General features: G+C 37.3%; 1 protein-coding gene across 3 annotated transcripts; it reads left to right on the forward strand.

The window, feature by feature from the left end:
- Nucleotides 1–1,868: 1,868 nt before the first annotated feature.
- Nucleotides 1,869–52,162, forward strand: insyn2ab (inhibitory synaptic factor 2Ab). 3 transcript variants are annotated; one of them, XR_014625793.1, is made up of 5 exons: nt 1,869–2,063; nt 16,385–17,583; nt 31,864–31,935; nt 51,065–51,538; nt 51,664–52,162. XR_014625793.1 is itself a non-coding variant. In XM_084394327.1 (4 exons), exons 2-4 carry the CDS (start codon nt 16,390–16,392, stop codon nt 51,246–51,248), a joined length of 1,344 nt encoding a protein of 447 aa, XP_084250453.1. In that variant the 5' UTR covers nt 1,940–2,063; nt 16,385–16,389; the 3' UTR covers nt 51,249–51,538. The 3 variants fall into 3 exon arrangements, 2 of the variants coding, with proteins under 2 accessions (XP_084250453.1, XP_084250454.1); XM_084394327.1 differs by lacking the exon at nt 51,664–52,162 and having other exon boundaries at nt 1,940–2,063; nt 16,385–17,477; XM_084394328.1 differs by lacking the exons at nt 1,869–2,063; nt 51,664–52,162 and having other exon boundaries at nt 16,269–17,477.
- Nucleotides 52,163–72,089: the final 19,927 nt, after the last annotated feature.

The raw sequence follows: 72,089 nt of genomic DNA on the forward strand, positions 1-72,089 counted from the left end.
CTCCACCACCCCATCACCTCACACTCGGCTGGGTCTACCCCAGTATAAGGGGGGAGTACTCTGGGTTCGGGCCAAATTCTGAGCTCGGAGCCCTCCCCTGGACAGCAAGCCAAATACGCATAAATACTACACTGTAAAAAGTGAACAGTTGGATCAACTTAAAAAAATTACTTCAATTGGTAACACCTAAAGAAATTAAGTTTTCTCAACTTAAATTATCACATTTTATCGTGAAAAACGTGATCATTTAAGTTGAGAAAACTTAATTTCTTTAGGTGTTGCCAATTGAAGTAATTTTTTTAAGTTGATCCAACTGTTCACTTTTTACAGTGTACATCAGATTCCATGTACGTGTGAACTTGTGAAAAGAAGTTTAATAGGCGTCCGAACACAGCCCTGTCTAACAAGGCAAAATTTGGGCTGTCAGTGAAAATTTAATAGACGTATAAACCATAGATCAAGAATAGACCAGTCATTAATCAGATAACATGTCAAAGAAATGAAACCAAACACCTTGTAGTGAAACTAATCACTGTTGACTTTACTTATACATGATGGGATATCATACATCTCGCAAGTTATTTCGGCAAAAACGTCATGTAACCAAATTCAAGGTTATTTTGGCTAGAAGTGGGTTACTCATAGCCAGACTATATGGTATCTATGGTGAAATGACTGCTATTGCTTGCTGGTCATATTGCACAACATATTGCACAACTTATTGATCATATAATTTTTTTTTTTTTTTTACAGTACTGACATGCGTTGAACACATAGACACAACAAACTGATTATACTGAGTAGAAGAGCAAACACATCTGACACCATAATTTACTAAACATGACAACAAAATCACAAACAGCATTGTAAGTCCTTGGTCAAACATACAACCATATGAATTATTCATGCCCCAGTGCATGCTGTAAAGAGTGATGGGACTAATCATTTCTTCAGTGTAGAACTGACAAAAATGCATTCATCCAAATCATATGCTATGCTTTTTGATTGGACTTAAAAAGCTGAGTATATCCTAATAGAAAAGCTTTTTGTTGTAGGCTATTCCTGAAAGTTTTTACTTTGCTAGAGCTCCATAGTACGTAAACAAAACACAATCAAGTAAATACGGTGTTGTTTTTTTACGTGATCTAGACTAGGAATGATTTTTACAGCGTGACATACTGAGCATGTATGATGAACGATACAGTCGTGTTAGAAGTAGCAACAACAAGGTTGATTGATCCCCAGAGGAATTCTGGTAATTATAAAACACAGAGATGACTCGCGTTAATTAACAATCCAATTACGCTTCCTTACATCTGATTTTTTTTCACCCACATTGTAGACTAATCTTCCAATCTCAATCTCTTTCTCATTTAAATCATGACATCTTGTAACGAGGTTTAATCAGTGTGATAATACACGGGCCAGCCAATTAAAATGCGTCAGTATTATTACTTCTCAGCTTTCGAAACCCCTTTAACACACACCTACCATCTGATACATAAGCTCTGTTAGATGACCAACTAAACTTAACTGAAACAGGACTTCCCTCACCTCACATCTCTTCCGCTCTCCCTCCCATCCTTTCTCCTTTATCTTTCTCTCTCTTTTCTTACCAAACACACGAAGTCTGCAGCAGCGGACGAGGAACATCGTCTGCGTGCGCGCGCGCGCGCCAGCTGTCTGTGTTCTTAAGTCTCTGTGTTATGTGTGTGTGTGTGCAGTGCGCGCACACATGTGCCTCTCTCAGTGATGTGAGAAATCAAGAGGGACGCATCTCTTAAGCCTCCTTGAGGTGGGATTTCAATTTGACGCAAAACGTAGCGCGCATCTTCGCTCTCACATACTCTCCTTGCATGTGTGTGAGTGCGCGCGTGTGTGCGCGTGAGCGTGTCCGCTCGCTGCAGCTCCGGCGTTGGGCAAACCCTCTCACTGCTGCACTTCAGCCAATGTGGAACAGCTCGTCCGCCTCGGATGGCTCCTAAAGAAGCGGATATGCCCCAGTGCCACGGGAGACTGACGCCTTCACTGTCTTCCTCTCCTCCGCAAATGGTCCTCTTGGGGTGAGTGTCCAGCTCCGTTTTCACATCAGGAAGAGCAGGAAGGTTTGTTTGTGCATTGCAATGTGCTTCGTTGAAATACGGCTGGCTGACGGTTACTTACTGTACTGGTGCTAAGTGACTGATTGAGCTTGGTTTCAATTACACTTCATCTGTGTCTGTGCCACAAACTGGAGGATGATAATTAATTTCACTTTTTTTTCCTGTACCCTGGAGACGATTGAGCTTGTGAGGTTTGAGATTTATGTGGTTTGTTTGAGCTATTTTATATAGTTGGTTCTGTCATGCAAAAGTCGGATGTTTAGTTCCAGTCTTTCTACAGCCTAAAATGTTGTATGTTAAAAGCCACGTCACAATACTTCCCGAATGCTGTAATAACAGTATTTGTAGGTGTAAAAGCAATTTGATGAATGTTTGATTGTCCTTCGTGGATGAGGTTTTTTCTCTTCCACGCCTCAGCAGGTTCAGTATATGATTGCGATTGGTTGCTGTAATTCTTTTTCTCTTATGAATATAAGGTGTATCTTCAGTTAAAGTTATTTATTTTAATGGTGCATACTTGTTTAAAACCTGTTTGTCACTATTATGGGTAGTTAAATAATAGGGCTGGGAGAAAAAAATCTATTCACCTAGCTATCGCGATTTTTTTTTTTTTTTTTTATATTTTTTTTACGATTCTAAAATCGATTTTTTTATTAATCTTTTATTAATTAATTATTAATTATTTATTTTTTATTAATTAATTATTCATTTTGTCCTTGCTTGTAGATGAGGTTGACAGAAGTTAGCCACTTTCGTTGCAACAGAGGATGAAATGTGTCATTATCTATGAGTGTTGAGTGACATAATGGGCTATCCCAAGTGGACGTGGAAGAGACGTGAGACTAATAGCACTGAAAAGCCCTTGCGCTACTCATATGCTGAGAGAGAGATAAGATAATAGAGCTGCACGATTCATCTTTAAAGGGGTGGTATAATGCCCTTTTCACAAGATGTAAAATAAGTCTTTGATGTCCCCTGAGTGTGTATGTAAAGTTTTAGCTCAAAATACCCAACAGATATTTTTATATAGACCTAGCATGTTAAAATTTTCACTTTTTGAGTCTGTCCCTTTAAATACAAATGAGCTGCTGCTCCCGACACAGTGGGCGGAGCTTCAAGAGCTCTTGTTCTTTTACCTCACACAGACATGCACTGAAAATTTCAAAAACTTTTAGCCTTTTATGTTCAAACTGAAGTCAGAAAGACGGAGAGACTCAAAAAGAAGTGACAACATGTAGACAACATTTCTGAATGGTTAGTTGATGAATTTATGTAGCTTGTGTGTAGTTATCTTCTAGTCATTGATTAGCATATTCTGTCATGATAATCTATAAATCGCGTTCCCGGGGGCGGAGTTTATGTAACTTTTAGGGTTAGTGATGTCACTTACCCGTGAGGAAGCTTGTGTAGTCCCTACCAGCCATTTGTTGTAGAAAACGATTTCTTTAAAAGCAAATATCTCCCTTTGCTTTGAACTTTGAGCATTGCAACTTTACAGATGTTGTTTATGCTCAAACAGCCACATTACACACTAACTAAAATTAAAAAAGTGAAATCATAAACAACCACCCCTTTAAAAGACTGTGATTTCGATCCAAACACCCACGCGATATTTCAATTCATCTGTCTATTAAACTTTGACAAAATCATATCGCAACATTCAAAGCTATGTTGGCGCTGCCGCTGACCCGGAGAGAGTTGTCATGAAACAGCTTCACAAACAGTCTTTTCAACCTTATAGTATCATTATTTCTGTGATGCAATAGTTAAAATGATCGTAAAAGTACTTGGATAAAAGTTTAAAGTTCAAATATGAACACTGATGTCTACGATAGCGATCAAAATCAGCATTTGATAGAAACTTGGTGCTTAAAATTAATGCATTTATCATAACATTGTTTCGCCACTAAATGGTGACAAGTGACTGTTAAAAAATGTATTGAATCATTTATTCAAGACCATGTAGTATTGTATGATGCTTCTGAAATAAAAGTCAGAAAGATGTGGCGATTTTGTTTTTGTAAATATGAAGACTCATCTTATACATCATGTACAGTCTGTATAAGTGTATCTGTGTATGATTCAAATTTTCCCGATGGTCTAGTGTTAAAAATACACTCGAATCGCAATACTTGTAGAATCACAATCCTTAAATAAAAGAAATCGCAATACATAAAGTGTCGGCACCCAAGTATCGCGATAGTATCGAATCGGGAGATAGGTGTATTGTCCCAGCCCTATTAAATAAGCATTTATTGATCTTCATATATTATTTATTATTTTAGTCAGCAAAACATGAGAGGATGTGCCTTTGAATGATGGCATCCTTACCATATGATATTGTGCTACATTGTGTGTGTGTGTGCGCGTGTGTGTGTATGAGAGAGAGAGAGGTTTCCACTTGGACCACCCTGTATGATAGAATGACACTTGCTATCTTCACTGTGATTCAGAATCTCATTTTCTTCAGATATGAACTTTTTGTCGTTTATACACATGCCAGAATGGAAAATTCTCCAGCGTATTACTTTTTACCCATTTTGAGTAAAATGTTCTCATCATTCTTTCATTCTTTTTTCCTTGCAGGAAGATTAGATGCTGTTTTTTTTTTTTATACAGATTTACCTTTTGAGACTTCATCCTTAGGTCTGAACAGACTGAGTGAGGTATATTACATCCTTCCATATCATTTTAGTATACCATTTTCATCCACCATCTTCCCCAGTTCTGCACAAGTCTTAGGCCTCTATTTGAACACAGGATGAATGCTTTTTGTCACGCTTCAAAGCATCTTTACTCTCTTTTTCTTATTTTTTGCTCCTTCTTCAGTTTTTGTTCACTTCTGTAAGTCATGACTGATGACGGCCCCTTTGAAATAAGCCTTTGAGTTTAAACTCTATAAATGTGTGAACAAAAGAAAAGATAGTTTAAAGGATAAATTACAGTATTTCACTTGTTTCTTTCAGTACACCTAATGATTTCATGGCAACATGTAGAGTTCATTAAACACCTTTCTTTCAGCCCTTCCAGTCATGACGTCGTAGTCCACTGTAGAGAACATGTGTGTCAAAATAACGTGGGCTTTAGTTTTTGTATGATTTTGAAACATAAAAGAAAAAGTTATAGTTAAAGCTATAGTTAGGCTATATGTAAAATGTGTTAATTTTTTTTCAGAATCTACTCTATTTCTAGGTGGTCACTAAAACAAAAGAACATTTGAGACATTTACAGACACTGTACAGATGTTCTTGCTTCAACTCAAGATGCTCTTTAGATCATTCTTAAATCATGCTGAAGAACATGATCTTCAGGTTTTACACAGACTTGTGGAGTTCATGCAGCTTGAGTGCTGCTGTCAGTAAAGCAAAATGTCAATTTTTTTCAATCCCACCTAAATTATATTGATAACCATTTGTAATGGAAAGATTTGTAAATTCGAAAAATGCTAAATGGAAGAATTTGTGAATTCAGGATTTGAACCACAAAGTATAACATTTTGAATAAAAAATGTGAATGATTACATTTTTTTACTTAGCGATTGTGATTCATGCACCAAAAGGGTTCTGTCATACACCAACCACTTACTGTGGTTTAATGACACCCAAGTGTACATCACAAATCCAAAAGGGGATTCCTCCATTTTCAGTCACTTTAATACTTTAGCTTGTTAGTGGGATTAGTGCCACATTTCTCATTCACAGCCCCGCGCACAGAGCTATGGTAATAGCAGTCATTTGATCCCACCGTACTCCTTACATGGCTTGCTGATAAGTCTGTAAATCCAGTGTTTCAAACTAGTGCACTTTCAGTGTACCAGCCAGTCTCCAAAGGTTGTTTGGAGAAAATGGTGATTTTTGGCCTGTTCCACCTTCTCAGCTGAATGCAAAAATGAAAATCAGAAATTTCATAATTTGTTTGATAGTTCATTTTAGTAAAAAATATTTTATAACTATATTTATAAAACCATATTTTAAAACAAAATTTCCCCCAAAAATCTAAATGTTTACAGTAGCTGTTTTTCTCCCACTTACAAAAAAAAAGAAGAAGCAAAATTCCTTAACAATAACATAATTTCAATCATGACAACTCTCTCTGAGTGAATTATTTAACCAGTATTTATTGGAATGGTGCAATTAATGTATATATGCTTGATTTTGACTTATGAGATCTGCTGCTGTTGTTGCTGAGCTTGTACAGTACAATCATTTTGTTTATTTTTTTTTTTTACCCCCCATAGCAAATCTCTACAGGTGGTGCTGGGGAGGAGGAGGGGTAAAATTTTTTATAATTGTTTGTGCAGCAGGGTGATCGCAGGCTAGGGTACATATGGTTAAGTGGATTAGGAAGTATGTCTGGTTGGCTAATGCCATGACGTTAGATAAACGAATCAGTGCTCGGTTAGAGTTTCACGACTGAACTATGTATATAGATGCTTTTTACAGCATGATGAGAAGACTGGATTTTTACACAAAATTGTAGTGTTGACTGCATTTGTCAATCTAAAAAGTTATTGTAAGAAAAAAAAAAGTTCAAACTTTTCACAAGAAATATGTTTATCAGTAACTAATAACATAATATGTACTATATGTACAAATGTACTGTATATCATAATCATTTATTCTGATTAGGATATTTATTTATTATTTAACATTTATTTTAATCTCAAGAGCCAGACTTTTTCTGAAGGTTAAACATCTATTTTTCACTGACTTCAGTTTTTAAGAGTATCAGGCCTAATTTTTTGTACCCTTTTTTTTTGGAAAGTTCCATATATGTTAGACAGCAGTGTGAGGACTTTTGGCCTCCCAGCGAGCAACCTTCCAGTGACTCATAACTTTTCACTGTACCGCAGTGTCAGTGCTTTCGGGTTTCAGACTGTGCAGCCATGTGGTGACAACGGAAGGCAACGGCAGCTCAGGAAAATCATTAGATTGTTTTTCACGTTAAGGTTTGGTGCTACAAGCAGGGCTCAAAGCCCTTTGCAGAATAAAAGACAGAGATTACAGCGCTCCCAATATTAATGACTGTTGCACCACATGCAGCTTGGGATTATGATAAAGGGAGGAGGGGGAGAGGATAAAAAGGAAAACATTGGACTGGCTGAGGATATTGTATTATCTGTGTGCTTTTGGAACAAGCAATACATTTATAAATAGCAAACACACCAAGGTTTTCCAAAGGAGACAAATACATAGCTGGAAGTCCATTTACAGGTTCTTTTTGACTGAAGCTAATAACTCATGTTCATGTTTTTTTAAGGCTGAATTGGAAAGGTAAGATCTGACAAATCAGCACAGAGACAGGTCAGCTTTCATTTTTAACGTGAACCCCAATGCTAATCAACGGTCATGCGTCACAAAAAATACGTCACATTTTGACGTCTGTGACATTTCGAACAATGTTTTATTACAAAGTGGTCAAGCCTTTTTTTCAAAGGGACCTAATGAAATATGTCAGTTTAGTGTGTTATCAAAAGAGCAACAGACAAGGACGGCTCAAGACCTCAGCGTGATGCAGAAGGACAGTCAGTCAGGTGCTGTTTTATCTATGGCAGTCAGGGCCTGATTTATGCATAGGCATTCTAGGTACGTGCCTATGCTCACACGTCTCCTCAATTACAATGAGGAGAAATAATATATATATTTTTTAATTATTATTATTTCACTATAATGGAGAAGACGGTTTTAGTCTAGCATTTGTCATCGAGTCATAGTCAATACTGTGTTAAAAAGCCTGTGCGTAGTACTTCATCGTTTATAACATGAGATTTGGGACAAATTACATAAAAACTGAGCACCCATGTAGTGAGTTTCTTTCGCCCATGAGACATCAATTATGTAGTGATTGGTACTCATGTCACCACTGACGTGATGATTTTTGGATCACATGTCACTTAAGGTGTGGTTATGAGTACATCAGATGACCACTTTCCCCCTCTCTTAGTTTGGGGCACCAGTCAAGGACTTTTACCTTGGCAGTATGGGAACACTCCCAGGAGTCTGTTCAGTCGTTTCGAATTAATGTAAAGTGGAGGGAGTTGGTCAGCTGAATATATCTGAAAGATTGGTGAGATATTTTTTAACTTGTAGAGCCTCTTCTGCATTATCAAGTAAGACACAAATGGAATAACATATTTTTTTATTAACAAAAGATAAACAAGAATAACTAACACAACAATAAATGAATACCATGAATGATAAAGGAATAAAGTGCACATGACGCATAAAATACAAGTGATTAAGTTGGGTGTGGCTATGGCAGAGTTATGTTATAATGCATCAAACAAATAAACAAAAGTTTATTTGGTTTTAGCTAGCATCAGCTATATTACCTCTAATAAAAATCTGAAAATTATATACTGATAATATACAACAAAGCCAAGGTCACTGGAAAGAGATTTGGTAAAGTGATATTTACGTTGCACATGGTCGAGTGAGCAGTCCTATGGCGTTGACTTCTTCCACTGGTTGTGCTGCGTGACAATGCAGTGGGGAAAGGAGCCGGAATCCATTTCAACAGCTCTGTGGGATGCTGATCTCCGGGAGCACCAAAGGGTCCTAAAATCTGGAACACACAGATGAGGCCCTGAGGTAGGTGCAAAAGGTCCTTAACAATTTGGAACACGGAGACGAAGGAACCTTGAAGTGAAGGTCTGCTCCCCTGAGCTTAAACCTTGTTGCAAATGTCTGTTTGTCTTTTGCCTCTCTGGTCCAGACACTCAAAACTTGGTCAGTCCTCTTTTGTCTCTCTGGCATGGAGACTTGCAACGTGCTGCATCTGTTATTGTCTCGCTGGACGGAGACTCTGAAAGGTGGTCGTATCTGTTGCTGTCTCACAAGCTGTAGACCCAGATTATGGAATCTGTTGTCTCTCTGGACGAACCGGTGTATCTGTTATGTCTCGCCTGATGGGAGACTCAGAACTTGGTTGATCTGTTTATGTCTCACCTTCGCAAACCCGAGACTCAGAATAAATAGTGTCTGTTGAAAGGGTGCGGAGGAGGAGGAGGAGATTGCAATTTGGCGCTTCTCCATTCCAGTGCTGTGATTGGCTGCTGACATCAGAGGGGGCACACACAGTGTGGCCCACCCTTCTTTCCCCTGTGGAACTCATTTGCATAAACTAAAGTGCATTGCATCGTAACTAAAGTTGATCATTTTCACTTCTTTTTAAGTCTTATCAGTTTAAACATTCAAGCTGAGAGAGTTTATGGCTTCGGGACGGGTGGATTTCAGAACACAAGACAAAATTAGAGCGTTCTTTCAAAACAGAACATGGCAAAATAATAGTTTTTACTCGATTGTACTATAGAAAGATTGAACAGCCATGCATTCATTCATTTGTTCATTAACAACTGAATTTATGTAAGATGTTGCACTACAAATAGCTGTCACTGAGAATATTTATTTCTCTGAGTAAGTTTGACATGGATGTGTGTAGTTTACATCAGTTTTAAGGTTTCCAAACATAGTTGTGAATGGATTTGGATGGATCATTGTGGTCTCTATTTGTTTCAATCACTGCTGCTGCATCCGGAGGTCCCGAGGAATTCTGATGGCAGTCACAGGCCAAAATCGTAGGAATTAGTCTCTAGATGGGTGAAAAAAAAAAAAATGCACGTGGGCCAAAGAGAAGTCTTGTCCTTCCTGATCTTGGTACCAGAGGCCACCTTCTTGCCCTCTAAGAGGTGGCTGGCTGTTGTCATAGCAAATCTATCTGATTTTGTGTTAGTCCACCAAGATCCAATCAAAATGCAGCAAATGTACAGAGAGGGGTCCTGCCATAAAACTGGGCCCTGGAATGTGCTGTTCACCACAATAGCTACAATAAACTGTATAACCTGTAAATTGATGAAAACGTAATGAGATACAACATCTGCCAGGATGTCTACATCTATGTAATGTGGACAAAACACATATTTCTGACATTCACTGTTCAAAAACCTTATTTGAGCTTGATTTTGGTACATTGTTAATAATATAATGACACATGCAAGTGTCTGATCATATAAAGTCACAATATCAACTCTAAAATCTCTCTCTCTCTCTCTCTCTCTCTCTCTCTGGGTTGAAAGCTTGCTGGTAGTTGGTTGATTGCTTCGCTCACAGGCGCCATCACAGAAATAAAAAAGGAAGACAGAAAATCAAGTCGTCAAATCAGCTCAGTTCAAACTGATGGTTTGAACCAGGCGTGCTATTAGAAATACCATGGCTAAAATATGCCTGCATTCTCCACCATAATACATTCAAATTCATATTTAGCAGTCTTACAGAGAATCATGGCTAGATAATCATTATAACAAAAACACAACCATAATATGAATGATATTTTAATATATGTTGTCTCTAAGCATTAGAGATCATTTCCCTGCTAAATGTTACAATGCTTCATTCACACATCATGCTTCATTTGCATTACAAAACATGAATAATTTTTGTAGGTTTTGCACAACAGCTGAGTACAATAGCACACAATAAAGCTTCCGATGCACACACAACAATAAAACCAGCAAGTACGGTTATATCACTGCGATGTAAAAGGAATACTAATTATATCTCTGTGGTAAAAAAGTCATATCAGCTCACAAATCCACAGCCAATCTTATTATCCACCCGAAATCATGAGATTAGGACAGATTTTTGATATGAATTCCCTGGTGGAACTGACCCCTAAATCTGAGGTCTCCTTTAATGCAGAATATAGAGGCTGTGTATATCAGGTTGTGCTCCAAGTTGATGGGATTTAAAAATCTGAAGCAGGCATAAATGAGATCTGAAACATAAAGAAACATCTGAGATGACACTGAATAGGGATATAGATGCTGTTTTGAACAAGACATTGTTTGGGACATTGGCTCCCCTGCCAAAGGAAGAGCATTGGAAGCTTTACATATCTACAGTACCTACGATAACCATTCATGGACACAGCTGGATGAAAGTGTGGGTTAAATTAATAAATATACCTAGAAAAAAAATGCATATAGTTATAGAGTTAAGTCTGTTTCTTTTTACAGACGTTTTCAATAGGAGCAGCGGGCCTGTTTGAACTGACATGCTGCTAAAGTGCATGAGGAGAGTTAAGAGGATTACTTTTGCAATTTTAGATTCAATGCATTACTCATAATCCTGGGGTTTACGGTGGCCAAATTGTCAGGGTCGAAGGGGGACCTCTGCGTGTGTGCCTGGAAGTGCCTGAGAGTGAGAGAGATGTGGTTTTAAAGGGATAGTTAACCAAACATTTTAATTTTGAAAGAATTTTCAAGTTATTTTCCAATTACAGTGAATGGCAACTGAGGCTTTTAACCATAAAGGTGATCTATATGACTTGTGCACTAGAAATTGAGGCTTCTGAAGTCAATACAATAGCTTTGCGTGGCTGTCAGACAAATTTTTGAGTTGTTTTTTACTGATGATCTCTAGTTGAACTTGAGAATCAGATCAGTCTGATTTGTGAATTAATCATTCAGACAGCTTTTGTGTACCAAAAAGTAATTCTTTCCTAAAATGGACATCATTACCACTCCAAGAAGAGCAAGAGCGGTTCACCTGGTTCAGTCATGTTCATATGGATTATTTTTATGATAATTTTATGGTGCTGTTGGGTCCTATTTGAAGTGTCATTTATTGTAATTGGCTGGAAAAACATAACCAGAGTGAGTATATGATGGGAGAATGTTTAGGTAAACTATCCCCCTTTAGAGTCCGGTCTCTATTTGTATAATGTCAAGGTATTTTTGCCGCGTACTCTTCGAGATGAGATTTATTCACTGCAAATTATTGATGATGACAGTAATGATGACAGTAATTGCTGCCATCAAGAAACACGATTACAACACTAAAGTGTTGCTGGGGCCTCTGGTATCGACCATTAATACCTTCCACAAGAATAAACAGAATCAGTTGCACAAGTGTCCACCATTAGTTTTAATAATTGCCTCTATGGGGCTTTGAATGCCTTCCCAGGACATTTCAAAATCATTTCTCTGAACACCACAGTGAGTACTTACAAATGACCCAAAGATTGTTTTCAGTCCTAATCATTTTCACGATTCAGTTGGCACTTACGAGACACGCAGGTGAGCCACTACCATGTGGATTTAATTAAATTACAGAATCAATGAATCAATCAGCAATCGCCATCTGTTTAAGGACAGATGGTGCTATAAATCAGAGATTGGTGGGAGTGCAGATGCTATGAGAGATTTTGGGATGTGCAAGACAATACAATTCTGACAAGTGATTATATGTATTATAAGCATTTATCTGGAAAACCACAAACTACATAGTGTTACAAACCCTTTTTTGGCCTTGTACCAAATGGCACCTGCATCACTCCTCTGGGTCTGCCACATGGCCTGCTGGGTAATAGTCCACTGACGCCATGAAGTCCACACCTCAGCGGGCTCTGCAAAAGTGCACATCGAGGGGCAGTGACCACTCTTCTGAGGCCTAAAATGACAAATGGCTTCATTGACATGCACACAACACTGATACCAAACCATAAATATTTGCTGTTTGAATCCACTATCATTTAGCATTATAGGTCATGTTTTAAAATGTACATTATTACGTAACAGCGATATAATATTTTATTACGAGTTTGAATTAGCTAGTTAGCTTTTTCAGTTATAATCTTAGATAGAATTTTAGTTTTTTGTTTTTTAATCTTTATTTTAATAAAAAAAAATTGGGATAGTAACAGTTTTAGATGTAGTTAATAATAACAACTGACTGAGGTACGTTTAACCCTGTTTGACAATCACTGCCATAATATACTGCATATTCTGCAGCCTGGCTGAAAGTACCATATTAGCTCCAAAAATTGACAGGACACCAGGCTCATTATTTTGAGATGCTGATTAAATCGTTAGCAGGGGCAGTTCAATGACTCAAGGAGGATGAGTGTTATCACTGTCGAGTCAGATAAGCTTACGGAGTGAAAATCAGACACCGAAAGAAACTGCTGCTCCTTGACGGATGACAAGGTGTCCATTTGCATTCTTCCCTGTTACTGAGCCTGCCAGACATTGCAATGACTAATAGTAAATGATGGACAACAGCTGAGTGAAATGAATATGATACACAATGAAGTAGTCTGTATTTATCTATATGCTGAAACATTTATTTGACTTCGTATAGCCCAGCCGTGGCATGTTACAAATTGTGAGAACGTGGAATTTATGCGTACAACATTATTAGAACTTGGTGATCTGCGATTAGGAATCTTAAACAGAGTTATGGTGTTGAACTGTAATTTAAACCATAATTAGTGGTGCTTTGCTATTAGTATTGCTCATATGCAGTGTTAGGGATTTGAACAAACCCCTAATCCTTAATAATAAACTATGAACATGAATACCAAAGGACCCAAATACTGCATATTTGTAAATACTGCAGATGTGCCGAAGACCAAAGGACCCAAATCACTTGATGATTTTAGGCCAGTGGCTCTCACTTCTCTCATTATGAAAGCTTTTGAAAAAATGATCAAACAGGAGATTTTAGCAATAACGCAGTCTCAACTTGACCCCTTTCAATTCGCCTATAGGGCAGGTAGGGGAGTCGAGGATGCTACGGGCAGCCTGCTCAGTACAGTTTTTAATCATTTGGAAGGGCCAAAACAATATGTGCGATTATTATTTATTGACTTTCATCAGCTTTTAACTGTATTCAACCCCACATTTTAGCAGATAGACTTTTAAAGAAACACAACATCAACCCAGGGCTAATAGCCTGGTTAGTTGACTTTTTAACCTCAAGATCTCAAAGGGTCAAAGTTAATGGAGTCTTATCTGGCAATCTTCTATCTTCTACTGGCTCCCCCCAAGGATGTGTCCTCTCTCCTCTTCTTTTTGTCTTATACACAAATGAATGCCGTTCACAATATGATGGTAGACAGGTTTTAAAATTTGCAGACGACTCTGTCATTGTGTCTCTTCTAAATGAAAGTGTGACTGACCATGGACCAATAGTGAAGGATTTTAATGATTGGTGCAAGCATTCCTTTTTAAACATAAATGTCTCCAAAACTAAAGAATTAATTATTGATTTTAGGAAACAGAGCCCCCCCTCTTACCTTTACTATCATTGATGGCCAACCTATTGAGATAGTACAAGAATACAAGTACCTTGGCACAATAATTGATAGTAAGCTATGTTTTGAATCGCACACTGATGCTGTTTGTGCCAAAGCCCAGTAGCGAATGTATTTCTACTGTAGACTGAGGAATTTTAACACTGACTTTGATGACTTTTAACTAACATCCCACTTTGATGAGAATGTTTTATTCTTGTTTTATTGAGTCTGTTTTAACCTTCTGTTTTATCTGCTGGTTTGGTTCCTTGTCCACAAAAAAAAAAAAAAAAAAACGATTAGAGAGTATTGTTAGGACATATAGCAAGATTGCAGGCTTTAACTTCCCCCCTCTCTCCCACATTTACTCCAACAGAGTGGCATCTATTGCAGCTGACCCTAGTCATCCTTTGTCCTGCCAGTTCAAGCTACTTCCCTCAGGCCATAGGTACTCCATTGCCCAGATGCAGGTCAAATAGATTCAGAAACTCTCTTATCCCGACTTCTATCTCGATTTTAAACAGTTTGTCAGAGTTGTTTTAATGTATTTCTTTACTAGTGTGTTTTAGAGACTGTGAGTATTCTATATTATGCTGTATTGTTGTGTGTTGTGTCCTTGTGTTTATCTGCTGGCCGTACAAATAATTGTCCCCCGGGGACAATAAAGAATGATATTTCAAATTGTGCAGTTTATTGAGGAACAACAATGTGTGCTATTACTTTTCTGAGCAAGACTGTAAGTCCAGTTCATTTTCATTGTGTTCATTTTCCCCTGTGCATTTCAGTTTATTCTGTGTTTCAAACGTATTTGTTCACATATACATATATATATATATATACTATAGTAAAAATGTTTAAAACATCATCTACCTATAAAAAAAAAATATATACACTATATAGTAAAAATGTTTAAAACATCAACTACCTTAATTTATACCCTATACTGTATATGTATGTACGCACGTATGCAGAGGGTATACATAAATACCAATACAACAAATAGATCATTTTGACATTTATGTTGTTGTAATTTATATTTTTTGTGCACAGTTTAGATTAGATGTCATTTATTCACATAATGTTCTCGCTCTTAAAATATAAATGAGCGTAAAAGTCAACATCAACTAAAGCATTGAAGTCTGTCACGGAAAACATGAGCTTATTGATGTGATCCATTTGGTTTGCCATTTTAGTCCAACTGTAACTCCTGGTCGTAGACTTCAGTATTTATTTATTGTATACGCAGGGTTATGTTTCTACTTTTTCCTTTTAAAGTTTAATGGTGCTGCCTTCAAATATTTAGTAGTAAGCAAGCTGTAACCTTGTGGCTATTTATGCTAAGTTAAGGAACTTGCACAAAAGTAGTGTTACTGCCCCCTCTGTATCACTTAGAGGACTGCATATTTTTTATTTGAGCTAGCAAGCAACCACTGGCATCCACCCATAACACCTTAGAAACCATCTAGCAATTCCCCAGAACCACCCAGAACACCATAGCAATGCATCAAAACCACTTAGAACACTTTTGCAGCTGTATAGCATAGCCCTGGCAACCACTCACCCAAGCACTGTCAGTGAGTTTTGCACAGCCATAGTTGAAATTGAAAGCAAACTGGCAAATTATTCACAGTCCACCAACTGGTAAAGCAGAATTTTTTAGCACACACACACCATCCATTAGATTTTTCAGTACATGAGCAGCTTATTCTCATCCAAATTGCTAAAAAGTGACAACAGTGAAAACTCCTGTGCATCACTCTTTTTCCTGCACTTCCACACACATCTTTGATCGCTGATGTGTTTACACCATTTTGTTCCAGGTGTCATGTTTAGTCCAGCTAATCCAGGTGTCATGTTTTCTTGCATGTCTGTATTTGCTATTAAGTGTTGAGTTATATTTCATATATGATGATTCAAAGGCCCTGTTCATCTTGTGCTTTACCCCCCATCTCCCATGTACTGGCAGCCTCATTAGAGAGATGAAGCCTTACTGTAATGAGAGAGCGTGAATGCAGGTTGCTCTGTGTCAGCTGTGACTTCCACCGCTAAACAAAACAGACAAAAAAAAAAAAAAAAAAACTAGCTTTGACTGCCAGGATGTTGTGCGCTGAAGAAAAGACAAAACTAGGCCATCTGTGCTTGAGCTGCAATCACTGCCATTTTATTAACTGTAAACTCTCTTGCCATCCCTCATTCTCTCTCTCTCTCAGGAGTTATGGTCAGTAAGGAGGCAGGCCGCTGCACTCTGTCAAGCTCAGAGTCTGACTCGGAGTCCGGCGGGCCTTCGCTGGAACAGAGCGGAGCAGACTCGGTACGCAAGCGAAACAAAGCCCTGCAGGTGCGCTTTAAAGACATCTGCGAGGCGCAGAATGAGGCCGCCCATCGAGGTGCCAGGAACCGCTCTGTTTCCTGCAAGGTCATCCACCGGAGGTACATGACCATGCCGGCACGCCGTTCCATCCCGAATGTCACCAAGAGCACAGGTGTGCAAACCTCACCCGACTTGAAAAAGCGCTACCAGACTTTCCCCTTCGAGCGCAAGAAGGGAAACGTAATCAAACACACCGCTCTGGTGGAGAACTACCCGGACCAAAACAACGGCTTTCTCAGTGACGTGAAGGGTGGGGAGCGAGCGGAAAGGTGTGACGGACGGGTGCAGCAGACCCGAGTGTTGCTCCACACTACGCCGCAGTGCAGCGACGCAAAGGACTTATGCGCCGGGCCAGACTGCTCGGATGGAAAACTCTGCCCTGATCCATTAGATACGGTTTCTGATCATGCGGACTCAAGGAGAGACGCCAACGTCCCGGGGAGTGGGGCCAAGCACAAAGGATTATCAAGTGAGAGCGAGGCAGGGGCAGGCCAGCAGCCCAACTGTGCCTCCTCAACCACGCCGACTCAACCTCTGCAGGTCAGGGGTGACTGTTCAAAGATTTCCGGCCCTATTGCATGGACGTCTTTGACACAAGTGGAATGCCTGGAGAGTCCCTCAGGGAGCTGCAAACGCAAAAAAGACACAGCACAGCTGAACGGATTGCAGGGACAGTCTCAGACTTTGCCTCATTCGGCGAGCTGTGCTTCCCAGGCCCACATACATGCCCACTGTCACAGTAGCCAAAAGTCGGGCACCACAGAGACCAGGCAGGGTACAAGGGGGCAGATGATTGCTCTTCCCGGGGCCGATGGGAATGTGAAAGCCAGGCTTCAAGCCATGGAGGCTCTGATCAGCTCCAGTCAAGAAACCATCAAAGTGCTGCTGGGGGTCATTCAGGAACTGGAAAGAGGAGAAGCACAGCGAGAGGGGTGAGTCATTGTTTTTATGCAACACATTTACTATTCATCAACTGTATTTGCGCAGTTTTTGTGTTTCAGGTTTGTTTTCTCAATGTGAAAAAAGGCAGCATCACATGTAAGTGTTTACAATATACATCTGTGACACTGTTTCAAAAGTGTAACCGTAACAAGGAATGCATCATGAAAATGTTTAATATTTTAAAAGTTTCTGTATGCTAGTATTTTCTCTAAAATTAATATAAAAACCTAAATACTAAAATCAATCATTTTAAAGGTTAAGTGATTTTTGTCATCACAACATTACATGGTACAATATGAAAAATGGATATTCATTTAGCAATAAAGATCACAATTTTTTATCAAAGGTCATTTAAATGTAAAAATAAGGAAAATAAATGTACAATATCAACTGATTCAGCATATCCAATATCAATAAATAAAAAAAAAAATCTCAAATATTGGAGAGTAACCAATATGGTACTGATATATTGTGCATCCCTAATTTTGAAACAACTTGACAGCTCAAGTGTAAAAAACAAACAAACTTTGTTGCAATGAAATTTAATTATCGACAGATCTTTTCTTATTTGTTGTGACGTACATCCTAATTAAATGTATTATTGAAAATTTAAAAAAATCCCTGTGGATTTGATTCAATTAATTGGTTATGTTTGGATGGAGGGCGAACTGAATGTAAGCTTGCAGTCAATTTGCAAGAAAGTGGTGGCAATTATGCATGGACGTACTTTTCACAGTAAGATCAATAACATGCATTTAGAAAATAAATAGGGTGAATTTTTATTTTATGATGACTTAAACTGAAGACTTTGTGTTTAAATAAAGTTCTTTAACGATGCAATACAGTCCTTACATACAATATCTGCTTTAAAACGCTCAGGCCCCACGTGTCTAGACTTCCGTGTTAAGTGTATTTGTATGTAAATGTGATTCCTATTCATCCTATTCCATATTATCATTGTCGGTGGTAATCAACAGGGCTCTGCAGAAGTGGTCCAAATAACAAGTTGTAAATAATCTGCAATATTCCTTTTAGCCTAGTGTTGGTACCAAGTTACAGTAGGTAGTTAAAATCACGTGTTATTGACACTTTTATTTCTGAGCATTTATGCGTTTAAATGCAATTCTTATGGAAATTGGGTCATTTATAATAGTGACACAAATATCCAGAGGGGACCCAAGCAGTGTTTTTGTCCTTTTCCAAATCATTAAATAAACCTTGACAAGTGCATGAAGTGAATTAAACTGTGACACGCTTTTCTGAATGAACATGTTGAACATCCGTAAGAACACTGACATTTGCTCTGGGATTAATTAATCGTAACATCATATCATTTATGTATTGTTTCAGTTCATTGTAGTGTTGCTAGAGTTCACAGTACTATAGTGAGTGTGTTGTAGAAATGTTAGAAACAGTTCTGTTCACTTACACTAATGTTATCACTTGCCTTCAAATGACACTTTTCAGTTGATTGTGAAGCATTTGCCTCCATTGTGATTTGCAGTGTCTGCAGTTTTTAATCACATTACTGCAATATTTAACACTTTCTTTAAAGGAAAATGCAACGTCACTATTCATTCGTTAAAGGGATAGTTCACCCAAAAATGATTTGTATGAATTTCTGCTGAACACAAAAGAAGAATTATGAAAATTTTGAAGAATGCTGGTAACCAAACATTTGATGGGCCCCATTTACTTGCATAGTATAGTTTTTTTTTTTCTGACAATAACATCATTCCTATAAGATGTTTTGTTAAGCAACAGTAGCAAAGGGATGCAGGGCTTAGTGAAGTGTCAAGTCATTGGCTGTATTAGTTATTGTTCACAAATCTTGAAGAATAATGTTTGTGCTGGAGCTACTCTTGTGTTGCACTATAAGCCTACTTCATTTAGCAGACAAGGTCACTGGTAAACAAAGCATTTCTAAAATGATCCATCATACCTGATTTATGAATGAAAGGCAGATAGTCAGCAGGGAATATGTATTCAATTTCAGCAGCTTGAATATTTTAATTTCACAGCATTTATGGTGTCGGTGCCACACAGGTATAATCCGGCACTGTGAGCAACATGAACAGCCATTTATAACAAGTGTTTAAAGCTTTTAAATGCACTTCAGCTCCATTTTCATGTCAGCATCTTTAGTGAGTGCCAAAAATTCAGGGTTATGCATTGTGTGGTGACTGTTGAAATTGGGGAAGCAAATGAGTTGAAAAGATACTTTGGTGCCTGTTGAAAGCCACTTGTGCAACAACACAGGGACACTTCAATGTCAGATGTCATCCTGCATTCCCTAATACCTGATGCTCCACAGGCACAGAGCCTACCTCACTTTCTCTCTGCCGCTTGTGACGGCCTGCCCGATGAGAGGAAAGAGCTCGATACAATCAGTGCTCCTCATGTTTAATAATTCCCCTCCATTAAGTGGACGTCTCTTCTGGTTGGGATGCTAGAAGCTTTAGAAGTGCCTGCCTCAGCTGTTGGCCGACGGGACGTGACACTTTATTTAGTAAAAGGTCGATAAGAGGCGCTTTTGGAAATATTAGCAGCTCTTAATCCCTGGTAGACTTCCAGAAGGAATGTTAGGCATTTTATGTTTTTTATACATATACATTACCGGTCAAAAATTCAGCTCAGTAATATACTTTTTAAAGAAATTAATTATTTTATTCAGCAAAGATGCATTAAATTGATCAAAAGTGACAGTAAAGACATACAGTATATAATGTTACAAAATATAATGTAATGATATGCTGTAATGATATGCTGTTCTTTTGAGCTTTCATTAAATACTCATTAAAAAAAATCCTGCAAACATTTTTATTACAGTTTTCACAAAAAAATAATATGCAACACAGATATTCAAAAGAGTATTGTCCCAACCAATGGACAAATGTCCTCGTGGGTTCAAACCCAACTCCTATTAATAAGAATTAGGTTTTCAATTTGATTTGTAAACACAAATTATGCATTTGAAACAGCAGCTTAAAGTGGTAAATTCAAATGTGAGAATCTGTTGCAGTCTTGAAAAAAATGAAGTATTTTCCCAACTATGATGGCCAAGTAAGGCGTTGGACTTTAGATCCAATGGACAAATGTCCTTGTGGGTTTAAACCACACTTCTGTTAATTAAAATAAGTTTTTTAGATTTTTCTGATTTTTAAGCACAAATTAAGCATTTGAAAGAGAGCAGTGGCACAACCAGGATGGCCAAGTGGTTAAGGCGTTGGACTTAAAGCTGCATTCCGTAACTTTTTTGGGTTAAAAATTATCCAAAATAAATTTTGCAAGTACATAACCAGCCAGTGTTCAAAACTATCTGCTTGCCTTAGCTCGATTCAAAACGGTAAGCTTGTAATAATGTTTTTTAATTCCAGTGGTACTGGTGGATTTCCGCAGGAAATTCGAGCATGTCATTACGTCACATCTGTACACATAAAGAAGGCATCTCGGCTAGTAGGCCATATTGCGTGTGAGGATGTTGGAGGTGGAAATTTATAGCCTTGAGATTTATAGCCGTGGATGTTACTTACTTGTTCAGATGACATTTTCCGGTGAAAATTCTTATGTTGGTCATACTTCCAAAAAGTAGAATCTATGATTACGAATGACAGTATCCACACCGGCGCGGCGACTGACAGCTGCACATTCTCCTCAAAACATTGGATTCATCCGCGCTGTGCCGTGCCGAGGCACAACCCACGTAAAGTCGATAATTCCGCGAATAACTGCAATTACAGATTTCGAACAGAGATGGCGACAAAGAGGAAAAACTACGGACTGCAGCTTAAAGATCCAATGGACAAATTTCTTTGTGGGTTCAAACCCCACTCCTGGTAATAAAAATTATATTTTCAATTTGTTTTCATTTATAATAGTAAGAAATGTTTCATGAGCACCAAATTAGCATTAGAATGATTTCTGAAGAATCATGTGACACTGAAGACTGGAGTAATGGGGGTTGAAAATTCATCTTTGCCATCACAGGAATAAATTACATTTTAAAATATATTAAAACAGAGAACAGTTGTTTTATATCGTAATAATATTTCAGTGTTAATGTTTTACTGTTTTTTTTTGTTTGTGATCAAATAATTTAAGAGAACTACTAGGTATCTTAATAGTATTCTGAAATCAAAAAAGGCTTATTTACATATTCCTAAAATATTCACCAAGCTCCACCCCTATTGTGTCACATTCTGTTGGTGTTTTTGTTTTCATGGACTTTTAGTTTGTATCGCATTATTTCCTGCATTTCTTTCTGTTGTCATAGTTTCTATTTTGTGTTAATTTGTTGTCATGGTGATTCATTGTTTCATTGATTAGTTCTCACCTGTTTCGTATTTAGTTAAGTATCTTGTGTGTATATATAGCCTTTTGTTCTCTGAGTTTATTATCTTGTTTTGTGTATAGCGCAAACTGTTACATGTATTCTGTGTGTTTACTTTATGTGTTTCATTATTTTGATATTGTTTATTAAAGCAGTTTGCTGCATTTAGATCTGCGCTACCTTCTCATCTTCTGATCTATTTATGACACATGGTTACAGTTGCTTATTCAGACAAGCTTTACAGAACATCCCAGGAATAAACTAGAGATTTCTGCAATATTTTTTTATTATTATAAATAAAAAAAAAAAGTATAATAATGTCTACTGTGGTATGAATTTGATTGGATATATATATATATATATATATATATATATATATATATATATTTTTTTTTTACATTGGTTGGAATAAATTGTGATAAAATTATCTGATGCTTTTCTTTTTTATTGTTAAATTAAGCAGCAATGTGATTTAAAAACTGAAAATCTAAACCAAGGCTTCTCACAGTCAAATGCATCTGAATCCTCAAAAGCAATTAGAACTGATAACAAAATCCTCTCTGGATACCTTGTGCCTATTAAGAGTGACCCGGCATCAACATTTGACCACAGTTCTGGATAATTTCTCTGAAATTACTCTTTCTCCATCCAAACACAGAGATCCTCTGTAGAATGACATGCGAGAAACCAAAATTACTTGATAATCCAACAGCTGCTAAGGTAGGATCGGTCCGTAACATTTTTAGGCTGGGCCTCAGTGAGAGGTCAATTATGGTCCAGTTCTAAACGGTAGCACTTTACTGTATGTCGACCAGCCATACCATTACCCATTTAGTATGGTAGACGTCTCGTCAGCAGCAAATGGTTGTATTTGTGTATATCTCACCTTAACTATTCCTTGAAATGAGCCAAATTTGCCACTCAGAGCTGGTCTAAAACTTCTAGTCTCAGCACTTAAGGTCCTTCAGGCATTGCTTTGGGCAGTTAATGGCCCTCAAGCCTAACTCACTGTCTAAGTAGCGCTGGACTTCTTTCTGTTCCTAAGCCAGGGAGGGAAGCAAGGCGTATTTTTTAGAGCACAAAACCACTACTCAAACAGCCTCAATTAGCAGTGCCTCATCAGGCAGCCCTTTCATCTTCCAAAGGACAAATTGTGTCTGTTTTTTGCGTGTATGTGTAGCTTCCATCTTCCACAATGAGTGTGGGGACTATTATTAGAGGCAGGACCTCTGCGCCTGCTCTCCCACATGCTAGGTGTCATCAGAGCAGCTGAGCTCAGAACCGATGAGTGGCTCAGTGTGGGCACATGAAAGCCCAGCCAGTCTCCCTGGGTTAAACCAGCCCGAGCCAAGAGTCTGATGTTCCTCTCTGTCTGAGAGCAAAGCTTTTAGTGCAAACAAAGCGTCTGCATGCTGCTGACAGCCAGGGTGGGAAGAGCCTAAAATGCCAAGCACTTGGGAGCCCTGGCATGGATGTCTCTGGAACACCGGTGTAGAGCCTTCAGGTGTTAATCCAGCTTTTAGTGCTGATAGAGACGTGCTGTACCTGGACATTTTTCCAGTTTGTTAGCTTTAGCTGGCAATAGAAAAATACTACAGTACTTCACAATATTGTGTACTGATTCATCAGTCTAACGGGATTTAGGCCATTTTTTTACATACTGATCAGAGTAGGTAAGAATTCACGACATATCAAACAGTGAAATATTACTGGAAATAAATAAGCAACATCACACAAGTAGCCATGTGATATTGCTCGATTGCCACGTGCCATAGGCAGTCACAGCTGTGCTGATATAGAGCCATATCGCACAGCTACGAGTGCGATATTCTTTGATATTGCATTTATACAAAAGTTCAACGGCAGTGTTTAAATAAATGACAACATAGTGTCTTTAAAAAAAAAATTGTGCTAAACTACTTCCTTCCGTCACAGATTCAAATCTCAAGTTGACAGTTTAACTGTCGAGCCTCCGTTACTAATTATAAAATGCCACTTTAGAACTAGCAATGAAGGAATGCTGAGTTGCTTCATTGAATCTTAATATAATGTAGAGTAGAGTATTATGAGAGAGATACTGAATAAGCGAGTGCATTACCTGCATCGAGCTGATATTATTTAGGTCAATCTTATATCTATAATCATAAAATCAGTTTAAATGTCCGATGAGGAAAGCAATATCTTTGTCTTTGTCCTTTTAACAGTTAAGGGGATTACCCATGACAGCGCTAGTCAATGCATTTGTAAGTTGCATCTTAAAAGGCTTTGTTTAGCCATTATAAAATTATAAGAAGTTTGTACAGGAAATAAACACAAGCAAACAGAGTTCAGTCAAAAGTTCAAAAGCGGCTCTAGTTATAGTACAGGATTTCAGTTAAGGCGAGACACGGCAGGCAAAAACATCGTGTTTTTTTTACTGGTCAGTTTTGAGATTTGGGCATATTTGTCTTCAACAACATGTCTTCTTTCAGACTTGTGTTGAAAAAAAGTCCGAAATAAACATTTAGGTCTTTATTTTATTACACTTTGTCTGTTTGCGTCTGTAGATTTCTCATAAATTCAACAAAAGTTTGCGTTCTTAATCAACGTGCTGCTCCGCGATCTCTGCCGTCAGCCTGTCATCAGAAGCACCGTTAGGAAGCTCTCTCTCTTGTGTACAATCCTGTCGGATCCAAATATGGTCATTTCCTTTTTATCAGCAACCAATCGTGAAAGTAAAAGGGCTGAATGCGCAATCTCATTGGCTGATGAAAAATCTTTAAAGCCCGTTTTCTCAAAATGACTTTTCTCTCATACTCCAAGGACGAAATCTCCACTTCAGTAGCACCTATATACACCAAACTTTCCAGACTTGTACCTAGTTATATTATGAAGACATTTACAGAGGGATTTGTAAATATATTATTCCTAGCCTGATTTATATAACATTTTATTCCAAAAAACATGGCGAAAATCATTTTTTTAAGGCTATTGACAGTATTTTCTGATTTACAGGATAACAAAAGTAGATATCCATAAATCCCTCTGTAATTTTTTTCCCATCTAATATGTGAACACAATGAAAAAATAAATTTTAACCTGGCTTTATCCAATACTCAGATATCGTTTTTTAAAATATATGCAAATTAGTGCATATTTGATTAGATATTGCCTGATTTGCATATTTAAACATTAAATTACAGAAAACTTGTAATACTTTTTTTTCTCATCTTAATGTAGGTAATCAACTGGGAAAGTTTCATGGTGATATCTGCTAGTTAAAAATGTTACCCTATTCACCTGTAGTGTCTCGCCTTAAATAAAAAAATATATAAAGTTATGAAACTTTAGCCAAATCAGTTTGTAAAGTAATAGATTAATAAGACCCAAGATTGCCCATTTGATATACCCAAAATGAATGATACCTCATGTTTAAACACTATCTACATGAGAGCCAGCAGCAAATTCCCGAAAGATTGGTCGAGATTAACGGCTCAAGAGGCAGTTAACATGAGCGCTGAATGTCCGCTGACAGCCTGAAGCTCACATCTCTGAAAACGTCTACACAAAGTTTATCTAACAGTCGCAAATTTGATGTCTAAATTACTACATTCTCACCAAAAACAACAACAGTAAAATTGGTAAAATTATTGTGGTTTGCTCGCCGCCATGATGCTGCGAAAAATGCTGCAAGCAAAGTGAGACAAGCGGTGAAATGGTTCCCGTGGTGATACTGGTAGAATGTCGCATGGCTGGAAAATGGCTCAATCAGAGTCGAGAACCAGAATGCACTGTTGTAAATATATATTATACTACACTGTAATCTTTTAAACTTTGAAAGGATGCATTAAATTGATCAACAGTTACAAGGAAGACAACTTTCCACTCAAGCTTTTGAACGTTTTTTTTATTCCTTCTGCGATACACTCCTATATGCACAACAAGTATAGATACTAAACACAATGAACATTTTTCAAATATGGCATGAGTTTCTTGTTTTTTAGGGAGGCAATTGCAAGATAATTGTCGAGGAGGAATAAATGAAGATTTTGTGTTGCTTTGCTAACTTTACTGATCCCTCAAATGAGCAACAATACAACATTTTCTTCACAAGTACTTTGACACATTTATTTTTTCTGCTCACTGAGGCTCATTTCATTATATTAGATAATTGCAGCTTTTTTAATGCAGTACTTTCCAAGGACAGTCACTGGGTGATGTATCCAAATGGAGATCCAGCCGCCTGAACTGCTTTTTAATCATTATCACGACTGGCTCATTAGTGTGTCAATGACTTCCGCAGCCTATCCAGACGGCAACAGATTGTCAGTGTCTGGATGACAATGGGATTTCGCAAAGCATGCTCTGCTGTGGTTTGAGGGCATTTGGATTCCTTTACACTTCTAGTGCATTTCCAAGTATTCACGATACATGACAATGCAAAACAAGAAATAGTCAATGATGCTTATTAGTGCTGCTAAGGCACACTAAATAGCTCTCTGAACACCTTAGCAATCCAATGTTTAGTTTATCCTGTCAAGCGTTCATTGTCACAGTTGTAAACACAACAGCTTTCTTCTTCCATGAGGGGGTTTGTCATCACGACAGCTTTTGTCTGAGGCTGAGACTAACTTAACACTAACTATATTTTGTTACTTGAACAACCAGTCAGTAAGCACTTATCTGTCCTCTTAGCTAGATGTAAGCTTACTTTTTGTTTGATTCACTGAAAGGAACAAACTCAGAGTAACTTGTTTGGGAAGTGGACTACACTGCTTGTATATAATCTTTTGATTCACTAAAATGAACTAGATAATGAGATTCATTGGTTATGTAAACGGACTCATCAGCGGTTACTCAAGGCGAGTATGACTGTCCTCTCCATTGGGTCGTCTACTTGTGGGTCTTCAGATGGCTGTAAAGGGCGATCCACGATCCGCATTCTTTGGTGCAGTGTGGGAAGAGGAGAGTGGTGATTGTTGGTGGTGGTTGAGCCTTTTTGTCTTTCTTCTTACGAAGCTGTCGCTTTGTCTCTGCTGCACGGCAGAGTTCTATTTCATGGCGTGCAGCACTTTCCTGCATGGATTTCTTCCAGGAGCTCGAGTCCAGTGCAATGTGTTCCCAGTTGCTAGATGTGATGTGGAATTTCTTCAGAATGGCCTTGATATTGTCGTTGTAACATTCCTCTTGAAATCTGAAATTCTCTTCTACAGAATCTGTTTGTGGAGACGTGCGGTACTGGACATGCGGATGACATGGCCGGTCCATCTGTAGACCACGAACCTGTACGTGATTTTGTTTAGCTTGTGGTCACTGGTGCACTGACAGCCACCACACAGTCTTTGACAGATCTGGGTCAGAATCCAGTGGCATGGGGTCCAAGAAGACAGGAGGCCCTTTTCTGCTGCAGCATTTGTCCGCCTTCCCAGTCTGGGTGATGCTCCCCTAAGGCCAGCCATCATCCTCCGCCTGTTCCACCGTTGAGGTCTTAGTTGGATTGGTCTTTGTCAGGGATCTCTCCCTCAACCTTACTGTCATGGATGGCCCTACAAGGAGCATAGCTCCAGGCGGCATTGCTCTCGGTATCACAGGACCACACAAGCCTCTCCACTATAGGGGCTTCCATTGGCTGAAGTTCCCGGATTTTGGCGTGTTCGCACCTCAGGAACTAGGAACCCTTTTGGAGGAACTAATTTAGCTCCTACTTCAGAGTAGGGTCTAAACCAGCACTATAAGAACTATCCGTGACGTTAGTGTACGCTGATTGGCCGAACACGTTATGCACGCGAAACACCAGAACCTGCCACTTTTTAAAAAAGGCTGTGTATGTAAACACACAGATTATAGCCTACAGTATATATTTACTCCACAAAGTAACTCTACGAGCATGGAAACCAGTAATAGATGGGCCTCTTAACCTTTACGCTGAGGTGAAAATCCAACGCAACTTTGAGGGGACCTGGCGAAACATGATTATGTATTTCTGCTCTGCTAGCACCACTGGACATCAACCACACGGCATACGCTACTAACTTTAGCGTATACTTAAAGTTTAATACTACTTTCTACTTATAATAGTTCTATCTAATAACATATTAGACAGGACTGTTAAACAGATCGTAAACTAATGAACATGGAGAATGCGAGCACTGTTTGCTCAGGCTCTGGCTGGCGTTCTCTGCACCATATAAAGGTCTGCTGCGCCGTCAAAATAAAAGTCACAACAACGAGCATGGCTTACGTCACTTCAGAGTTCCTACTGGCGATGCGAATGCAACCAGAAAACGTTCCTAGGGGAACCATTAGTTCTCGGGGAACCATCCTGGTGGTTAGTTCCTAGAACTATCCAGTGCAAAAGCCCCTTATGACAAGGTGGCAATCCCTAGAGAGGAAACTCTGCAGTGTAAATTGACTACACTGGTTGGGGCTCAATGTTTTTATTTATTAAAAAACTGGCTCATAAGAATCATCAGTTAGACTACACTGGTTGCACTGTATGTTTATGATTCACAAAAAACAAACAACAACTCACAAGAGTGATTTGTTCTGTAAACACACTATACTGGTTGCACCCTATATTTTTGATTCACTAAAAATGAACAGGCTCATAAGAGTCATTCTTTCAGGAATCAGACTATCAAGCTGTGTGTTTTGCACTAAAGTTTCTGTATCAGTGATGCAGCGCAGTTACGTAACTATTGCAGGAAGCTGTCTGAATATTTTAGTGTGGTTTTCCGTCTACATTGGCAGTTGATTGCCATTATACTGGGAATCAAACATCAACCGGTTCCTGGTTCCCAATCCTAGGCACGCACAAGTTACATTTAATTTAGATAACATAAAAATCTGGTTCTTCTTGTGTATTCTATCTTTGATAATCAACAGATGAATTATCCATGGCCAACTTCCAGCACATATTTGTGTCTGAAGTCAAGGGACTTGATGGTATGAGTATCATCAGATGCTGCTGCTACTGATATTGTCAAATATTACTTTCATTAGCGTGTGCTAACACTGGTATGTCCTAATAGCATTCACTGAATTTCAACAACATGCCGAGCCATTGTGAATTCACGTTAGAAAGAAACATTAGAACGCTATTACACAATGTGTAATGTGAGACGTGCTTCCTCTGCCAGTGTCAGTTTTTCACAGATTATTCCAGAAGCGTAGCAGTGTTCACCTCCCTGCAGACTCAGGGCACACCTCCAGCGAGAGAGGGCAGAGCGCGTCTTTCAACAGAGCTGATGTCTGCAATAACTGAGAGCCAGCTCGCAGGGAACACACAGCACTTGTGTGATTCAGTGACATGCACACACTGTCTGATCAATATTTATTTCAAAAGAACTGAAATATAAGATACTGTTTATACATAATATAAATGTATCCGCTCACAAAATAGAAAAGGACCATAGAATTTGTCCAGTGACCTTGAAACTCGAAATTATTCCCTGCTGGAAAATCCATAGGTGTGTTTTGTAACATCGTAGCTGGTTTCTAGTTGATCTAAACTGGTTATTAGTTGGTGTAAGCTTGTAGACCATCTTGGATGTCCATATTAGCTTTAAGGAAGTTTACACAAAAATATATATTTGGTCATCATTTAAATCACCCTCATGTTGTTACAAACCTTTTTGGCTTTTTGTTTAACAGAAATTAAGATATTTTAAAGAATGCACATGCAGTGTAAGTCAGTGGGGTCCAAAACAACACTGGACTAGGGGTGTACAATATTAATACAAATTAGATTTAGTCATTAACAATAATTAGACTATATTTTGCTGAGTATGTTTTTGTGCTTGTACTTTGCCTGGTTTAGGCCTGTCATAGACAGTATTCTTCTGAATCTTTTCAGCGGTTACAGTGACAGAAATCAACTTTTCCATTAAGGGGTGATATTTGATATAAACTGATTTCCAGGGGCATTTGTTTGTCTAACCTTATTACATGTAGGACTCTTTTATGGCAAAGTATTATATTTAATCAATAAATACGATTAGAATAAAAAGACAAAAAGTGTTTTAAAAATAAAATTTTGAATATATTAAACATATTTTTAAATATAAAGCTAAAACCACCAGTATGCCAGTAAATGTAAATCTCTCTTAAATGTCTTAATGAGTCACTGAATCATTTATTAAAACAATGCGTTCAAAATGGCTGATTCAGAAACAAAGCAAGTGACTGTCTTTATAAATAGTTAAATGAATAATGTTCATGCAAATTCATTCTGTACTGAAACATCGCCGTGTATTGCTCACAATGAAAGTGTGCACTTTCAGGTTTGTTTGGTTTTTGCACAGTGAGTGACATACTCGATAATATCTGCTTGCACAGGGTTAAAACAACAATTACGAGATTATCTTAGATGATATGGTTCACGCCTACATTGGACCTCATTAACTTTCATGGAAAAAAATAAATACTGAGACAATTTACAAAATCTCGTCTTTTGTGTCCCACAGAGGGTGTGAGTAAATGATGACAGCATTTTATGTACATTCCTAAACACACACCAACCTGGACACAGCTCCAACAGACCTCATCACATATGGGTCACATCAACCACCAATAATTCCTTGCCCTCCCTGACCTTTAGGATAATTCTTCTCCAGTGCATCTACCGCAATGAAGGTTTCAATCTCATCTCACTCCCATTTATTCCAGAACATTTTGACCATATTGATTTTCTTCCAGTTAAGTACTGCTCTATCCTACCATGACATCATGGTGCCCTGATTCTGAGCCTATATGGTAAAAATATCATTATGTTTAAAAATATCACTTTAGTCTATAAGCAAATAAAGTAAAAGCCCAGTTCAGGTATTGTTCATTCCTGCTGCATGGCTGCAGCAAATATTGATCTTCTACGATTGGACATAATGTGTGTAACTACTGTCTCTGTGAACTCCTCAGCGTCATCAGATCGAACTGAATGCAGAATATCAATGACCATCCTGACACTTGAGCGCTCAGAGGGATAAAGTGATCCAATTAGGCTTTCATTAAGCTTTAATGAAAATGCATAACTGCATGGCTGCTGGGTACAGCCCCGTTATTGTCTTCGTAGAAATGCGAGGCATGTGTCACAGTGTCACATCAGCACACAAATAATATATCAAAACCACTTCAAGTATGCCAGGCTAGTGCATGATCCATCATCCCCTTGTACATACATTAATGCTGCTGAAGCCCAAGGGCCATGAGTAAACTGCGGATAGATACAGGGAATTCAATCCCGGTGTCTTCCATCATGAAATAATCTATAGAAATCTTGGGCACTGGGTGGAATAAAGCAATAATCTGCAAGAAAGCCCTGCTTTAATAAAATACATCAACGCACAAGAACAATTTGGGGCTGTGAATCAAAACATTTTATTGAATTAATTTAGACGTGCGGTTTCATTAATCAATAAATCTTGACACAATTAAATCACCATAGCTGCATTTAATTAATTAAAAATACAGTACTGTTTTATTTTAATTTATTTTAAATTGTAAAATTATTTCTGTGGTGCAAAGCTGAATTTTCAGCAGACATTTTCCATTCTTCAGTGTCATATGATCCTTCAGAAATCATTATGATATGCTGATTTGATGCTTTATGCATTTCTTATTATAATCAATGTTGAAAACTGTTGTGCTGGTTAATATTTTATGGAAACCATGATCTTTTTTTCAGGATTGTTTTTACCCTCACTTGTGATTAATTGAATGCTTCCTTGTAAATAAAAGATAAAATAGTTCACCCAAAAAATAGTGGATAGTTCAACCAAAAATGAAAATTCTGTCATAATTTACTCACCCTCATTCTGTTTTAAACCTGAATGAATTACTTTTTTGTTTGTCCATACAGTGAAATTCAATGGGGCCCAATGTCGTTTGGACTTCAACATTCTTCAAAATGTCTTTTTTAGTGTTCCACAAAAAGTCATACAGGTTTGGAATGACATGAGGGTGATTAATTGATGACATAATTTTCATTTTTTGTGAACTATCCCTTTAAGTTAAGAATTGTATTTTTTCTTTATGCTACAGTACATTTATCACACACTGTTTTTCCACAGACTGTCATATCGAACTGGGCAGGACACATCCAACTGTGACACGTGTCGTAACAGTGCCTGCATCATCTACAGGTGAGTCTCAATCTGATACTATATCTGAATCTTTGAGCTTGGCCCAAATTTTTACACTTTTTTTTTTTTTTTTGCACATTTTAATGCTCCATGCATAATACTCACACAGAGAGGCAACTGAATCCTTGATTCAAAGATTAATTTACATACGAAGGTGCAGATATCCCAAACAAACATTTGTACAAGTACAGCTGCAGTGTCCAATCATATTATCAAATTTGTCTCTGTTGCAGTAGAGCTTTGAAGAACTGAAGAGTATAAAATCCATGCTGTTAGCCTGAGCTCTTCTACCAATGACAATTTTCAAGGGTAAAATGAAAAATATCATGACTGAGTGAGTTCCTTTGATGCATGCAGCATATAGACTTTATTCATTTTTACCAGACCAATTGAAAAATCCACTCGTAGATTAACTTTTTTTTTTTTTTTTTTTAAGTTTGTTTGTTATACAGGAATGCAAGTTTGGTATAGCTAATATAATTCTATGATTCTCAGAAACAGCCATTCCTCCTAAATTAATGGGTTTGCTGTTAATTATCTTGTTATAAAAGCAATAATCTTTAAATGAAGCACTTTAAAAGCATCTTAAGTGCTCTCATTTTCTATACAAATAGCACGTTTCGTCATTCCACATTTTCTTTCTCTCTCTTGCTACACACAAACATGAACACATATGGGTTGGATGATTTAAAGGGGTCATGAATTGAGAAATAAAATTTTCCTTGATGTTTTGGCTTATAAAGATGTCATTGTACTGTAAAAAAAAAAAAAAAATCCAAAATGTTTCAGACCTCAAAGCTTTTTTGTTAGTCCAAATACAGCTTTTATTGAAATAAAGCTGTTAAAATGACTTGTTTCAGATTTAGTCTCAGTATGAAATCATAGTGCGATGCAATACCGCCTCTGCAGAAGATCAACGCTTACTTCTACATCATTGCCTCTCTAGCCCTGTCCACCGATCTGCGTTTGTCATGTAGTAATAAAAACGAGAGATGCAAACACAGCATTACTCCAGCAACAAAAGATGCTTCTGAGGATTACAAGACGTTTTTCAGTGGCAAGTTGTGGAAAAACAGTCTTCGCATTCCTTCCTTGTGATCCTAAAATTAAGAAAGCGTGGCTGAATTTTATTTTTAACGAAGTTCCAGATCGCATCAGAAAGACACATTTTGTGTTCGCTTCATTTTACTGCGGATTCTTTTTTCTTTTTTTCTTTTTTTAAACAAGACTGTTCAGGGAGACTCTTGAATCCGACAGCAATGTCGCAACACGAGTGTGAGTAACAATGTTTTTACCATGGGTCACTATTGCTTTGTCTGATATAATTCGTTTGATATGTACTCACTTCACTGAAAAGTCACTTTACATTTACTTTACTGAAAATGATGAACAGTGAATAAGAACAACAGTGCAGCAAACAATGGTAATTACTCTAACTTTGGTAACTCCAAGTAGCCTACTTAAACTTTACTTGCCACAACCAAGACCAATAAAGCATATGTAATACACTTAAATGTTTCACAGTTGGCAAATGTTTAAACGATGAAACAAAATAAACATCTTTTTTTCAAAACTAATATAAGGTCATAAAATACAATACTACCTCACAAATACATAAAGAAGAAATATACATTTTAATTCCTTATGTATTGTCTTCTGATTTGGCATCAGATTCTGGCTCAAAAATGTATGGCTGAATTTCACTGGTTGCCATTTTTTAACATCGTAAGTTTCAAAACAATTCCTCATGTTTAATGGCGGAACATTGGAAATTATTTTAATATGCAAAACTGTTACCTAATAATTAGCAGTAGACGGATGCAGTCTTGAAAGTCTTGAATGGGGCACATCTATCGAAATAAAGTCCTATGAGAACATTATAACATTTTGTAAAAAAAAAATTACTCACACTCGTGTCTTTCAAACTAGTATGTCTTTGAAATCCAGGATGCCGCAAACCTAAATTACACACACACACACATGCATGCACGCACGCATGCAAGCGCACACACACAGACACACACAGACACACACACACACACACACACACACACACGGCTATGTATTCATTAATGTTTGTTTTGCAGCAATATGTTGGCACATGGAAGCAACAAAAACTTTTTGCCTCTAAAGCATTTTTGTATTAATTCATTTACACATTGAAATCAAATGCAGTGACATGTACATAAAAGCATGCCATCTATCATCAGACAAATGCAGCACTTCACCGCAAACCAGACGACCTGGAATTCATTACCTGGGTCAGAAAAGAAATCAGAAATATGCAATTCAGTTTACACAGTGAGGGAAGTCAAATACACACAGATATGCATATAATGTATCAGCATGTCAGCTCTTTTTTGAACACTAGCCCAGAGGGCTGGAGTTACGCTACAATAGCGAAAAGCTAAAAAACATTCACCAAAGAGTGCACACTCTCATGCACACACAGTAATTGGCAGTTTATTTAGGTGTAATTGTTCAATTTAAATTAAATTAAAGTAATTTAAATAATTTAAAATCAACAATGGAAATCTTTAAATGCTGTTTTTTGACATCCTATCATACACCCGGTGCAATGCAGCGCCAAGCGCAACGGAAGTTTGCTAGTTTCAGCCCGACGCAGCTTTCATTTTCACGTTCTGCGCCACGTTGTTTAAATAGAAAATGCATTTGCGCCTATTTGTGCGCCCATGCTGGTCTGAAAACGAGGTGTGTTCGGCCACATTGTTGGCGCATTGCTATTTTGAGGCAACTGAAATAGACTGCGCCATTGACCGACAAAAACCTGGTCTAAAGTCAATGGTGCAATATTTTTTTTGTAATTTAAAGAGCATGTTAGTAATTTGCGCCTATAGGCGGGTCCACAACGTGCGCACACTCATCTTATTACACACACAGGGGAGCAGCACACAAACTAGCCAATTATTAAAAATAAAAGGATTGCAATGTAAAAGATGAATATTGTGTACATAAAGATATGGTGGAATCGGGCTTGTCCTGTAGATGGTCTGCTTGACCTTGCGCATGAGCACATCCGTTTGCTCTCTGGAGATGCGTTCAGGGCCCTATTTTAACGATCTAAGCGCACGGCGAGTGCAGCGCAAGTGCACTTAGGGCATGTCCGAATCCACTTTTGCTAGTTTAACGACGGGAAAAATAGTCTGCGCTCGCGGCACATGGTCTAAAAGGGTTCTCATTATTCTCTTAATGAGCAATGGGTGTGTTTTGGATAGGGCCCTCAGTCTTTCCACTTGCAAATTCCGTCATGTAAATAGCAATCCGCAATGGCGCGAGCACTACTGGCTTTTAATGGGAATGGGAGATGAGACTCTGGATGGTTTATTTCATGTTACACCCAAAACACACCCATTACTCATTAAGAGAATAGCGACGACCATGCGTGCCGACCATTTTTCCTGTCGTTAAACTAGCAAAAGTGGATTCGGACACGCCCTAAGTGCACTTGCGCCGTGCGCTTTAGACCATGCGCTTAGATCGTTTAAATAGGGCCCTTAGTGTCAATCCAAATTTGTGATTTTGCACCAGTAAGATATGATAATATTGTTAACATCTGTATTAAAGGACTGTTTATTTGATTGTTTGTATGTTTATCGTGAATATTCATCCGTTCTGCTCAGGGGTGCTTCTGTTTGTTAAGCAAACCATGAAATTGAAAGATCTGATTCGCAAAAGCTATAATTGGTTGCGGTTCTCCGGTAGAAACAGTTCACAGTGGAAAGGGCAGTGAGTTTGGATGAGCAACATAGTGGGTTGAAATTGCAGTTCAATGCCTTTTCCAGATATCCCCTATAACCTCCCCATTGGAAGGTTCTAACAGAAGAGGACACACTGTGACATTAGTATGAGAGGAATACTGAGCAGAGAGAGAGAGAGAGAGACAGAGAGAGAGAGAGAGAGAGAGACATGTATTGGTGAGTATGATGTGGTTGTCATAGTTACCAAAGTGATGAGGTGGTGAAGAGGGGAAAGGTGGTCCCCGCCTTTGTTGAGTGAATCAGTGAATCAGACCCTGTCTTTGAGTGTGTGTGTGTGTGGTCAGACAGAGCTCTTCATTCTACACTATAGGGTTGTTATGAACCACTTTAAGTATCCGATACCTATAGACCCCTTTTCAGTTGGTAAACATGGTGACGTTTTTTTGTGGGCGGAGCTTAGGTGGTGGCAGAACGATCCCTCTGGCCGCTTCACTAACGTTAGTTTGCAAGTTTTGTTAGCTTGTTTTTTAACAATGACTGGAGAAAATCCAATTTTATCTTAATGTGCAAGGTCACTCACTGTCCAGGACTGTGATTGTTATTTGCAAAAGTTAATTTTAACGGACATCCCAGATTGGCTGACCTGTACACGCTCAGTCAATGAATGGACGATCTGACAGGATTAACGTTAGCGCTTCCTCCGGTTGAGTGGCCTGACTTCTACACCTACCTGATAGAGGAACTGAGCGTAAAGAGAAACTGAGGGCATATAAATCTTTAGATGCCTATAACTGTAATAAATGATCACGTACAAGACTCGTGTGGTAGCCTACGATCCGCAGTTCTGCCTAGCCAGCGCCGAGGACAGACAGAAGACGACAATGTAAAGAGTGACATTACGGGGCAATTTTAACGATGTGAATATTTTCTAGACATAAAAATTCCAGATACAGCATATTCATTTTTTAACTATGTATTTGATTACCCTTTCTTACCAGGTTCTTCAATCAAAACAATGTGTAAAATCATAGATGATTCACAAATAATCACAATCATTTAGAAAACATTAGGCGATAAAATTTCAAATTGGAGCCTGTACTCCGTCGATTCTTGCACCCAACAACACAACAAGATGACATTTAATAACAATAATAATAATTTAAGCTCCTTATTATGTAGCCGAATATGTCCTGGTTTGTATTGTTTTGCCACCAGCTAACGCCGTGACGTAGGCTCGAAATTGGTCTATCCCAGTGAAATTTCAAGTGTGTGTGTAAAAAATACACACACACACACTTGAAAAAACGTTCAAATTGAAAGTCTTTGTGTCAATTACGATTCCACAGCAAAAGTTAATATATAACATATTTATTTAATAGGCCCTACTTACTGTAATTATTACATTTAATAGTAATATTTTAATACACATTAAATTAAAATAATGGCATGCAGCTTTCAAGTATTTCAAGTGGTGGACAGCAACAAATTATTTTAGTACAAGTTAATTTTTCAAGTATCTGTAGACTACTTTATTGCAGTATTTTTATTTCGGAAAAAAATTCTCTTTACTTCATTCGAAAGCATAATATAATACTTTTTACTCCACTACATTTAGTCTTTTCTCATTATTTTAAACTGAAGAAATCGTCACCTGCTCTGAGACGCAATAGCGGAGTCTGATTCATGAACTTGCTCATTCTTTTCAGTAAACCTGATAAATCGGTTCGCAAATCGCACTAAAGGATTCTTTCGTGGATTGGGCCGATCCGATTGCATCTGTTCTTGAGTCAACAATTCACTGAACTCACAAGTCTGAATCAAAATGATCCAAGAATGAGAGATCCTCGGAGCTCTAGTGTGTGCGACTGATGACGCAAAAAGTTACAAATGCCGAATTTGTACTTTGTACTTGTATTTTGTACGAATATTTACGTCATGACTGTCAGTTATTTGTGAACAAAATCTGCTGTAAAAGGGCGAGCTGTTTAAGCCCACTGTATGTAATGCTTGAATGCAAACAAAATGTTGTATTACCATCTGAACGGGGTAGGTTAAAATAATGTTAAAATAACGCAAATTAATGTTTAAAAATGATATAAAACTAGTATGTTTGCTGTTGTTCTCCTTCAATTTTAACGCATTTTCCCAAATATGAGACGTCTGTTTTAAATTATGTCTGTTTATATTTTTCCACATATTTGTCTCATTTTATATGGTTTATTTTATTTTTTACTTGTTTGCACACTTGAATTATCAGTAATTGTTATCAGTTTATGACAAGTTTTAGTAATAAAGTAAACATTTTGAGCAGTAGGATGGAGTAGGCCCTATATAAAATGTCAAAATAAATAAACATTCATCAATCAGTAATTTTTAATTAGAATACTTAAGTACATTACAAATTAAGTTTGTTTGTACTTTTACTCAAGTAAAATTGAAAATGATTTTATTGGAGTAAAATTGTATTATGGTATCTGTACTTTTTTCAGGCATGCAACAGCAGTATTCAAGTAAACAATCAGAAATTGGATGTAGTTTTAAGATTAGTTCTAAGATTTAATCAAATGTAAAATAAAGACATTTAAACAACTGGCATGCATCATTATCAATATCATTACATTGCTTTCTTATTTTAGTATACATTTCGTACTAATATATTGTACTTTGACATTCCTGTACACTATCCAACTGCTCACAAATCCTTCTGGACAAGAGAAGGCGGCCTACAGGGTCAAAGTTCATTGCTCATTCAGTGTACTCCACAAGAAAATGGATGCCAGCATGATGCAAGACAGCTCACACTGTTCCTCCATCACAACTTTCACAAAGCAACAGAGAAAGCACTGTAAGAGAGCAGCATGCTCCCAGCAAACAACCAACTAGCTGGCTGCATCATACTGTGCCACATTGTTGTTTTAGTCATTAAACAATGACACATCCTTCACTTAACCCAAACTATTTTATGTGTATTTCTTCTCCAAGCCTTTGCATTGATGAAAGCTAATCAGGTGTCTTGGAGTTCTATATCAGAACAGTGTGACATATTATATTCTATTCTATTCTATGAAGAAAAATACTAAGAAACTTTAATGAACATCTCCAGAACTACACAGCAACATATAACATTACCACAGAAAACAGAACAAAGAAAACAGAGGGCTTAAATACACTACTGATAAATAATGAAACATGGAACAGGTGTGTAACAAATCAGAAACCATGGAAACAACCTACAAACTAGAAATCAGGTAAAACAGTGACAGGAAAACTATGGTAAAGAAACTATGACATAAACAAGACATAAATGTGACATATCTATCTATAAATTACAGAAACGTCTGTCTGTCTGTCTGTCCGTCTGTCTGTGTGTGTGTGTGTTATTCGCATATCTCTCGAACCGTTAGTCCGATGGATTTCAAACTCGACAGGTGGCTTGCTATGGGCACGAGTAAGTGCAGTGCCAAGTTTGACGTTGTTTGGATGAGAAATGCAAAAGATATCGTTAAATATATCATTTTTATAAGGTTGTGGTTTAAAAATAAACATTCTGACATTATGGGTTGTATCGGTCAAAGAAGCCCAAGAAGGTTGTGGTTTAAAAATAAACATTCTGATAAGCTACACTGTTTACTTCTGAATATTTTATTTTATTCACGTTTTTATTCACGGCCATCATTTGTAGTAACCTATTCACAAACTGTTTGCTCATATCTCTCGAACCGTTAGCCCGATGGATTTCAAACTTGACAGGTGTCTCGCTACGGGCATGAGTAAGTGCAGTGCCAAGTTTGACATTGTTTGGATTAGAAATGCAAAAAATATCGGTAAATATATATAGATAAAAGAAGCACACACTGGCTTTTGCCACTCTAGCCGCTGGCCACTCCCCCTCTCACACTGCACACTGAGTGAGCACAGCCCAGGACCAGAAAAGCAAAAAAAAAAAAGAAAGCAGCGGAGCTTAAGTAGCGTTTTCTCAGAGTTCACTGTGTAGCTGCTCCCTGAATCGTGTAGTTCAAATTTCCACATTTATTGTATGTCATTATGTCAGTATCAGTATTTTCTTTCTTCCATGCACAAATAAAAATGTCACTGAACTTTTGCTGTGTAATTGTAACAATGAGCACTCAAATACAGCAAACCAACAATTACTAAAAACACACACAAAAAACTGATTTTGCACGGGCACTTTGCACTGCTCCCTGAATTGACGCGCTTATTCATTTGTGGATGTTAACTGAATCTGTAAGTCAGCTATGCTGTTTACTTCTGAATATTATATTTCATTCTGGTGCGCTTAACGTTATCGCTACTGTGTAATAGTAGCCTATGCTATTCACCAACTAAACACATCCTATTCAATGCGTTCACAGTCTCTTTCACGGGCACCAAACCAACAATTACTAAAAACACACACAAAAACTGATTTTGCACGGGCATTTTGCACTAGTAACAATTAAAGTGTAAAAAATATAGTATATATACATTTTTACTTTAAAAATAATTAATTAAATGAATTTTCAGTGCACTATTTAACTGGCCTTAATCTTTGAATTTATACACTGCTAATTTTATTGACAAGAACAATAAAATATTCATGAACAGTTAAGCACATTTCAGCTAATATGGACTTACAAAAGGCCAAACCACACAACCTTGTTAAGAAAATTTTAAATAAGGATGCACATAGCAGATTAAAAAGATATTCTAGAAAAAAAAAAACATCGAAGACTAGCAATATACTGTATTACCGGTCAGCACTGCCATTAAGCAAATTTAAAAGAATGACCCTGACTTTTTGCTATGTGTAGTGAGTTGAATAGCATCATAAACTGTGGGTATTTTTTGTTGTAACTGAACCTTTAGTGCACTTTACTTGTGTCTTGATGCTCGATTCTCATTCTGCGTTTGCATCAGCTCAACTAAGCTCAAATTCGAAGTGCTTTTGTTTGGCGCTCATATCTCAAAGAACACGGCTACAAAGATTCTTATCAAAAGCCCAATGCACCAGAACATATGGCAAAAACAGCATCGGCTTTATAATCCAGGGACTTATTTCTTCACTGAACCACATGACTCCCTGAATATGCTCTCTAAAGCATGTGCACAAATTGGTTAAAAAAAGCAAGCCTGCAGGATGAGGCCTTGCACTGTACTGTATGTTAATGGTGTCACTGATAAAACATTAATAGAAATATCACAGGAAACATTCTATCATCATTTATTCTCCCTGATGTCATTCTAAACCTGAATGGCTTTCTCTCCTCTGCTGAAGACAAACAATTAACAAACAATCGAGTTCTGTGGAGATAAATAAAGGATTTAAAATATATATAGCTGCAAAATATATGGCAATGCAACAGCGGACGCTTCTGCAAACTTCTGTGTATGTAAAGACAAAATGGTATCAGCATGCACATGTGCCTCAAAAGTCTGCACCTGTGTACATGCACTTTTGTATATTTGTACATTCTCATATGTCAGAGTAGTGAAGCCAGCATGGTGTGATTTTGCTGCGATGTCTCTGTAGTTGGACACATACTGGGAGACAGATAACGACAGAATGAACAGCCCGACCTGTGGTCGTCCTGCCGCAGCCTCTGTCCTCGGGGTGCGCTGACAGGAGACAGGCATGACTCATTCATCAGAAGTAGGAAAAAAAAACAACCATTAGAGTTTTGAAATAGTGGCAACCGCCAGTTTTTCTGCACGGTGTCCAAGATAACTCCCTATGGTATTCATACAGTACACATTTAGCACCTTTTCCCTTCCAACTTCATTTATTTTGTGTCACATCGCACGGAGGCCCAGTTGGTTTCTACTGACGTTTGGCAATACCTTTATGAGCTTATGAAGAAGGCCTATTAATGGTGCCAAATTCAGTTGCAGTTTATTCCATTTGGATCTGTACGTGGTATTTTATATTTCTTTGTTTATTTCCAGGCGGATTACTGTAAGTGTCTTTCGTGCATCAATTATTGAGATGGTGTGATACAGATTTCCTCCTCTCACTTTCAAAGGCTGCAATAGTTCTCATTATAAGCAGCGAGTCGGTTTCCATTAAGTATTTATGAACCAGGAATAAACTGGGTAAATCTTGTGCTTTGCACAGGCTCTAGATGATTTCTCAAAATGTAGGAAAGTGTCCCCGTTCTTTCTCTCTATTTCTCAGCCTAACACCCTGGCAGCTCAGAGAAATGCAGCTAATCACAATGGCCACATTCACACAGCAGCAGAATATGGCTGTTTTAGAGTGATAAATATTACTGCGTTCACACAAAGTTTGTTATCAGCAGGAGTGACAATTGCATTTTATTATCGAACTGGCTATTGTAAATTTTTTTGGGATTCACGTGCATCCAAGGTCAAAAAACACATTGCACATCACCTGATTTCTCAAAGTGTCTGAAACGGTTTGGACGAAGATTGGTCTCTATAAACTCTTCCATTCCACGAGCCTACTCCGCTCTGATTGGTCGGATGGCCCAGTCCGTTGTGATTGGTCTACCGCTTAGAGATTGTGTTCGAAACTAAACTCCCATTAGCATAATCTAAATTTATTCAGTAACAATGGTATCAATTTACCAAAACATTGGAAGAATAGGTCAACCTGGACCAGTAAAATGATGGGAACACAACAAAAGTTTGGAGTAATACTGCTGTGGTAACATTGAAAAAATTAATTTCTAAAATCTCTTCACATCCTCATCTTTTGGAAGTGTATACAAAGAAAATTTGCTTTCGTAGCGTCTTCTCGTTATGTCAACAATACAAACCAACTAAAGTGTTTGGGTGTTAAAGGTCAAAGTAGACGATGACCAGGGTTGACCATAGGCTTGCATTATGCAAATTGTTTAAAAATCTACGTAGATGTGTAACTGAAGAGACTGGATTTGCAGACGACTCGTTTTGGCAGTTCAGAATCGATTTGTTCTTTTAGTAGACCATAACTTTATTTGTTGTGCACTTTGATCGTTAAAATTTTGCAGACATTTTACATTCACAAACAGCTTTACACACTACATGAAAGGTAATATTAGAAAAAAGCATAATAGGGACCTTTTAATAAGTTAATTTTAATCATCTTTTGACATTTTTAACAAATCAAATTGATTTATGTATTTTAATCAAACAGGATGGAATGTTTAAAAAAAAAATACAGAAAACATCACAGAATTCAAGCTAATACTTACTAATGTTTGTGCTGCTGTCCCAACATGATGATGTCACTTCTTGGAGATTCATGTTGTCAGGATTATGTTTTATTTAGTTGTCTAAACGTGTTTGTTTCTTGTGCTTCAGTCCAGTTTAGCCTTGATTGTTTCCTAGTTTGTCTCCTTGGTTACTTATGAAGTTCAGCTGTCGATCATTAGTTTTACTTGTCACTTCTGTGTAAGTACTCCCTCTTTTGTTCAGTTCTTTGTTGGTGATTGTCAGTATTTAATGTGCTAAGGTTTTGTGTTCTTGTGAGATTCTTCTGTGTAACTCTATTTTGTGGATTAAAGCTTTATTGGACTAAATTCCTGCGTTCTCGTTTTGGATGGCATCACCACACGTGACACATGCCAGTTAAAAGGAATTTACGAAAAAGAAAATCAATAAAGGGGCTCACTAGGGTGCCTCAGAAAACTTCTCAGGGGGTCGTAGGATGTTTATGGAATCACAAAATTAATTCTGGTTAATTTAATATCAATTCTTCCAGTTTCTGTTAACAAAAAAGCCATAATTACAGCAGAAATACTGGAAATATTATATTCTACATAGAAGGGGGCCTTCAAATATTGGGTGGCTTAAGCAGTATAAAGTATTTAAAAAAAAAGATTTTTTTCTATTTCCTTAGTGAAATGTTTTGTTTGAAATATTGATCAGAGATTTCCTAATGAACTTCAAGTTTTTGGGAGTTATATTTATGCTCACCTACTTGATAAGTGTTATAAAAAAAAACTTGAAATAGCCAGTCAAATAAAGGGTTTTTATACATTTCTAAAGAAGAGTGCCTTGGATTTCCTTCTACTACATAAAAAAAAAACTTGTTTAATAATTCGAAAATATTAAGCTATACAGCCATATGTCTGGGACGACTAGTGAAAATGATTTTTTTTATTTTTTTATTCATAATATTTTTAAAAGATTTGGAGACTTTTAAAGTGAAAAGTCTGAATAAAAAAGTACAATAATGTCCGAATTTGACATACCTTTTGTATTATTATTAGTTATTTTACTTTCTTTATTTTAAAGAACATTTGGACCTCTATAAATATGATAAAAAATAATCATACCGTATAGTAGGATTGACCCAGAGAGTGAAGATTTTTGCAGTTGGATGCCGGTGCTCACTGGTGCTGAACACTGCGTGCTCCACTCAGCACTAATGAGCAGATCAGTTCTTCACTACCAAACAGAGGAGAGGAAACAGAAGACAAGAGGAAGTCTGATTGTCTGATTGCCAAAAATCTCATTTCCTGCCCTGAGCTGGGAGAGCGGCCAGTGAGGAAGTGCTGATTGTGATGCCTATTGCTGGCATAGTGGACTGGATAAGTTCACTCTGCGGCTGCCTTTACAAGGCTGCAAGTACAATGTGGCCATTAGTCACATGACGGGCCTGTCCTTCAGCACAACCTTGCCCTGACCTGTCCACGCAGCACCACATGAATTCAGACATGGACACAGGAGGGTATAGCAGTATAGTTTGAATAAGAAGTGGCAGAGAGACCCGGCAATGTGCACACCAGGGAAGGACAACGGAGCCACTCAAGCAAAAATTACAGACAAAGCTTGAGAATAATCCACTATAGCTTCTGTAAAACCCTCAGAAATGATCCAACTGATCTCTCGCACCAGCCTCCGCTCACTCGGATAAAAACCTTTAGGACTCCTCCTAAAATCAATTGTGATCTTGACTCGTACTGGAACATTATTTGACATTGTTGTGTCCAAGATTGAACTTTATTAAAAAAATGGCCCTGTGGTAATATTTCTGGCATCTGACGTTTGTACCCTGTCATTGACTCAAGCGCACAACTAAATGTTTGTATACCTATATAAAGGATAACATCAGTGTTACTGTGATTAAATATTTAGCTCCATGTTTACTGCCCCCTGAGTTTGACTGTATGTTTGTGTGTGTATATGTCTCTGCATTACCGAGAAGCAGTGAAGCAAATAATTGAGCAAGAACCAGGGTCACTTATATTTGATGTTAACAACTGGGAGTTATTTTAACATCCGCCTATTCAATAATCCCAACGGTTTATTAAAAATCTATTTCAAATTAAATTCCTGTGAATTTACTGGAAGCCAAAAGGATTGTTCACACAAAAATTAACATTTGTTTACTCAACCTCATGTTGTTCCAAACCCATATAACAGGGAATATAAGGAGATATTTTTCAGAATGTTCAATCTACTCTTTTCCAAAACATTTCACCAAAAAGGTTTAGAATGACATTCATCATATTTTTGGCTGAACTATTCCGTAAAAAAAAAAAAAAGATTTATAGTATATATTTAGTATATATTAAAGTTCATAAATTGCTGCTCTTTTTGATGAACATTCAACTATTATTACTCACCATAAAGGTTTGGAATGACAAGATTTTTTGGGCGAATTATTCCTTTAAAAGACTTCAAATTAAAATTTTAGTCAAAACATCTATTAAAATGTGTAAATTGCTTTTTGATAAAATTATGCACAGTATTAATATTATTATTATTTAATTTGTAGAAACAGAATACAGACGTGATAATATAATATAATATAATATAATATAATATAATATAATATAATATAATATAATATAATATAATATAATATAATATAGAGTATCATAATTTTTTTCTATAGTAAGATTTTCATTTTGGTCAACTGTATCTTATTACAAAATCCTGTTTGCTTTGAATGAGTATCGAGTATGAATTGAACTGATAATCAGCATTTGTTGTTGCAAAACCCTATCTGGGTCAACATAAAACAAAAGATAATTTCTTAGAATACATGACAACCTTAAGACATTATGAAGGTAAAAGAGTAGCAAAACTCGGTAACACTTTATAATTATGTTCAGTTGTAAGTCATTTATAAGTGGTTGGTTAATGATGAACTAATCATTTACAAAACATTCATAAATGATTAGCAAGTGATATACTAACATTTTATGTATGTTTTGTAAATTCCGTTACAAGTCATTTACAATTGATTAGTTAATGATTAACTAATCATCTTCAAATCATGACTATGCGTTTCATAAATGTTTAATAAATGATGTTATTTTTTTTTTGTATGTTTTGCTCACATCAGAGCACAGTGGTTAAAGACTCCATGTGTTTCAGAGAAGACAGCTGTCTATACCCTCACCAGTTAGCACTGTAGTACACACTACACTACACTACACACTACAGAAGACAGCTGTCTATACCCTCACCAGTCAGCACTGTAGTACACACTACACTACACACTACAGAATACAGCTGTCTATACCCTCACCAGTCAGCACTTACACTGCAGTACACACTACACACTACAGAAGACAGCTGTCTATACCCTCACCAGTCAGCACTTACACTGCAGTACACACTACACACTACACACACTACAGAATACAGCTGTCTATACCCTCACCAGTCAGCACTTACACTGCAGTACACACTACACACTACAGAAGACAGCTGTCTATACCCTCACCAGTCAGCACTTACACTGCAGTACACACTACACACTACACACACTACAGAATACAGCTGTCTATACCCTCACCAGTCAGCACTGTAGTACACACTACACTACATTACACTACAGAATGCAGCTGTCTATACCCTCACCAGTCAGCACTTACACTGCAGTACACACTACACACTACAGAAGACAGCTGTCTATACCCTCACCAGTCAGCACTTACACTGCAGTACACACTACACACTACAGAAGACAGCTGTCTATACCCTCACCAGTCAGCACTTACACTGCAGTACACACTACACACTACACACACTACAGAATACAGCTGTCTATACCCTCACCAGTCAGCACTGTAGTACACACTACACTACATTACACTACAGAATGCAGCTGTCTATACCCTCACCAGTCAGCACTTACACTGCAGTACACACTACACACTACAGAAGACAGCTGTCTATACCCTCACCAGTCAGCACTTACACTGCAGTACACACTACACACACTACAGAATACAGCTGTCTATACCCTCACCAGTCAGCACTTACACTGCAGTACACACTACACACACTACAGAATACAGCTGTCTATACCCTCACCAGTCAGCACTTACACTGCAGTACACACTACACTACATTACACTACACTACACTACAGTGTTCAACACCTGTTATATGTGTAAACGCATGAATAAATCATTTACAATCCTTTCTGCATCCCCTAATCTAAAGTGTAAACTATTCATCACTTGTAAATGTCTTACACTTCATTTGTAGATTACCACTTCAATAATCAAAAAGGCATAAGATCAACTAATCGTATCTACGAATGTATATGTAACACATTTACAAGTGATGAATAGTTTACACTTTAGATTAGGGGATGCAGAAAGTGTTATAAATCATTTACAACACTTTCTGCATCCCCTAATCTAAAGTGTAAACTATTCATCACTCGTAAATATGTTACAAATGATCTGTACATGTATTCAAGGCATTTACGACACTTTCTGCACCCTCTAATTGCTACATACATACATACAAAAAATACATTATTTATTAAACATTTATGAAATGCATTTTCATGTTTTGTATATGATTAGTTAATCATTTACTAATTAATTGTAAATGACTTCTAACTGAATCTACAAACCATACATACAATAATTAATATATCACTTATTAATCATTTATTAACGCATAGTCATGTTTCGTAAATAATTAATTAATCATTTACTAATCATTAGTAAATGACTTGTAACGGAATTTACAAAACATACATAAAATGTTAGTATATCACTTTCTAATCATTTATGAATGTTCTGTAAATGATTAGTTCATCATTAACTAACCACTGTATTACACACAATTACTTACAACTGAACGTTATTATAAAGTGTTACCCAAAACTCTAGAGCATGTAGATGTGAATGTGAGAACTTGTACAATAAATATTTGTACTTGTACGCACAATTTTACACTCACAGCTCAGATGCATGTGGAAACCTGTAAAATACAAATCTGAAGTTGAATGTTGAATTCGTACTCACAGACAATAGTCACAAACCTGTATTCTGAATTTGAAGTTGCAGACAAGTAGTCACAAAATGTGTAAAATGTCATTCAGAGAAATCCAATGACAGACACAAACTTCAAGTTACTACAAGTTTGTGTCTCATTGTATTTCTGTGAATGACATTTTACACATTTGTGACTACTTCTAGTAGCAAATCTCAACATTCAACTTCAGATTTGTATTTTACAGGTTTTCACAACTTGTACAATAAATATTGTACAGGAGTGTACATTTTAGTGTGCAAGTACAAATATTTATTGTACAAGTTCTCAAATTCACATCTACATGCTCTCGAGTTTTGCTTCTCTTTTACCGCCATAAGACATCCTCTTTATTTTGAGCCAGGTTTGCAGATTCTGCAGTCGTTTACTGTGCATTGTTTACCAGGCACCCATATGTTTCATTCTCTCCTGTCGGTAGTGTACACAAGGTAACTGCTCAGGTTTGTCCTGTGATTAATTGCTGAGTGTAGTATAGCTCAACCTGGAGCAGGAACACACTGTTGTTCCATTCTCTTTCACCCTCAGAGAGTCTGCCGAGAATCGCTGCGCTTTCACAACTTCTGTAAATAGACAAACCAAACACTGAAGCTTCTAAATATATCATGCCAGAGAAGTTTTTCTGATCATTTGTGAAAATCCAGGGCAGACTTGAAAATGATATGCAGATCGCTTTGTCTCTGTGGGGTTTAGTCTGTTTTTGGCGCGCACTGTTGTCACAGTACATCTGTTTTGGGGAAAAAGTCCTTGGTTTTTAAGGTTTGTTTATGTGGATATGTGATAAAGCACTATTGCATTTTTAAAAACGTTAAAATTCAATGCATAGCAGCATTATTTGGATTATCCAATACAAAACTTTGGATTTTTGCAAGACTTCTGTCTTATAAGAAGTAGGCATTCCTTACCGCAAACCAAATAAACCCTCAGTGTAAGGACGTAGATAAAACATAATTGACTCCCATGCTGCAATTTGGTCAGAGAGATCTTTTTTCGCACAAATCTAAATAAATGGATGTAATTGATGAGTCAAACAGCATTGATTTCCAATACGCTCATTTGCATTGCAGGGAAGTCAAAAGAAGAGAGAAATGGGGCAGTTGTGTGTGATTGGTTTGTCTGTCTCTGTTCTTTACACTGATGAGTCAGACACTGCTTTGTGAATGATTTCATTTAGATCAGATTAAAGCTGCCTCTGACGGTTAATCTGGGAGTTTAGCCACTGCAATCATCAGGAATCATCTGATTGTCATGGGATTATGACTTTAGAGAGATGACGAGGTCAGACGGCCGTGCGAGGACATTCAAACCTATACATAGACATACACTGAGACTGAGCTAAACAGCTTAGTCATGATGTTAGAGGTCAGGACTGAGGTGCCGTACGGGCATAACATTTGCTAAGGCAAACAGAACTCGGACATTTGCACCTCAATGTACTTTCATAACATTGCGAATTTCTGAGTAAAACAGGATTTTATCTATTGGGAATTGATCATTAAAACTGTGTAAAACAATGGCTAAATAGCTATTTGGTGATTGGCTAAAATTATCTAATGATATTAATGATCTAATGATATTAAAATACTGTTCAAAACCTTTTGGGTCAGAATAACAGTCATTTTGCGAAATATTATTACAAATTTGTAACGTGTCCTTTCTGAATAGAATAATTAATTTTTTAATTTTTTCAAATGTTTAAAAATGTTTTTAAGTAATATTATTGTAACGTGCAGACTTGTTTTAGTTTAATGTTTCATGGAATTTTAATTTGGTTCTCATTGTTTTCTGTTTTCTTGGTTTCTAAGTTTATTTGTATTTGTTTTCATAATGATTCTTTAGTTGATTGATTAGTCCCCATCTGTGCCTTGTTTTCCACAGTTAACCTGTCTATATATGGCCCTCATTCTCAGTTGGTTTTTGTCTGTTCTTGTTGCTGTATAGTTTGGTTTGCTTTCTCCTGCGTGCTTCTGTTCTGTCCAGTGTTCCAGAGTGTTTTGTTATTTTTGATCTACTGTTAATTAAAGTTGACTGCTGAAAATAGTGATGGGAGAAACAAAGCTTTTCAAAGCTTCAAATGAATTGAACTAATTGCTTCACGAAATGAGTCACTGTTTCGAAGTGTTCGAAACCCTTATGCTGGTGATGCCTGCTGGTCAAAACAGTGTAAATGCAACATAAAACCCCCCATAAAAACAGCTTTTACAAATCATTGCAAATGTTTTCTTGAAAGTATAATCTATCAAATGCAATTAACTAATCATCTAATACAATTATAATTATTATGTGTCTGTATAGTATGTTATTTGATCAATTTCCAGGGCTTGTTCTATGGATGGCTCAGCTAAACGGGGAAATAAGAGACCATTAACTAGTATTATTCCTTTTAATTATTCAAATGTCTCATTAAAACATCGATCAGAGATCAGGTGAAAACTATAGACACTTGTTCAATGGTTCGCTGCTGGGGGGCGATCTCAGTGAATTTGCATGATTCATGGGTTCACAGAGATCATCGCCCCCCCAGCGGTGAACCTCTGAAATTTCTGATCATTTCGAAACTGTTATGATGTAACGAAGCATTACATTTTCTGAAATCACATGACTTTGGCAGTTTGACATGCGCTCCGAACCACTGATTCGAGACAAAAGATTTGTAAAGGTTTCAAAGCTTCATGAAGCAGTGTTTCGAAAGCGTCCATCACTAGCTGCAAATAGATCCTGTTTCGGGGATGTCGGACAGTAAGAGCTGTGCGTGTAAACCTCACTCCCCTGGCCTCAAGAAGCACCCTATAGCGACTGTGGGTTTTAGTGTCCTTGTTAGCGCGCACGCCTCCAACACCGGAGACCACGGTTCAAATAGAGCCTGTGAGTGATGTTAGCTAAAAGGGAATGTTATTTCAGAGGTGGTTCAAGTTATTACATTTTGCTGAAAAACTATGAAGACAAACTTTGTTTTTGAAAAATGTTGATGCACTAGTGTTTTGAGATCATGAAATGGCCACAATATGACAAAAGGAGATTAATTTAACATAAGTAAATGGAGTCAACTTTGATTTATTGTTGACTTTATTATGACCCCCATTCAGACATTGTAATCTGATTTTATATGATCTCTACTCCACATTGTCCTCACCTAAAATGTTCCCCTTTTTTCCTTTTAGTGTGGAACTAGATTTTAAACTTCAAGAGGACAAACTGCAGCCCTTAATGAAGAGACTGTGTCCTTTAGAAGAGCCGTGCTACCCGTCTCTGCCTTACACACACGAGGTGTTCACCTCCACACCCAAACGCAAGTCCAAGACTGAGACCAAGAAGCACGCTCGATGGAAACTCTGGTTCCTCTAACATATGGATTCAGGGAACCTTAAACCATCAGGCCACCACAACGAGCAAATTCTAGTGGAATTCTGCTTCACTAAATGGATAAACATGGAGAAATGCTCACTGCTAGCCACCGTTTTGGAACATGCACCATGGGATCCATCGAGTGACTGGATTTTAATAAGGAATAACAGTTGTTTTCTAATCATGACCCTCTGATAAACCCTCTGAGTTTGGGAACTGCTGAATTCACCTGATCTCACGTTTTCCAAAGGGATTACACAATGATCCTTTGGTTTAGACAAATTAGCAAGGTAAGAGAGCAGGGATGTTTGTACTGTAGATGCAGTGTGTATGTGTACTGTATGTGTGTGTGTTGTTTCCCATATTTAACTCTGATCGTTCTCTCTCCTTTCTACATTTATCCTGTTGTATTTAGGGACCCTGCAGAGGCGACAAGAAACTTCAAAGCTAAATGATAGTTTGCCACAAAACTACTTTGGAGCCGTACATCAAAGACATCTAATCAGCAAAGCACAAACTTTTGAGAGTTATAAAGTAGATTTGATAGCTGAGATATACCTCTGTCTCTTTCTTTCTTGCTTTCCTTCTTTCTTGAAGTCTCTCACCTCTTCAATTTTAAATGAAAATTGGTTATCATTCTATGACTAAATAAATAAAAAATTGTAGTGAGTAAAAGCAGAATCAGTTGACGGCATGCACTAATAATCGATGGCTTTGTAGAGATATTTTTCCTGAAAAACGTTGAGGATGTACAATTAGTATGTCAGAAATTGTTAGGCTGTAAATGTATGAATGAAAATGGGTTTACACAGTTGTTTAAAGTTTTGATTTATTTTTTGAAAATACAAACTGTGAATTGTCTTTCAATTATATTGATTTCTGTATCAAATATTGGGCTATAAACATTTTTGAGATGAGAAAAGCATTCACAGAAAAATGTTTCAGGCCTGAATATTTTCTTGGGAATATGACGCATTATTATATAATTAATATATTTGTCAGACTCATAAAGATGCTTGAAAATATTACTAAATTGGCAACATATAATATGTCCCATGATGAAAAAGTATGTTAGCCTATATGTTATATGGTGGAAAGTGCACAACTTCAAAACACAAAACAATAGATACAGGCTCTATAACACACACCACTCTGTTCAAGCTGACGTGTCATTTGCTCAATTAAATTTGAATATGATGGCAGCCAATCACTGAAATCTTGTGCTTGTTTGCCCACCTAAAGCGATGTAATGAAACGATCACAACACACAATTTGGGAAGTATAATAATGCAGGTAACATATAGAGGGCTATGTATATACAATCTGTGCTTAGCATTTATTTAGCTTTAAAATGTGTTTGTATTTATTCACAAGTCAAATGTCTTCAACACGTTCACTACAGTGCCAAACACTGTATTTAGCTGGTAGCCCAAGAACCTTCACACTTGGAGGGCATTTTGATAACTATATGTCATATATTTAAAAGTAATAATAAGTTGGTCACTTCACAATATCTTGTTTAATTGGAGCACAGTACCTGCATAACGTATTCTTGTAGCATAACACAGATGCATCATTATACTTTGAGAAAGTGCAATTGATTTATATTGTGCAATATTACATTTTATACAATTTCTACCCACAGTGCATTTACAATAAAGAAACTGATGCAAAATATTATGACTCGACTGTCCTGTTCCCGTGAATGTTCTTTTAGAGTAAGACCAAAGAAACGTGGGCTGCTTTGGGATTCTTGCAAAGTGGATTCTGGTGGTGATACTCAATTCAGGAAGATGATTGAATAGTGCTTTGAACAGGACTCAGCTGGAGGACGAGATGGTTGCAACACTTCTCTCTGAAATTGATTGGCTTCAGCTTTGGCGCACACTCCACAGACGTGCTCTGTGATTGGACGGCCTCCAGTAGAACACCTGCTGCCAATATACTGTCACTCACTTTGACTCAAGGGAAGAAACATTCCTCTGAACTCATTCTGCGAACATAACTAACGTAAACATAGCGAATGTAATTCTGCTGACCCATCGAAGGGAAATGACTCCAAATTAATCTCTCAAGACTTTGCATGCACTTATTCTCTGATCAAACAGCCTTATTTTAGTATTGATAACAGTAGCCACTTAAGCTAATGAGCACATGGAAGTCATGACCAAAATGACTTAGAAAAACTGATTGCAGTTTGATCTCCTTGCAATCTTTCCAGACAGATTCACCGAGGAGTCTTGATTACATTTGTTGTTTTTTTGTGCAGTGAAAACCAAAAACAAATGGATTTGCAATAAGTGAAAGTTTCTCAAGAACAGAAACCTAATTTATCCTCAAAGTCATCATAAAATCTTTTTTTTTTAAACCCCTTATAATCTTTAATCAAAATAACTTCCTCTCTCACTTGCAGCAACATCTCTTCTCTGATGATGTTTACTGGCAGGAGGGCGGGACAACCTGTCACTCACATGACATCACAGCAATTAGCAAACCACAACCATCCAATCAATTCCTGATGGAAAAAAATCAAGTCCCACCCTGTTTGCAGTTTCTCTTGAATATACTGTATGTCACAATAGGGAAGAAAAGAAAATTGCAACTTTTGTTTCATCCCAATTTAAAAAAAAAGAGGTAATTTTACGGTTTAAACGGAATAGAAACCTTGAGATTTAAATAATAATAATAATAATAATAATAATAGTAATGTCTTTCATTGTCTTGGAATGAAAATTCTTTTTTTGTTTCATGTATTCATTTTTGACTTTTTTTATAGAAAAGTACAGACACATTTTCGAATATTCTTACACTTCCTTGCCAAAACTACAACAAAGGCTGTAGAGGATTGTGATTGTGGAAGAAAACAATTTTACCAGTGAACAGATAACCAGATCTAATTTCAAAGAGAATTGTGCTGAGGATAAATCTTATATAGCATATGGAGTGACTGTAATCTTCCCAATAGCCATTCATGCTTTGAGTGCCTCTTGTGTCTGACAAAATCCATATTTCGCCACTGGCCTTTAAAAAGCAAGATTTAGCAGTGAAAAGTTGTCCAGCTTGCCTGCACCCATGACCTCAAAATAATAACTGTAGACTATCGAATAACTGTACACCATAGAATAACAAGATCTCAATACAATATAAACCAAGGGTTTTTAAATAAATCAAAGATAAAAAAAACTTCTTTATAAAAACACTTTATAATTTATTATAAAGTACTAAATGCGTATTTAATTGAACCATTTTTATTCATTAAATAAATGTTTAACAATATTTTAAAGCATTTTACAAATGTGCTATTATTATTTTGCTTTCTTAAGACTGGATGGAAATCATGAGATCTTAGTTTTAACAGTAAAACCAGTATATATATATATATTTTTTTTTTTTAATGAAATTAGCTCTAGATTATATTTTTAGAATTTGCTTTGGCCTTAGAACAGTGGAATTAAAGCTATTTATTTAAATTTGGAAACAACATGTCTTTATAATATGATGCATATTGTATTTACACATGAAATTCTGTACATAATTAATAAAATTGTCATGTTATAAATTCAACATAATTACTTATTAAATAAATTGCAGCTGATTTTTAACATCTGGCATGCCAGAAATGATTGTGTATAGACTTTCCATATTCTATTTTTGAAACCCTCTAAATATGGGCTGGTGAGGGCAGTTGTAAAAGGAAGCTGTGCCCTTTTTGAAATGGCAGTAGAAGCCCAGACTATCACACACAACACACTTATAGGTGTAGAAATGGTCACCCTCAAAGTGATTTTTCCCTACGAGCGAGAGGGAACAGCATAAATGTTCAGTAAACACAGTCTCACACGCAGCAGGAACAGGTTGAGCATTTTATACAGCAAAGTAGCTCAAAGCACGTTCTGTTAATAAATTAAGCGTTTGCATTAGGAGTAATAACAACGGAGGGAGGGAGGGAGGGAGAGAGAGAGAGAGAGAGAGAGAGAGAGAGAGAGAGAGAGAGAGAGAGAGAGAGAGAGAGAGAGAGAGAGAGAGAGAGAGAGAGAGAGTGAGTGAGAGTGTGTGTGTGAGTCAGCAAAAGCCGGATGGGCTTGTCGACAACCGGTTTGGGCTAAATTTTATTCTCCATCCCTCACTGCTTTAAAAATTCAAGGTTTCCTAACAGCTCATTAATAAATTATAGAGGACTTGAGCTTAGTGGGCTTTAAAAGTAAGCAGCTCGGGCCCGTGCCCCCAACCCTTCAAATGTTTATGAGGACACTCAGTCTCAGCAGTGGACTTAACAAGGCCTTGTGACAACTGAAGGTTGAGGAGCTTTAATGTAAATTACAGCCTAAGGTTAATGTGTGCAAGAACCACTGTACTTGTAAAACGCTTACTCTGCATCTGCGGGCCTGTTCAGATCTCCAAATGAACCATCTGAGCTATGGAATGCAGTATTATCCATTCAGTATATGATTTGTGATTAGTCTAAATGCAAGTAACCTGTTTTACAATGCTGTATCTCATTGAGCAGATATGAGGATCTGCCGTCAGTGACTTTATTGGGGTAATTGTTGATCAAGTTTACAGCTGTAAAAGACAGATTACTGCAACTTTTTATGGTTTGCTTGGAGATTTAAAGGGTATAACAGAAAAGTTATCTATAGGAAAAACACTGAGGTCTCTGTAATATTTCATATTTTGTTGTTTAGTGAATTTTCACGGGTGAAATCCAGTCATTTCAATAGGAATCTCCATGATGTGGAGTTTCTTGTGAGAGCAAAAGATTTCCCCATGCAGATGTTGGTCATGTTCAAGATGGTTACGCAAATTTGCTAGCCTGGCTAACGTCAGACCACTTTCTCTTTGAGACGTGGTCTGGGAACTACATGTTCATTTTCTCGTATTTGAGGCGTGGTTTACGAATGCCCAGAGCCGTTTATTGGGCGCTACAAATGTCTATCAAATGCGCCTGTATGTAGCTCATAGCCAATCGTTTCAATTATACCAGATGACGTATGTAGAGCGACAGATATTCAACGAAGAAGACGACGATGGGTCAGAGATTTATGTGTACACCAGAGTCCTGCACGGGTCCGATTTTGTAAATCCGCACCCGCCCGTACCCGCAGTGCTTAAAACAGCACCCGACCAGTTTTCCGACAGCAGCACTAATTAAAATCTTCACCCGACCCGCTTAAAATAGAACCGACACCCGACACGCACCCGAAATAAAATCAGTTTAGACAATCACATTATAGACACACTTACAAAAATGTTTATTGCCAGGTCATACAGAAGTTATTACACGACAATTAACACAAGGACAACTTCAGCCGAAGCTGTCAAAAGGCCGATACATGAAGAACATGGCTAACGTTACCACAAAACTGAGTAGCCTAATAACAGACGCGGCTACAACACTATATCTGCCACGCAATTTCGTCTAGCCTACATCTGACAATTCTGGGTTCAAACACGCCCTGCGCATCACACATACTTAACAGTGTTAAATATGAAAAATACCGTTCGATAGAACTGCTTTGTTACCACAGTTTCTGCGTGCTTCCTCAGGGATGAAGTTCCACATTTGCGGCTATCCAACACAAAAATGTTTGCAGCAAAGCCTTTCACAATATTTTCTTCAGATAACTCCAAATTTCTCCCACACACTGGACTTGATTTTTGATGACGTATTGTCGACAACTTTACAATCTCCACTAGCTATTCTTTTCTTCAACTCCTCAGCATCCATCTCGACGACTGCAAGCAGATCGCGCGCGTGCAGTTATGATGAATTTTTAAAAGTGAAAGTAGCCTAAGTAACGTTATAGATCCTGGGAGGGCGTGGTAAATAATAAACTGATGTGGATTTTAAATTATTTTATCAACTTGAAATACAGGCATATTTTTGTAGATGTGTTCCTAAAAATATGCATATATTTTTACGTCTGTCATGTTGGAGCCATAGATATAAACAAACTGCTTCGGTGTGTCGCATAGATGTCGTCATCGTCTTGCTGCTCCCTCCCCGTTCTGTGATTGGTTCCCTAGCTGAGGGGAAAATCTGGTCCATGGTATCCAGACTGCCTAGCAGCGTGAATAAAATCGCGCTGTGCTCAAGGCAGCATGGGGAAACCCAGGCTACAAATTTGCATTCACTAACAAAACGTTTCTTGGTTTGAAAGTGACTTATGTGTTGTTGTGGAAAAATTCATCTTTTCTTTGTATTTTATTTTCAACGATTTAACAAACGAATGCCATGCGTTCTTTGGCTGTATTTTGAGTTTCTTTTATGATATTGATACAGCTGCAGGGTGTGTGTGTGTGAGATTTCAGAGGTAAGGAGATTCCCGTGCTGGGGAGGGGTCAAGAGGGGTCAAGGGGGGTCCCTTTTGTTCCTTGTGCTGTGAAGGGTGACAAGAGATAACACTATAAAAATGCTGGCCAACCTCTGCTCTGAGTCTCACTCCACCTGCAGCTGGACTGTGGATGGACTGGGAACATTCTTGCAAGAATAAATATCTTTTAAGGACAATTTGAATCCTGATGTCTCTTATGCCTGATGCTATTTTGTTAGTTACTTGTTTTTTGCCTCAACAAGTTGGTGTCAGAAGTGGGATCCATGAGGTTTCTTCTGGCCCTGAGAAAGCGTATTGACGGACTGATCACCCTAAAGCACAAAAGGCTTTAGTCTTACCTCGCCGAATTGAGAGAGAAGAGCCAAAACTGCTATCAGGGCCAGGAGGAACCCACTGGATTCAGAAAGAACTCGGAGGCAGTAAAAGCATCTCGGGTAAGAGACAGTTAAATTATTTTGATAATAGTGAGTGAACATGAACCATATTGGCTGAGTTTTGCTTTTTGGTACGAGCGAAAAGGTGATTCAGGGGAATCACAATTTTTTTGGGGTAAGGGAAAGAATTAATCTGAGGAATTCGGATCAGTTTCTACCTCACTTAGCTCGTTGGTGGACGGAAAGCCCACAGGTGATTCAGGGGAATCACAGATTCAGGGGAATCACAGATTCAGGGGAATCACAGTTATTGATTAATTAGTTTTACTCAAAAGTGCTAGTAACCGATTTAGGTGGACGGAAGAGCCACGTCAAATCAGAATTAATCGAGCGCTGGAAAGTGCTTATAGGAAGTTTTTGAGTGAAACGTAATTACAAACCACCCGACCGATCTTGGGGTAAGGGAAAGATCGGATCTGTTGAAGACGTTTAACAGATTATTAGACGCGCGTCGAAGGAAAATCCAGGAGAGATAGAAATCAGCCAATATGGGGTCATCTCAAAGCAAGCTTGAACAAAATTTTATAGGCTACACCAGTTTTTCTGTAAAATGGGAAAAATTACAGCCAGAAATGCATGCAAGAAATTGGGAAACGGAAAATTGTTAAACAAAGGGTTGTTGTAGTTTTGTTCATGAGTGTAAAACTGTGAACAGACAGTAGTTTGTTGAACTGAAGAAGATAGAAGAAAACGAAAATAAATGCAGAAAGGATTAGCATTTAGGGAAAGATAGAATGTTTTTCCTGATGGAAATTACAAACAGTGAATTGTTGGATTGTTGATAGAACAGAACAGATACAGAAGGAACTGGCATGTAGGGAACGATAGAGTTCATGGAACTATTTATGAACGCCTGATTAAGTCAAATTAAGTTGAAATGGTACGAAAAGTGAGTTTTAGATGGAAATGGGGCGTTGAGTATGATTAACAGGGATTGGCATGATATAAGAATAAGGAATGTTTCATTAAGTAAAACGATTGTCTTTTGAACCTAAAGGGTCCAGCTATGCTGGGAGTACAGCAACAGCGCTTGCTTGTTCAAACCAGCTTCTGAATGTTAAATGTATACTTGTTTTGTAATCAGTGTTGTTGATGATAATATCAAATTAGAAAATGTCCAGAGATTGGATATTTTGTTGATATTAAGCCATTTAAGGAAAATATATTGTTTTATAAAGGAAATTATGGGTTGGAGATAATTTCCCCAGACACGTGTGACAGAAACTTTGTGAAACCCGTCTAGAATATTTAGATTTTCCGTGTCGCTTATGAAAATTAATGTTCTGCCAATAATGACGATGTGAATGCTTTATTGTATTAATGTTATGAAAACAAGGGTATTGAAGAATAGATTGCCATACTTTTGTAACAAGAGTTGAAGGTGCAAGCGGCTAAGATAGCTGTCTGTGTAATTTAGAGACTGAGAAGATTTAGAGAATCTTGTGATTTCTGTGGAACAGTAGAGATAAGTGGGACTGAATAATGATAATATTAAGTTGAATCTGCATACTAATCATTTGAATAAGCTATCAAACCAGTGTTAATGAAATTAATGACATGCTAAATTTCTTTATACTGTATGAAGAGTAACTGAACAGTCCTGATAAATAGTGAGATAAAAGAGAGCAAATGCTGTAAGCAGTTCTGCTCACGCTCTGAAGAGATTTGCAGATGATGTTTAGTAAAAGTTTGATTGTGATTGGAAAGATAAACAATAACTTAACTGGCTCCAAAGAAAGAAAGTGCCAAAATGACACAAATTTAAAGAAAAGTCTGTGTTAATATGGGTTAGAAAGTAGATCAATGTTAATATGATGAAGATTATAATTTGGCTATTGTAATTGAATTTGCAACTGTAAAAGAAAAGACAGAGAACTGCTTATCAATGGCTCTGTTTGCATTTCCTGAATACAACACAATGTTTCAGAAGTGCAAAATAGGGTGAAGCTGTTAGAAAGATAAAAGGCAGAACAACAGAGAGTGTTTTATTGCAGTCAGCTGGGTCATTCAGTGACTGTATGCGCACTGTATGACTGTAAAAGTAAATGAGGGAGAAATAAAGTTGATAGTTGGAACTTTTGAAAGTTGTAAGAAGATTGAAAGATTTAAGTGTAAGGAATTCCTTTTGAAAGGAAAGAACTATAAAAAGTACCGGTTGACATAAAATTACAGATAAGACTAAATGAGTTGCAAAATATTTTAAAAGTACCGGTCACTAAAAGGATGATTGTGTTTTGAATGAAATGCTTTGATAAGGTTTTAGATGATATGGAGAGACAAATCTAATGAATGATTTATAATGATAATCAAAAAAAATGTATCACAAGCAGGGAGCAGCCTCAAAAGTTGAATCATAGAAGCAGATTGATAAACTCCTAGAGAAAACATTGAAGTAAAATTGAAATGAAATTGTTATTAAGAACTAGAATAATTCTTATTATTTCTTTAAGATAAAATAAACAGAAGCAGTGTTACAGGATTAACAGTTGCTAAATGTAAAATGTGTAAAAGGCATTTGATTAAACAAAGGCTTGTTAATGTTGATTTTAAAAGATAAGATTGTGATTTGGCCAAAACAGGTTTGCTTATCTGAATCTGGCATGTGCTGTGACTGAAACTGCCACAGTTTCAGTGCAACAGAGACTCATTCTGAGTGGATATTATGTCTAAATTACAATACATGTAATTCATGGAAAAGATGCCTTAAGATGGGCTACAGTTGAAAAAGATGGTAGATAAAGTCTGAAGTTAAAAGTTTATGAGAATGCAGTGTACCAGTCCTGAATGCCTCAAGAGTCTCTCTCTCATTCAATATCAGCTAAGCTGTTGTCTGAGGCTGTGTAAAGCACAGTGTTTCAGTTGAAAAGATTCATAGATGTGGAAAAGCTAAAACAAATCAGATTTGACAAATTTAGAGGACAATTTGTAAATGTTTTAAAAGTAAAACTGAATGATTTTAAAGAAGTCTTTAAAATAATAATGCAGACCTTAAATGATAGAAGTGACATTTTTGACTAGTTTATTTTAGAACCGCTTCTTTGTCTGATTTTAGCCTCCACCATAAAACAGGGCTGATGGCTCCGGCTACAGAAGTAACAGTACACTGAATGTACGATTGTGATCTAAATTCACTGACTATAATCTAAGCAGGTTGCTACCTTTAAGATGATTAATGAATTTAAGTGATTAAATACTGTTGTTATTAACCTGTCTCCCTGTGAACACTATTAGGTCAGAATGGCTCTGATGACTCTTGAATGCGCCTTTTCCTAAGCTCCAGAAAACAACAGATTATGTTGAAGAAAACGGTCACAGATTCTGTGATGGGAAAAAGCGGTTACCAGTGTGTACGAGTGATTACTTCAACGACGGGTACGATCTTTTAGGCCAAAAGGACAACCTAAGACAGAAGGGTCACGCAAAAACACTGGGCATTTCCTGATGGAGGTGTTTTTTTTATGTGAGAAAGGTATTAGAGTTGAGCGGTGACTGTGAGGCCAGCAGCATCAGCAAACCATTGAGAGGCGAGATGAGCTGTAAGAAGTTACGGCCGTCTGACCCAGAAAATGTGAGTTCCTCTATATACCACTCACCAGAAACCGCGTTGATTGAATGGCTTGTTTTTCTGACAAGTGTCTGCAACTATGCCAGGGGACAACACCCTGAAGAAAAGACAATTATAGGTTAAGAGCTGATCTGAATGGGCATTCAGGAGCCAGCAGAGACCATTGAACTAGTGGTTATCTGTTGTGGAGACAGCTTAAAAAAAAAAAAAAAAAAAAAAAAAAAAAAAAAAAGTTGTAATGTTAGTTGCCTGATGAGCAAGGAAAACACAGAGATTTGTGTCGATGCTGAACTAATGTGTCAGTTCTGACTCCTGTAGATCATTTAGACATGACAAAGGACCACTATAAGACATGGTGGTGGCTAAAGATGACTCAAGAGAATTTTCTGGAAAACAAAGGTTAGGTAAATTGAGTATTTAAACTAAAGATAACCTTAGAAAAGATCATAGAACGATTGAATATGACTATGATTATTTTAGTTACAGTCCTAGGAGGCTGTTGAAAAGATTATTTGCTTATAATGAGAGAGAAAGAGACTGCTTGAGTGGAGGAAGAGGATGGTACTCTGTCTGTCTTTCTGTTATCAGTCAGCCAAAGAAAGCTGGAGCAAAATAAGATAATGAACCAAAACAATCCAGCTGACTTTTCTAAAATCAAATGGATAATGAACAGACATGCTTTGAAACTGGTTAAGAGGCCATAAAAACATTAGATAAAAGATACAGGAAAATGTAAGGTTAAAATGTCATTTAAAATTTAAATCTTTTTAGAGAAAAGATATGAATAAGAAATATGAGCAGTTCATAGTCAGGGATGAGTGTGAGTGTTAATTCATGTTTGTACAGTATGTGTTAGTTTAGGACAACTATTCTGTCTGAATAGTGTGTATAAATTTGTCATTAACCTCTGGAAAGAGTGTTTTAGCATTATAGATGGGTTAAGGCAAATGACAAATTTGAAAATAAGCTGAGGATTGTGAGTCAATCTGATGAGAAGGCAACACAGAACATAGGATGAGCTTTAAGTTGATTGATCATCGAGCTCTGTCTATTAATTATTATTTTGGTCATTTATGATGTGCAGTAGATTTGAATTACTTTCTGGACAGGTTTAAGTATTGATGTGTAAATTAGAATTGTGAAGTCGTAGATAGCCGTCAGTCATGTGTTGAGAAAAAGTTATAGATTTGACAGCAACAAACACGTAGGCTAAATAAATATCAGATTATCCAGAGAGCCCTTAACAGTTATGTATTGTAAAAAGGGGAGATTGCTATTCGACTGACGTTGACGAAGTGTGCACACCACGACCTGACCTGACCAATTGATGACCTGGAGAATGTTTGTAGATGACAGTTGATTAAGAGACCAAACAATAGGGTTTAGGGGCCATTGCCTTAAAACAATTTGATAAGAAGATGAAATTGTGGCTTTAAGTAATATTTTTATTTCAGAGGCAGAGAAAGATGTCTAAAAGAAATTTGGCTTAAGGACAACGTTTGGGTTAGCAAACTTTATCCAAACAAATGTTACCAAATAAATATTAACAAATATTGCAGTTTTCTATAGCTCAAACAGTAGAGCGTTAGCGCTTGTAACGCCAAAGTCATGGGTTCAATTTCCGAGGGAAAGCAAGAACTGATAAGAATGTAAATGTGTACCTTGAAATGTAAGTCGCTTTGGATAAAAGCGTCTGATAAAAGTAAGAGAATTTTATTATATTAAATTTATGCACGAGATGGGTGTTGTGCATCAAGAGGAGGATGAATATGCTCATGGCGGGAACAAGAGAACGCACAGTAAAACAAGTGGTCAGATGAGTCTTTGAACTTTTTAGTATGGATAATTTGTATTCAGGCCACAAACAAAGACATTTCGGCCTCACAGGTGGGAAAACAGTAAATCCAGGGGGGGAGGGCTAAACCCATTGTCTTCACAGCAGGCTGAGAGGTTATCTAGCTTTGACCTCATCGGTATATGAGGACAGTAAAAGTCCAGGAGGGGTTTATTTGAAGAACTTTATTTGTATTAACCAGCTAGATCTGGTTTACTAAGGGGTTCACATTTGCTGAAAGCCATCGCACAGGTGGGAAGATAAATGTTGGGAGGACATTGGGTTTAATTGTGTGCATTGTTTGTATTTTAAGTGTGCTAATAACAAGAATTGTTTTGACAGGAAACGCCGGAGCAGATGTGGCAGCACAGCAGACAAAAGAAAACTATGTGACAATAACCTCAACATTTGTTTTTCTTTACAGAAGATGCAGACTTTTGCGCACATGGCATGAGCAAAGTGAAGAAACAGTGCCTAACCCTGTGTAATGCCTAACTTAAAATTTTCATTTTGCAGGATGTCAGGATGGATTGAACCACACAGAACTGATTCTGTATTGTTTTGTTAACATGAGCAACGTGGGTTGAATGTTTTTTTTAGGGGACAAGGACCCTGAGTGATATTCAGTGAGCAAAAATTATCTGGTGACAATAATGTTTCAGGCTGTTGAATCCACAGGTCACACCAAAGGGACGACAAGACAAGCGGTCACTAACAAAATCACTTAAGGTCTGCCTTCACAGGTGACAGCAGACAGTAAATGACTCATTCCAGTGGGGGTGCGATCGTGATCTAAGGGAAAATCTTGTAAGGATTTGAAAATGATTGAAGGATGTTAGACCTGGGTCCGAGCATCTGACCTAAACTATACCAACCAACATCAACAACCTCACACGCCAGCGCAAAGAATAAAGTAGGGGATCAATGATATGTGCTAGAAACAAATCTCCCCTGCCAACGTTGGAAAAAAAATCCTCTCTACGGCATGCAAAGTGTCATATTGGTGAAGATGGAACGTCCATGAGGCAACGAGATGATCAACATATCTGGAGAAAATGTTGACCAATTAATGGTTGAAGAAAAGTTTTGCGATTTTATTTGATTGAATCAAATTAGGGCTTAGTATTGATATACATGAAGGGTATAACTGTTCTTGAATTAAGACTTGAATTAATTCTATTCTTAAAGATTTAATAGTATAATGGGTTTGATTAGAAAACAAGAGTGAATTTTTCTATGTTGTTTATCAGAGAATGATAAAGAGGAGGAAATGTTGTGGAAAAATTCATCTTTTCTTTGTATTTTATTTTCAACGATTTAACAAACGAATGCCATGCGTTCTTTGGCTGTATTTTGAGTTTCTTTTATGATATTGATACAGCTGCAGGGTGTGTGTGTGTGAGATTTCAGAGGTAAGGAGATTCCCGTGCTGGGGAGGGGTCAAGAGGGGTCAAGGGGGGTCCCTTTTGTTCCTTGTGCTGTGAAGGGTGACAAGAGATAACACTATAAAAATGCTGGCCAACCTCTGCTCTGAGTCTCACTCCACCTGCAGCTGGACTGTGGATGGACTGGGAACATTCTTGCAAGAATAAATATCTTTTAAGGACAATTTGAATCCTGATGTCTCTTATGCCTGATGCTATTTTGTTAGTTACTTGTTTTTTGCCTCAACAGTGTGAAGTGTGCTTCATTATTACAAATGGACAATGGACCACATTTTGGGTCACTTCAATCAGCAGACTAAAAAAAAAACAACCTGCGGCTACAGTGTAAAAGTAGCCCAATTCCACGGGAAAACCGTGGACTTGGCAACACTGTGTGATAAACACATGTTGAAAAAAGGATCGAGACATGTGCAATGAGCATGTTTAATAAAACGAGTGAAACAGCTTTTATGTGAACTTGCCTTTAGTTCACACAGCACCCGCTTTTGCATGCGATTAAAAATGTGAAATGCAGGCTAGTGGAATGGTAAAAAAAAAAAAAAAAAAACAAGGTCAAGAGACACATTTTATAAAAGTTCCACATTATTAGACTGCTGTGTAGTGCAAAAGACGCAAGCACAGAGGTCTAAGATGTCCGTCTAGAAGAGTTTTGTATCTCCTGCTTTGTAAGGGGAGTTAATCACTGGGAGAATGAAACTGTGGGTGTGAGAGACATAATAACACTAGCGAGTCGCGACTAATGGACTGAAATGTTGAATGAGAGAAGGAGTTAAACAGGGTCTTTCTGAACTCAGTTTTCACATATGAGACCTGCCCTGTTGTGTCAGGAGGGGAATGTGATAATAAGGGCCTGAGACTATAACACCACAAGTCCTTCTATTGTCCTGTGCCACAATAGAAGAGAGTGAGAAAAAAAGTGTCACCGGCCCACCACAGCCATTATATATTTTAAACAGTAATATCCTATACTAAACCTAAACTAATCTTGACCAACTATATATCATTTGAAAGCTTACAATCTCTAGTTTTCAGTTTTTAGCTCTCAGGTGATTTTCAAAATAAAATTACAGAGGAGCCATAATTTATCAATTTGCAACAAGAATATTTTCATACTCCTAAGGCGTGTTCAGACCTTTATTTTGAAATGGTAATTAACATAAAAAAAATCATGAAAGAATGGAAGAAACCTCAGTTCGTTTTCATGCCAAGAGTTCAAAAGATAGCATCCATTCAATTATTTTAGAAATAAAAGGTTTGAAAATGTTAATAGATTAAAAATAATAATAATAGAAAAAATAGAAAAAAATAATAGATTCACCATTTGTGATGTGGCAGCGAGCTATAAACACACATACGTGTTCTTTTTATTTGTTTCTTAGAGGTTGAATTCATATCAAAATCTGCCAAACTTCCAATACTACTACTGAATAGGATGTCTACTTCATAAATTGTATGAAAATTGTGGAAATAATGGTTCAGATCACTCAAACCACATATGGAAATGGAGGCACCCTTATATGGGCAGTAATGGAGTCAGTTTGTCACCTAGTGAAAAAGTTTAGTACTGCGCCCAAACAAAATCTTACCGAAAGCTCATTTTTTTTGAGACATCAACCTAAAATTTGAAACAACTTGTTCAGATTTCTTTTTCAGTTTTAGAGTCCAAAATGTTTTGAAAATATATATTTTATAGAAAAAAAAAAAGTTTACATTATAATAATAATTATAATAATTCATTACATTTATATAGCGCTTTTCTCAGCACTCAAAGCGCTTTACATAGAAGGGGGGGATCTCCTCAACCACCACCAATGTGCAGCATCCACTTGGATGATGCGACGGCAGCCATATTGCGCCAGAACGCTCACCACACACCAGCTTACTGGTGGAGAGGAGACAGTGATGAAGCCAATCAGTATATGGGGATGATTAGGAGGCCATGATGGACAGGGGCCAAGGGGCAGATTTGGCCAGGATGCCGGGGTTACACCCCTACTCTTTCGAAAGACATCCTGGGATTTTTAATGACCACAGAGAGTCAGGACCTCGGTTTTACGTCTCATCCGAAGGACGGAACATTGTACATTTTCATAAACTCAAACTTCTATAACTTTTTTTTTGTTTCACTTTCTTAATTTATTTCACTTCTGTCGAAATGTCTTCTTTAAAACAAGACCAATCTTACATCTATATTCAAAAGCATTCTTGAATTACAACCGTTTAAGTTCGGAATGTGCATTTTCATGTCTATTAAAAAAAAAAAAAAAAAAAAAAAAAAGGGGGGGGCTGGGGGCTGGATGACACTTAAGGGGTTTTAAGGTCATGTGAGAAAGCAAGAAACATACACTGATGTTTATAGTGCCATCCGTTCTCCCATCTAACCCTAACTGTGTTTATTTACAGTAAGCCACTAACAGCTTGGTTTTTGCTTTCAAAGCCGTAATAGCCTCTGAAAGTCTCCGTAGACATTAAAGCCTGTACAATTTCACGCCGCCGTGCCCCACAAGTGCTTGAAGGCAGGGGTCAAAAAAATTCGGTTTGATTTAGAGCTTTAGAATTGGTCCCACAAAAACTGACAGAAGAAACGATCTAAACTTTCTTGCTGTACTTCATGGAGGGATCATACTGGTCTAAAGGCCCAGGGCTCAGGTCTAAGCCTGGAAGATAAAGCATGAATAATGCATGGCACCGATCTGCAGGGGGAGAAAAGCACAGCTCCTTGGATATCGTTCTCTCTCTGTGGAATGGAGGTTTGGTTTCCAGTCCTGCTGGCCAACAGCTGCAAAACTCATCCAAAAAGACCTCCAGATCAGAGCCACAGTATCAGCCCCCTCTCAGCAAACGCTAACCCACAAATTACCATTTTGACTAAATTCATCCATCCAGGTCGTCTCAGATCGTCACAGGTGCACTAATCAGGTGTTAACCAGGTGCTCCATCATTAGAACCATTAAAGATTTATACTCCAAAAAAAAAAAAAATATATATATAAATAATGTTGCATACCAAGTTGCACTACCAATATTAGAATACTTAATTGAATACAAATACATAATATTTAATAAATGGCCGGTGTAATAGACGAGCGCTTTAATACAATTATCCACAGAGAAGAAACACAGGGGAAATATATCAACTCTGCATTCATATTCATGGAGTAATCATACTAGTCTAAAGGCCCATGGTGCAGCTCTAATCCCAAACAAAGAATCAAGGACAACTCAGGGCTTAAATACCCAGAGGAACTAATGAGATAATTAATAGAATGACAGGTGAACGGAATGAATAATCAAGGGAAAACACTAGAAAACTGGGGATATATATGCATTTAACATTCAGCAGGGAACCTTGCAGTGGAGGCACTGAGGAATGTTTACCTGAATCAGTCCATTTTCTTCCCCATCACTCACTAGTGTGAAGGGGGCCTGGCCACTTCACACGGTCGATAAGTGGACATTAGGGGCCAGATCTCACTATATGAAGGATAGGCAGTGGGGATCAAAATGAACAGGTTTACTCCCAGAGCTCTGACTTAGAGCCATGAAAACACAAGAACAATAAGCTAAAGCTGGTTCCCATTAGATGGGAAAATTTGATGTTAACACAAAAGATTGCTGGCTGCATCCCTAAGGGTGTAAAACCCCCGTAAGGCTCTAGTTATGGTCCTGATGTAAAGACATATTTAATGTGGATTTTCTAAGCTTAGTAATCATTATAATATCCCAATAAAGGCCAACTTAATTTCATGTCTCATCTCTCCATGGAGTTGATCATCTGCACAGGAAATTAGATCTACAATGTGTGAATGTCACATGGGATATTGGGCTTAAGGATTTAGAGGAGAAATTTACTTGGAGAAATCTTGTGAATCTGCTACATGTCACAAATGAAAACTCTCACTAAATATCATTCATACATATACAAAAATTTCTAACAAGATATATTTTTTTAATGTAACTGATAATCATTAGTCCTTGAGTAATAACATCACTAGAAAAGTTATGCTGGTATGACTAACAGTAACAGTATGACTAGGAAGGTATCTGATTCATTTTTTTAGCCAGTTCTTTTAAGTGAATCAAAAACAGATAGCATGGCCAGTGTAGTTCAATTTGTGAATGAATGTGTCAGGTTTGGTTCTGTTTAGTTTCATTGTGGTTTAGTTTGATTTTCCCTGTGCTTGTTTCCTTGTGATCCTTGTTTGTTTAGTTACTCCTCATACCCTTGTTTGTTTTCATAGTTTGTTCCCTAATTAGCATGTCACTTGTTCTTAGTACCCTCATGTATTTAAGCCCATAGTTCTCCCCAGTTCTTTGTCCTGCGTTAAAGCGATGTAATGAAATGTTGTGTTCACATTAGTGTGGTTAGTGTTCTATCGTGTTCCTGTATTCTCTAGTGTTTTGGAACGTAATTAAAAACTGCTTGAGTAAATCTCCTTCGTCTTACATTTCTGACCAGCAGTACGTGACTTAGGCCTCGTTTACACTGCAGGTCTTGATGCCCAATTCTGATTTGTTGCCTATATCCGATTTTTTTGACTGTCTGTTTACACGTTCTTTAAATTGTGACCCATATCCGATTCATGTGTTTACACTTGCCATAGGCTACTATCTGAAACATATCGCGCATGCTTAAAGGGTTAAATTCTCTTGCACAGATGGACGAACACGAAATATGCTTCATGCTCTGCGATATGCAAAGTTGCCAAACACCACTTTTGAATAAGAAACAATGTCTATAAAACTCGTTAAAACTCCACAAGCGTATCGGTGAGAACACTCGTTAAAACAGCATACACACACCCGAACTTGACTGCACATCACATATTTGACATTATTAATACTGCTTTCATTCGTAATGCAATGGACCGATCTACAGGACATAAATTAAGCCTTAAAATAAAGGGGTTATTGGGCTGTTCACTGTTATACAATAAAGAGCCTGCACAGCGACAGGAAATAGAAATGAACACAAAAAAACTGCCTAGAGCCTGTACTTACACAACACTGACAGTGGAGTTGCGCTCAGGAGTAGAGCAGCTGACTTTTTTCTTTTTCTTTTTTGAGAATAAAATTGACTTTCTTTTTTGAGAATTCTTTCTATGCACACACACAATATGACGTCACACTCTGCGCGTATGTTTTAAAAATATAATTGAACATGTAAATAGTCCTAGCACTTTTTAAATAGCCCACTTAACCCTCTGGGCTTCTTCGCCCGAAAACGGGCGAAAACTTGAACGTTTCGAATTGTTTAATTTTTTTGCTTCATCGGATGGAGGTGAAACTTGGTGACTTTTCTTTTATTACCTATATGAACACACAAAAAAATCAAGGAGATGATTCTGATATGTTAAAGGGTCGTAACAAAAAAAAAGTCACACTTAGCTTCCTCCCGCCCGAAAACGGGCGACATAGGAAATGAATGGGAAATATGAAAAAATAGGAAAACTCAGAGAAACTTTTGGTGGTACAAGCTACAGATCAGCCACTGTGCTGAAAAAAGTGTACAGCAATGAAGGGGTGACACTCTAAAACATCAAGAGTGCAAAAAAGACACCCTCCCCCCCACACACACACACCTACACACACAAACACACACACACACACAGAGAGAAATGAACTGGTAAGACTGAAACAGCACATTTTGCCCCAAACTATATAAAAATTATATAATCATAATAACTCCAAAACTATAGCAAGGAGAGTCAAAAGGTAGGTATCGTTTGAAAGAACTCTTTTTAAATTTTTTGAAAATATAAATTACATTACATTTGGACATTGTCCTGCCAAGAAACGGCGGATAAAAGACAATATATATATATACTTTTTATTATGATTTTGCATATCTTTCTTATTTGTCATGGAATAACTCAGGAAGGAAATAAGGTAGGAGGAAAATTCTTTTTTAGTGAAGTCCCCCTACATGTTAGCTGCATCTGGATAAAAAATTATAATTTTTGGATAAAGGAATCAAAAATTACAGCATTTTGAAAAGAGATAGCCTTTTTGTACAGTCTTTGACACCCCCTCATGGGCAATTTTTTCTCCATGAAGAATATCTTGTCATAAAAGCAATAGATTATGTTAATTTTGGGCTCATTTTAATTGTAATAATATGCTGTAAAAAATGAAGTGCCATTTTCAATTATCTGAGAATGTTTCATGAGCTGTATGATGTTTTTGACACATTGCAGGACATTATTTTATAGATTATGAAAAAAAAGAAATTCTATTTATCAGCAAATTACTCAGCAATACTTAAGAGTTTTTCAAAGTGGATACATTCACTGTAAAGTTCAGACTCTAAGCTTTCAAATGACATCAACTTTGTGTTAATCAAGGCAAGATTTTTGAAAAATATGGTAATGAATATTTTCGCAGCTAGGTGGCGCCTGCTGGCGGTACACTTGGTTTTAGAGGGATTACTCAGCACTCGTTAGGAATTAATAAATGTAATTAGATGCATTAAAAAGCTGAGATCCCAAGCTTTAAAATGATATATAATTTGTGTTGTTCCATTCAGTGGTTGATTAGTAATAAATTGTTTTCTTTCCGAATGGGAATAAATCAAATAAATAAATAAAAAAAGCTATAGGCCGCCTATAGGCGGTTATAGGACATGACACAAATTTATAAATTTTGAAGCCACTAGGTGGCGCTCTTCTCACTTGAAATTTTTTTTTTTTTAGGCCTGCACTCTAATTTGATGTGAAATGTTGCATTTATTGAAAAATAAAATAAAATAAATAAAATACAAATATATATATATTAATTCTAATGGAAAAAATAGCTAATAAAAATTATATAATTAATGCAAACTATCATAAAAAATTCTAACAATTCTAAATAATAATCAGAAAACATTATAGAACAAAAATATATTTGATTGGTTATCCTGGGAAAAAGTAAAGTAAGATTTTAAGGCTTCGCCCGTTTTCGGGCGGGAAGAAGCTAAGTGTGACTATTATACGAAGAAGCCCAGAGGGTTAAAGTGTTTATTACAAATAAATGACTAAATGCTTAAAATGAATAAATGTAAATGAACAGAAATTTGTTACATTTACAATCCTGAGAAAACTCTTCCCGTGCCCCTGTCCACATTCCTCTCCTACGATGACACAACGTTTCGTCGGGCCATCCGTCCCTTTGCAGATGTGCGTCGGGCTTTCTCTCGTCATTAAACCACGGAGATGTTTAATGCCTCAGAAAATCCAGTCTGCCTGTTT

This window comes from Rutilus rutilus, assembly GCF_951802725.1.
Source record: "Rutilus rutilus genome assembly, chromosome: 21".
NCBI lineage: Eukaryota > Metazoa > Chordata > Actinopteri > Cypriniformes > Leuciscidae > Rutilus > Rutilus rutilus.

What these genes read in the sequence shown, in the direction of transcription:
- insyn2ab (XM_084394327.1), top strand. Translation starts at nt 16,390, where the DNA reads ATGGTCAGTAAGGAGGCAGGCCGCTGCACTCTGTCAAGCTCAGAGTCT. An exon ending in GGAGAAGCACAGCGAGAGGG is followed by an intron (nt 17,478 to 31,863) that starts GTGAGTCATTGT and finishes GTTTTTCCACAG; the next exon opens with ACTGTCATATCGAACTGGGC. An exon ending in AGTGCCTGCATCATCTACAG is followed by an intron (nt 31,936 to 51,064) that starts GTGAGTCTCAAT and finishes TTTTCCTTTTAG; the next exon opens with TGTGGAACTAGATTTTAAAC.